Below are 61,460 nucleotides of genomic sequence, written 5' to 3'. Positions count from 1 at the left end.
AGACGCTTTCCTTCAAACGACGTCAGAGAAGTATTTAATTTTTAAGTGTTATGTAGTCAGTGACCTGTGCACTATTGGTGAGAAAGGGAGTGGATTGATGAATGTGGCATCTCGCTGTCGTCTGTTGGTGACAGTATATCGTGAAGGCATGTCACCTTGTTGTAATCACTTGTGGTGAATTAACGAATGAGCAGAAAGTTACTGCACTTCTTTCACAATTAAATGTGTTACTGATGGACTGCATACATATCTTTCATTCCGGATTTCCGGCATTTGTAGAGTGGATTGCACTTACTGAAGCCAGTTACCACATACCCACGCTATATCTTGCAGGCTGGGTGTGAATACCGCTGATGGAATTGTACTGATCATGATCAAGTATAGAAGAGCAAACTGCTGTAGTGCGTTTCCTGACTTATTAAAATATGTGAAGATCGATAACCATCCAGGCTTGTTTCTAACTCAGAGAGAGCTAACTGAAGCCTCTGGGCCTCTTCAGATGTTGGGAGAGCTGAGGCTGGGATGATAAATTTTATGCCTGTCATGCTGTGAAAAGTATCCCAACCACTGGTTGCGCATAAAATGAAATTATCATTGTCGATTACATACTGACAGCGTGTTACACTTGGGGCAGGCTCTTCAGTGTGGCAGACAGTTGAGAACTTCAGCTATTGAGCTGTTTTACATAACAGTGCACTTAGTAACTGCAAGTAAGTTCTAATTTAGGACACTGAAGTTACTTATCTACTCAGATAAGCGAACTGGACATGAAATGCTGGACCAGTATTGCTCGTATGTAGACCGAAAATGGAGCACCACAGTGGTGATGGGGCTTTTCCTCTCGTGGAACAATGCTACAGCTGCTGTAGTATTATTAGTCGCTCATATCTGAGTTCCACTTCATTTGTTACCATGTATTGCGGCAGAGGGACTGGTGACTCACCTGCATGGTCTTAGTTTTTAGGCCTCAGAGAGTGCCAGTAAGCGCAATCAGTTACTGATATGGTGGTTATTCTTAAAAATACTGGAGCAACGTTACTGTTACCACATATTATGAACAAAGCAAGGAATTTGAAATCTAACTTTAATTTTACGGACAGGGATGTTAGACTACAACCATGATATCAAGGATAGCAGTATCTCAAGAGAAGAGGAGCTCATAAGATATTAGTTCAGTGACAACAAACTTGGACTTAGTATGCAAGTCATTGATTTATGCTGCCCTAACCGAATATGTAATCTCAAGATCGTCATGCTGGGTGACATATTTCAATCGTTCAGACACTGCAATATATTTTATACAGCAAGTGTACAATGGTTTAATGTTATAGCAAACCAAATTCTAAATGCATGTACTTGATATGTTCCTTTTGTCCACTTTGAAGTTCTGATGAAATGTCGTCAATGGTTCTTTGATTTCGACAGTTGTATCATTACACTGAATATACATTCAGCCAGTTTGCATGGAAGAAACACACAGACATTGGTGCTGAAAGATAAAGGAACATCAGGCAACAACAGTTTCACTGTTCCTTCAGTTTGCTGGGTCGAGTGAGCCACGTGAACAGCCACCGACTCAGTTTGTAGAGGAGAAACGCCGCGACGGCCGCCACAGCCAGTATGAAGGCAATGACGTCGAGCAGCAGCAGCTGCCACCAGTGCAGGTCGAGGGCTGCGCTGCGCAGGTGAGGGACCCCTTGGTGGCGGATCACGTACTCCACCCACCACACCGCCCTCTCCAGGGACGTGCTCTGGTGCTCCCGGTAGATGGCGGAGAAGCGCTTCATGTTCTCCTGGTAGCTGCAACAGGGAAAGGGAACTGCATTTGGACAAATTATGATAGCAGTCGTACTGACAAGCAGATCATAGTAAGACTGAGCTGTATAAAACATTTAATCATATACAATCACCAAATGTTTATAAACATTGTTTGTGCTTTTTTCCAAATAATGTCGTCATATGTCAATAATAGAATGATAGGATCAACAAGAGCTTCGAATCAAATGATCACTGATATTTCAGGTATCTAATTGGAGCACAGAGAGTGGTAATGCAACACAACATAAAATTTTGTGTTTTTTAGAGATATCTCAATGGAGTCACAGTTAGGCGAGAAGTTTTTTGAATGTATGACTTTCAATATATTGTGAAGAAAGTAACTAGTGCTCCATTTACTTTAGAGGTAGTCAGCGGTACCTCTGACACTGAAACGTTTAAGCTTGTTCATTTGGCACACATATACCATTACATTTTTCAATAAATTGTGCAGTCGTAAAATATGTTCTTACACCAGAAAAAGATCAATCAGATTGATATGCAGAGGCACTTCGTGACGTTCATGCAGGCCATTGTTAATGAATCATAAAATTCAACTGTGCCCTTCATACACACACCCTTCGTGAAATTTATGGTAAATAATGATGGATCAATCAGAAAGAACTGCCACACGATCTTAGTCAACACAAGACAGCAATAATGATTTCCATTTGCATAGCACTTCTTTAACCATTGTACAGAACGATATGCAGTATTTTGCAGGATCCACATCGACGTATTTCCAGGAGAACTCAGGACATTCAATACGAAACCCATATTTTCAACAGTCCATTTACCCTGTAGAGGTTTTCGTTGTAGCTTTGTATTGTCGTCTGTTATTTATTGTGTATCCGATTGTGCATATTTATTGTTGGTCTCTTACATTCATTATTTCTGGTTTTTAAATTTTTGTATCAGCTCCATGTGTACTATGTAGTGTTTGGTTCCATGATGAAGTAGCTTTGACGCATTACCCTAAGGAACCTGACGAAGTACATTAACTTGAATGATATTAAAATATTAGTTACTCTAAACAGTCACATGTATCGATCTTCCCACCACGCATTTTGAGAATTGTACCTTCATTCATTAGGTGGAGATCATCGAATATACATTTGCTCATACGACTCTTGTGAATAATCTGTGGCACTGTCTGACAGCTGAAGACCAAACAGAATGTAGATTCTTGTACTGAATAGATATACAGTAATATAAATTGTTTCATTGGTTGTATGCTGGTTTTTGAGTCAGTCGTATTTGCATTAAAATTTTACATATACTTTCTACAGAATAAAGTAAGCAAATAATGTGTGTTGGGAATTTACAAGGACAAAGAAAAAAAATAGTAACACTGACTACGGTCGTGAATTTATATAAAACTTTAAACATTTTTGTATAATAGTTTATTTGTTGATTATTGTCATTTTTTAAGCGGTCAACCTCAACAAGACATGTGATCATTCACAAAGAGTACTTATTACAGTTTATACTTTTACTTGTCAATGGAAGTACTCCATGTTACACTTTCAAAGTTCCCACGTCATAATTCTCGACAAGACTGTAAAATTCTCTGCAGTAATTCTACCACTTTATCAGTGGGAATAGTATACACTTTTGAGACGAACTTGGCACGAGTAGTCTAAAGGACTGATGATCCTGGAGACAATGGTAGAGGGCTTGCTCGACTTGTGCATCTTGGACGGTATTTTCGCATTACATGTCCTCTTACACCAGCAGCAAGATGTGACAACCCCATCATGTGTGTAACATATTCCTTTGTCTATGGACGATCGGTAAAATTTCAACACAATTAGCTGGGGACTTAATGGAATAGTTGCCACTTCAAAAACAGTCCCGGCTAGGACAAAGCTTCATGCAAATGTCTTGGCAGCTGGGAGCCACTCACTTGCAGTTACCTCGCATATAACTCGTCTGCAGACTCATGTGTAGTAGAAAGTTTTCACTTCTATGACCATATCTTTCATTTCTTTCTGTTTTTGCTCTTAATCATCGTACACGCAGTAGCTATGTAGCTGATTTAGTTTTTCTGTGATTTCCTCTTCTGAAATGCACCCATATACTGGGATTGTTTCTGAAATCAACCAGAGCCCATTCCGTTCCTGCTTTCTTTTCGAATTAAACTAGTGTTCCAGCTCTACAAGGTATCCCGTAACATATGTAACTCTAATTTTCAAATCTTAATAGCAATAAGGGGCGATTTTTCCTCAAATAAACCTGTTGCTAATATGTATATTCTGACGGAGAAAATCGCAACACAAAAAATTTATGTTGGGTAATGAAATTTTGGGAATACATTAGTATATAAGTAATTAACATTGCAATATCGCAGGTTAAAGTGAGCACCAGTTACCCCATTTCAAATGCAAAATGCTGGTACATTAATAACTCCTGTAACTGCCATACGGTTGAATGCAAGCATGTAGATGAGCATGCACTGTGTTGTAAAGGTGCCGGTTGTCAGTTTGCGGCATTTAGTTTGATGCCTCTTGTACATAGTCGGTCAATACAGGGACCGTTAACGCTGTTTGTGATGACGCTAGAGCTGTCGTCCGATTAAGTTCCGTAAGTGCTGGACTGGATACAGATCTGGTGACTGAGCACGCCAAGGCAACATATCCACATGCTGCAGATCATGTTGGGTTGCAACAGCGGTATGTGGGCGTTGGGAACAACCCCTACAATGCTATTCATGAATGGCAGCACTTCAGGTGAAATCACCAGACTGACCTACGAACTTGCAATCCCGGCGTCTGGGGGGAGTTCGCCTTCTGTCATACGAAATTGCACCCTGGCCCTTAACTCCAAGTCCAGTATGTTTAGCACGCAGGCCCTCAACTCTGCTCCTCCTAACCTCCAAACGCCCATCATCGGCACCGAGACAGAAACAGCTTTCATCAGAAAACACGACAGACTTCCGCCCTGTCCTCCATTGATCTCTCGTTTGACACCACTGAAATCGCAATTGGCGGTTGTTTGGGATCCGTGAAATGCACTCTCAGGGTCTCTGGCTCGGAGCTGTGCTTGTAGTAACCGATTTGTAGCGGTTCGCTGTGTTATTGTGGTGCCAGACGCTGCTCAAATTGCTGCTGCAGATGCAGTACAATGCGCCACAGCCATGTGGCCAACACTATGGTCTTCCCTCTCAGTAGTTCCAAGTGGCTGTCCGTAGCCTGATCTTCTTGCGACCATGTATTCCCTTGACCATCGATGCCAGAAATCAGTCAGGAGGCTGCAGGTCTTTCTGTAGTATCGCAGAAGGAACATCCTACTTCTCGTAGTCTTGTTCCTGTTCAAACCCGCTGACGTGTTGATAAAGGCTTCTTTGTCGCTTTAAAGCCGTTCTTGACTAACATCAACTCACCACGTCCAATCAAAACTAGCTATATAGATATTCGCAGTGCAATCAGCATCAGTAAAACAGAAAGACGTTCTTGACAATCTTTGACAGTACTGATGCCCTCGGATATCTCAACCCATCTCTCAGGACATTTAGGGGCTTCTTTTCTATTGTACATGATCACACCCGTTTCGAGCGGAGCGCAACCGTAATTTTTGCTCTGGTAGACAGGTTCGAACCCCTAGGAATTATTCAAAATAATTCGACGAAATTTGAATGTGATCCAAAGTAACGTGAATAAAACGGCGAAGTGTGTAAGACCCTGCAGTTTAGCTACATCGTTGGTGCCACCCACGCAACTTTGTTGCGCACATTTCAGTTTTACTTCAAAAACTTCAAAGACTCTCGGCTTGTCTAGAGCAAAGCCACCCAAAGGGTGTCGAACGTGTTGCCTAACGCGGACGTCCTAGAAAGGGATGGTTAAATTCACGCCATTTATGCCACCCACTGAGGCCTTTTCGTGTTGATAGTGAGCGGCGGTGAGTCCGAAATACTTACCTCAGCCACCCATGAGATAACTGTGTGATTTCTACGTTGGCTGTCGCGGTTCTGGCCTCCATCGTAAAGGCATCGAAACATGGGGTGAAATGTGGGTAAGGCGGTTGTGACGAGCTCATCGTGGACACATCTACGGTGGGGTTTGGCAGAACTATCGTAAAATTTGGTGCCAAACTGACATTTCTAACCCATCTTGCATTTCATATGGACTTCTGAGCTGTGGTTTTGTTTCGTGTGTTTCGACACCTTTATGTTTAAAGCGTATCAGATCCCGAGGATGATGTTGGTGGGAACCACGCTTTTTCACGAATGTAGAAGATCGTTGCAGTCACCTTTGAGGCAAATTTCAAAGTTACGTGTCGCAATGGGAGGCAATTACGCGGTTTAGAAAAAGTTATCCTGTAACTCTGTTGCCAGTTGTAGTTGTATGAAATTTGTATGGAGATAAACGGCTAAGTAGGAATGTGTGCTCAGAAGAGAAATACACGGAAACAACACCAGTCCCATAACCAGAGATTACTCTTTTTATCCTTGAGTTCCCATTGTTTAATTTACACGTCAGAGGATGAGAAATAGCGGCTACTGATGCTATAGTGCTGGCTTACCAATGTGAGTTCACACTGGCTGATCACCACAATTCCAAAAGCTGAGGGAAGATCATAGATTAAGATTTAATAGTAACAGTTTACGAGAGTAACGACTGTAACCAGATTCGTAAAACTACTGTAAGCTACAATAGACTATCGCAATTGAACGTAGCCATCGTAGTTTCCCTGGTAGACTTGGGCAGTTAAGATTCTACCCACGTTAACTGTACGTTATGTTTGTTGCATACATATCGAACGTTACGTCGTTTCGATCACTTTTCTCACGTATGCGGTCTGTATCTTGCTAGATTCCCCGGAAGCTTTTAACCGTCTAGAAATTGAGTGAGGATATATAAAGGGCTGCATGACATATGGCACATTAGAATGCGGCCAGCGTTCTTCAGCATGCGTCATCATTCGGAAGGGTGGCCATTGTAAATACAAGGTCTATCGAAAGCCAAACAAAAGCCAAGAGTAAGTACGGCGAACCGTATATCATAATGCAGTGACTACTCGTGTACGAGATAACTTCCAGAAGCGTAGACTGTGTCTACAAGCTATCAAGTGTGTGAATCAGGAACCTTTACAAAAATGAGGAAAAATTTCGAGAACTACTACTGAAACGCCGGCCAGTGTGGCCGAGCAGTTCTAGGCGCTTCAGTCTGGAACCGTGCGACCGCTACGGTCGCAGGTTACAATCCTGCCTCGGGCACGGATGTGTGCGACGTCCTTAGGTTTAAGTAGTTCTAAGTTCTAGATCGATGTTTACCGTGTCTTTGACCTCACCTCATAACTAGGATCGTCTCTCGAACGCCACGTCAGTTTCGTCAAGCACTTCCAGAACAGTTTCTGGCACATACGTAAAAGCAGTCGTCTTTACTTCAGCAGCCTCGTTATCAGTGATAGAGACCCCAACACTGGATGATGGATGAAAGCTTTCCATTTAATTCGTCCTGGCTACGAGCCTCTTAACCACCATGTTATGAGTACAACTTCGCTCAAGCTGTTGTCACGGAGAACATTAAACGATCAAATGCTCTCGCTTTAATTTCTGATGTATGAATTGATGTGTCCGCACACCAAGGGGTTAATTTCGTTGTCACGACACCAGAATTAATTTTTTCCAACAGTATACGTCCTGGTGAGTGAAGAGAAACAGGAATTCAAGAGATAAGGACGAAAAGTTCATAGCAGTGATCAGCGGTATTCCAAGAAATACGCAGGGTGCCTGGAGAATAGTGGATGAAATTTGCAGGCATGTAATATGTATAGGATGATCCGCTCATAGCATCAGTCTCCTCATAAAAGACATCACAGCTTTAGTTGTACTCCAGATCAGTAAGAAAATAATCAAAGCATTCAAATTCAGCCACGTATCTCATGCTCTGCTGGAATCGAAGCAAAAAGGAAGTCTGCTGTATCTTTCAGACTTTCCTCACAAACTCGCTGGAGCTTTAAAAAGTCCTGAGAGGCTGCTAAAGAACAAAGATGCTTTTGTAGAATCCATTATTTCCACTTCACTTCGTTTCGATAATACAGTAAGAAGTGCTGCGTTAAAGGAGGACACATGAGGCTAACTTCAACAAGCAAGTAGCTTACTACGACCAGTGTCTACTGCCATCACCCACCTTGAGGCAGACAATGCCCTGTTGTCCGACGTGCATCATCATTTTATTAAAGTTGCTGTAGCGGTGTATCTTTTAAAAAAAATATCTCAATGTTGTCCCCAGAAGGCTATCTATGTATTGTATATGCAATTACAGACACAACAAAAGCAAGCTGCCAGCCTATCCAGGCGGCGGCAAATCTTTTAGTTCCACAGTAAAAAGGCACTAGCCTCATTGATGAATATGAAAGCCTTGCGAAACAGTTCATCAGCTTTATGCGTCCATTGTCAGCAGATGAAATGTCGCTAAATTTAGAGTTTGCGATGGTTTCTTCACCACTGATGGTGTGCGAGATCTTACTTAACATGTCTCGCCCTCACCTAGTGGAGAGGACTGGGTAGATGTCAGCCACTGATGTATCTCGGCGGCACCACCATCAACAGCTGGAAGCTAGCGCAATTAGTCGGCACATGGAACAATGTGCAGACAAATAAGAAACAATCTTTTTCCTACACCAACCGAAACAATAGATTCCGTCAGGTGGAACTTACGTTGCATGGACGACAATAATACTATGTCTCCAAAAAATTCAGGAGACTCCACTGAGTATACTACAGTTGAGATGGAAGATGCTGATAGTGATACGGAGCAGGGATATTCTAAACCACAGCGACCAAAGTCATTACCACAAGCAATATTGTTTGTTATCATTACTTTCGAATTTCTCATTAATTTTCCTATTTCGTTGTATTTTGTGTTGAAAAATATTCTATAAATTCGAATTACTTTCGCGATGATGTCGGAAAAATCTACTGTCATATGACTGGAAAGAAACAATGTTAATTATACTACATTTACAGGTAAAGAAAGTAACATTCAAGTGCCATTCTCACAGTATTATGTCACATTTCTTTTACCTCATATCATGAAATGTATTTCTACCTATTTTTAATTTCGTCCAACCGCAAGTATGCAAAACTGGAACATTTCTGTTCTGCACAGTTATCTTATTAGGTACTATGGTAGAGCGCAGCTCCAGCCATATCACTAACGTCAATTAGTAGTAGGATTTTGGAACATATACTGTGCTCTAACATGAATGACTTCGAAGAAAACGTTTTATTGACAAACAGCCAACACGGATTCAGAATATATAGTTCTGAAACACAACTAGCTCTTTATTCGCAAGAAGTTATGAGTGATATACACGGAGATCGTAAAAAATTTATATTGAATTTTTAGATTTCCAGAGGACTTTTGATACCGTTTTTCACAAGCTTGTTTGCAGGCGATGCTCTGATTTACCGTCTTTATCACACGAACAAAAAGAATTTCAAAATAATTTAGACATCTGTACGGTGCAAAAAGTGGCAGTTGACTCTAAATAATAAAAAGTGTGAAGTCATTCGCATGAGTACCAAGAGGAATCCGATAAACTTCGGGTTACGAGAAAACACACAAATCTAAAGCCAGTAAACTCAGCTCAGTTATTATGATTTATAATGGTTCAAATTGCTCTGAGCACTATGAGACTTAACATCTGTGGTCATCAGTCCCCTAGAACTTAGAACTACTTAAACCTAACTGACCTAACGACATCACACACATCCATGCCCGAGGCAGGATTCGAACCTGCAACCGTAGCAGTCGCGCAGTTCCGGACTGAGCGCCTAGAACCGCGAGACCACCGCGGCCGGCTATGGTTTATAATAACGAATAACTTTAATTCAGTGATAAAATAGATAAAGTCGTGGGGAAAGTAAACTAAAACTGCGCTTTTTGGCAGAACACTTATAATGTGCAACAAGTCTTCTAAAAAGACTGCTTACGCCACGATTGTCCGCCCTGTTCTACAGAAATGCTGGGCGGCGTGGGATCCGCATCAGACGGGGTTGACGGACGACATCTAAAGAGTTCTAAGAGCTACAGTTCGTTTTGTGTTGTCCCGAAATACGGCAGAGAGCGCCGCGGGATTGGGATAGCAGTCATTAAAATCAAATCTTGTGCTCCGCATGTAATGACATCGCTTTCAACGGGCTGTTAAACTCTAATCTTCCATTACTAATTTCTTAGTAACGTAGCAAAGACGTCCAGTAATTTTTGACAATAACTCAGCTCAAAAACATAATTATCACATATAAATGTGGATCTAAATAAGAAACCCTCTGAAACTTCCTTTGTGTAGACATTCCTAACAGAGTTACGAGAGGTACAGTGCATTTCAATGTATTAGAATCCAGTCACAAACGGTGAATGTTATTAATATTCATTTTAAAAAAATACAGCGACTTTGACTAATAAACAACCTTCCGATTTTGCCACTGGTAGTCATATGGATTATACAAAAATTAAAATCACCGTGTGCCTTGCAGTTGTAAACATATTGAATTTTTGAGACTAACAGATCTTGTATTTCGTTATAGTCTGAAGAATATTGCCATCACAATTATGAACGAGTACTCCATCGACTAGGGCACTGTACTGCTATTACCAACTCCGTGGACCTGCAAGAGTGAGCAGCATCTGTGTGCTACTAACTATTGGTGAACTAAAAAGCAAATTCCCTCACCTCTTGTCTTCCAGAACTGTCTGCACCGCTTCCAGAACACTGTCCTTGGTGACGTCTTTTAAATCCAGCCTTCGTCCAACGCCTAAGCCGACCATCTTTTCAACATTGTAAATCTGGTCTCCTAGGAAAGGAATCCCAATGACGGGCACAGAGAAATAAGCTGCCTCGTTCCAGCTCTGTAGTCCTCCCTGAGTGATGAAGAGGCGTACGTTCGGATGGGCTGTAACAGCACAATGACGTCACTTATCCGCAGTAGTCACTACGCTAGGCAGCCCTGCAGGCCGTTACAGTGGAGGGCGTCCGCACACTCACCCAGCACGTCCTGCTGCGGCAGCCACTTGGCGGTCATCACGTTGCTCGGTTGACCGGGCAGTCGATCAGCTTCCCATTTCCAGAGCACGCGTTGCGGGATTCCAGCGAATGCGTTCAGGAAGGCACGGACTGTCTCTGGAGGCATGGCGCTGCTCTGCACGTTGGAGCCCAGGCTGAAGTACACCACACCGTCCCTGGCACCGTCCAGGAATTCCCTCACATCCTGATATACAGATGCGCTTCACATCTGACACTAATATTTAACATGAAAGTCATAAAGCTACACTTTGTGCTACAAAAGTCTCCAGAAACACATAGCTCCACATTCCAACAACGGCAACCATTTAATTAATAATCGGTTTTCACTAACTATGGTACGTTGAAGGAGGAGTAACTTTCAATTCATCAGCGTCAATCCTAAGAATATTGCTGCTCCAGTAACAAAGTACAGCGTGGTTACAGGTGAAGTCCAGATACTGCTAGTGTGAGCTGTAATTATCGTATGGTAAAGAAACTTGATAGATAATCCAAAGTGTTCATGCGAGTGCGATACTCTGTGAAAAAAATTATTTACAATTTTGGCCATCTGGGGCAAATCTGGTAACCGTGAATGCAAGAAATAGGTATAGAAATGTCTGCATGTCTATTGGCTCGGAACAGAGCGTGAGCAGAAAGGCTAAACAAGTGAGAAAGGCATAATGGTGATTTAATTATTAACCGTACACTCACCCAGCAGGTCCTGCTGCGGCAGCCACTTGGAAACGTAACGAAAATCTGCATTCTGTAGAAGACGTGATCAACAGTTGCTCGCAGCAGGTCCGGTGGAATCTGAGCAACATTCTCCTGTATACTGGCATTCAGATCAAGTAGAGATTCCAGGTCTTGAATCTGGGAAATTTCTCGAGACACCTCATTCGTGGAAGGCTGCATTAAGCAGATGTTTCTCCGGGCGAGCGACATGAAGTGTTGCCCCATCTTGCGTGAAAACAGTAGTGTCCTCACAGTTGTGCTTTTTAAAAACAGGAACGACTTTCTGTTACGTATGTCTCGATAATGTGCAGACGTCACGGGACACCATACGGGCCATCTGGGTATATTCTTTTCAGTGAAGAACGGACCGATAATAAAGGCACTTCTGACTCCACACCACAAAGTCACATACGCCGAGTGCAAAGGCTTTTCGTGCTCAGCACGAGATTTAACAGTGCCCTAATTCTGCAGTTCTGTGTATTCACCGCACCCTGTAGAGTAAAATGTTCCTCGTCACTCCATAGAATATTGACAGAGTAAAAGTCATGAAATTCTACCTGTGACGGAAACTGAAGAACAAATTCTGAACGCTGCTGCTGATCATGAGGTTTCAGTTGCTTAGGGTGTGGATATTGCATAGCTATCAATGTCAAACTTTCCGTATTGTTGGTCATGGGATGGACAATTCACGTGACACTGCACAAGCACTACCACTGCCCAGGACACGTGCTGCATGGCCAGTTGCGGCGACAGCAACGTCGACAATAGTCTCCACCGGGATAGAACGGCTTCCTCTTCCAAGTAGCACACCAAGCTCACCGTGTTTTAGAATTTCATTATCATCTTCTTTAAATCACTTAATGACATCGGGCTTCTCCTCATGTCTTCCAGTCGGCGATACTCTCTCAGTGCAGCACTGCAATTGCTCTCTTTCACATAAAACAGTTTCACTAGCAGCGCATGGTCTCTCTTCCCAATAGCCATACATTCATTTACTTTATGGTTTGTCATATGACAGGATTGACGTCATACTGTCTTACAAAGAGAGTACAACGCCAGATTTAAATCTGATGGTCATAACTGGAACTAATTTGTTTTCCAGTGTGAATGGTTCCGCGTTAACACACTAATGTATCTACCAGTTTCCCTGCCATACGATAATTACGACCCGCACTGGACCTCAGCGCGTAGTTGATCATAGCCATCCACTTTGAACGATGATCTTCGTTGATAGGACGGGCACAAAATGTACTTCCTATTTTAACTACAACTATACATAAACGATCAAGCCCGCAGAATCAGGAAGATTATGAGATTTTCTTATTGACGGAACTGTTATGTACAGCATCATTTCGTCATTGGTTAATCGCAAGAAATATCAGAAGGAGATTGAAATTTCCACTTGATGGTACGCGTGGCAGCTATGTTGAAATGTAGATAAATGTAATACAACGGACATAAGAAAGAGAAAGAATTCACTAGTATCTGATGACAAGATTAGCGATCAACACCATGTAAAATAGCAACTTCGATAGATAGTAATGTCTGAATGTACCCTATTCTATGTTGTTTTACGTACATTTGACAATAGTAGTAATAAATAAAGGCATTGCTAAAATTTAAATAGAATAATTTCATGCCACCCATAAGGCGAGATGTAATAAACTATTCTCTTTGTATCCCAATTAAAGCAAGAGGTTGCACTTGAAATGACACTAGGTACATGGTTGGCTGAATTTTAATTACTAAAGGCGGTGAGTTGCTTAGAGTGGGAAGACGAGAGCTAAGTAACCGGAAGTTATGAAGGCGTCACGTTTGTATTGGAACGCAGAAAACCTCTTGTTTTTTCTAGAAGTATCTTCGTGTAGATAGATCTTTCCATCAGCATAAAAGCGCGTGAAATAGCTATTCAGATGGGAAATACCTGTGCTGGTCTGCTGTGCAATAGATCAGAATATCTCACAAAGACATAAAGTAGTCTCTGACGTTCTTAACCCTACACGTTAAGAACTTTTTATTTTAGTTGTTATCTAATGAAGGTTAGAGAGAACAGTAGCTAATGGGTCAGATTTCTCTGTTTAAATTCATGGATTTTGAGAAAAAAAACATACATAGTAATGAACCCAAGGCCACCTAAACTGCGTGGACAACCAAAGGTCCATAAAGCTCAAATCCCAATACGCCCAGTGGTTAACTGTATAGATAGGACAACCTACCTCTTTAGTAGGAAACTAAACACCATCCTTTCAAAAACGGTTCACAATAAAAAACTCAAGGATGTTAGTAAACAGCATAAAAGATGTAATAATTCCAGAGAGTGGAAAATTCGTATCCTTTGATATCACCAATCTATACATTAATGTCCCTATAAAGGAAACAATTGATATTATAGAACACAACTTGCTACAGTATAGAAAATTACCCATTACTGGTATACAAGAGATCATTGAACTGCTAAAATTAGTACTAAACCAAAACTAACTCGAATTTAACAAGGCAATATACATCCAAAACGATGGAGTAGCCATAGGATGTAGCATAGCTGGCACCATAGCTGATATATTTTTAAACACTTAAGAACAAAAATTCTTTAGCCCCACAAACACACTTCCAAAGAAAATTGTATATTGTTTCCATTATGTAAATGACACGCTGCTCCTAATAGACGGTTCTGACACAGACATTCAACAGATGCACAGACTACTACATGAACTTCACCCCAACATAAAATTCACAATGGAACTAGAGAACAATAAAACGATCAGCTTCCTGGACATTACAATAAAAAAACATTAATAATGCACATCAATTTGAAATCTACAGAAAACGTATAACATCAGATAACGTAATTAATGCAAATTCGTGTCATCCTCGAACACATAACGACGCGTACTTTCATGCAATGATAAACAGACTGATAAAGCTACCAATACAACAATCTGCAATACAAAAAGAGCTAGAAATCCTCAGATATACAGCACAACAAAACAACTTCCATCCAAACATAGTCAACAAAATCTACAACAAACAGTTTCACACTAAGATTCAAAGTGACATAAAATTAAGCAGAGAGATATCAACGAAACAAAAAATAACATACATGCCCCAAACATATGTAGGCAATATATCCAGCAAACTTAACTCTTTACTAAAGAAGACCACAGTTCGATTTGCATACCGCACTGCACACAACCTAAAGACACGAATTAACTCCGGAAATACGAAACTACGAGTGTATTCATACCCTGGCGTATACAAAATTAATTGTAAAGACTGTGCAAAATTCTATATAGGTCAGACACGAAGAAATTTCCAAATTAGATACCGAGAACATACCAGAGACAGTGACACAAACCCATCTACACTATTTAACCATGTAAAAACTGAAAATCACAACATAGACCAGATTGAAAATTCGATGTAAATTCTGCACATAACACCAAAAGGAGCAATATTGAACTTTCTGGAAGAGACAGAACTCTATATCCACACCCCCAAATATCCAGGAAAAATTTTAAACGAACAAACCTATTTAAAACATAAGAACTGTCTTGATAATTTTATTGAAATTATTGACCACGGATAATTTCATAAAACGAGCACCAGTATACAGCTGCAAAGATTTTAGTATCACACAACTCCATAGATTTATAAAAAAAAATGTAACCATGTAACATCGCTGACATAACTCGAAGCTGTCAAACTTACAAAATGTTAACAAGATCTTAACGATATTGGGCAACAAAGAAAAAATTCCACTGCCGAGACATTACTTAGCGATAAATTTATAATTTCGCCTGTGCTTTGCTTAAAAACGCACCAAGTAAGATATAAGATATCTGACAGCAAGGGCGCCAACGACGTAATATGGAAGTAAATCTTACGCCAAATGTACAAAATAATTATTTATTACGAAAACTCACAGATATATGATCTAAATACCGTACTATATGTTGCAGAGTGCTTGGAAATGGCCTTTGAGGCGGAATAGACCTACAGCCAATGAAAATAAAGTCACAATAGTAGCAACTGCTACATAAAGCAGCGTTTTGGCTTAATGTACACATAATTCATATTTTTCATTCATTTTCTAAATCTGATGCATCTATCACGACTCACGTGGACGGAAGCAAATGTTCAGTAGAGGGGGCACCAGCTAAAGTATTGTGCTACAAAGATTAAACGGGCTGCCTGAGAGGCAGATCACGTACATCAACGCTCGACAGAACTGTTCATTTCTGATGCAATATTGTACTTTCAGTGTACTGTCGCTTTTCGGATACTGCTCCGAGTACAGAATGTCAAATCAAACATCTTTCAACCGTTTAAATTTCCAGATTGTTATCGTATCTGGCCACTAGTTTCGGTGATATATTACGCCAACTTCAGGCCACTGACCGACGTGTAGGCAGGTCATGTCTGAAGTGATCGCTGACTCAAAAGTCTACGGATACCAGTCTTTGAATGCTGGCCCATATTTCGGCTGGACCAAATGTGAGAATCTTCTTATACGTCGGTCAGGGGGCCTGAAGATAGCTTAATATATCGTCGAAAATTGTGGCCCAATAAAATCATTTGGAAATTTAGACGGCTGAAAGATGTTTGATTTGACATTCTGTACGAAGCAATACACGTCCCGCAACCATCTGTGAAAAAATGAACATACAGAGACAGCTCAGAATGTCCGCAACAGAATCTGAGTAGCGACAGGTCATTCGATAAATATTACACGCAGTAGCGTGTACGAGTAGGGGCTGATCTTGAATGTGTGTACAAGTATGATTTCCAGCTGTGACATTTATTAGAACAACGGTAGGACCGCGTTCTCAAGTCATTATGCTGTCTCAAGACAATCGTTAAGTGGTTTCAACGCATGGCTTGGCGATAGCGAGAGTTCTGAGTGGTTTTGTCTTCAAGGTTTACCCACCCAAATTGCCGACTGGTAGTGGATGCAATATTGCATCCCGATCCTTTATTCCATTTACTATGCGCCGATAAGCAAGACTACTGAAAGACCAACGTGGCAGTACCAAATTAATCATTGCAATGTTGAACAACGTACTATTTTTCCGTGATGCAATTGCCTAAAATTACAAAATGCTTGAGATAAGTTTTTGGGGATCTAGTAATGGTTAACGTGAGTAAAAATTCTTCTCGCAGTGAGTTCTTGGTTTTTGAGGAGAATTATATTTAACAAGACATATGGAAGAAACATACACGGCACGTAAAGGAAGATGTTCGTCTGATATCGCAGTCTTTCGCTTGTTCTCATCTTAAACAATAGCTGAAACAAATGTAACTCTCAGTCCCTTGCTACTGTAACTGCTATTCATTACAAAACAAAAAGGTTCTCATTAACATTTGAAGGTTATTGCAGCTCTTTTTTCCGTGCATTACTAATCCTTCTTCCCTGGCCACCTCAATTTAATTATGATTTGGATAACTACAGTGTGTACCTACGATAGCGGATTCGGGTTAACAGGGCCATCCTTGACTCCCTTTTCAACGAGATGGTGAAATATCGGGGTTTTTATCGCTCGTGGCCATTGGTACGCTGCCCGCTCTGCTAAACGGAGAGAGTAGCTAGCACCTTCTCATTCAAGTAACTGGTCACTGGCATCCAACCAACAAGATTCAAACACATTTACGTTTGGGGTTTAAAATTCAAACTAGCATACCACCAGTCTACAGAGAAAGTCAGGTGGAGCTGATTAACAACTCTGATAATCTTCCACCGTGGCTAAGTTCCAGTCTGGAGCACATGACATAGTATCAGTCTGTAGAGGCAGTATTAAAAAGCGATGTGAATTGGGATGATCAAGTAATATCAGCATTAAGTAAGGTGAACGGAAGATCTAGCTTTGTTTGAAGGGTTCTGAGAAAATGCAATTCGTTTACCGAGTAAATCACGTAGAATCGCTAGTACGACCTATTCTATAATGTTGTTCCAGTGCGTAGATTCCTTATCAGGTAGCCATGACAACAGAAATTGAACGAATTCGGTGACATGTTGACAGAGTGGGATTAGGTCGGTAAATATGATATGAAAGTGAAACAGAAATTCTAAGGGAACTTAAATGGCAAACATTGGGTAAAAAGGCTACATAGTTGTCATGTTAGCTAAGATTCCAGAACCTGTAGTCAAATAAAACTGAGAAACAAGTATTCTGCTACCATCACCTCTTTTACGTAGGGACCACGAGAATAAGATAAAAGAGATTAAGCAGGGAAAGAAACATACTGTCAATCATTTTACTCTCGCTCTATACACAAATGGAATAGGAGAGAAAATCCGTACTGTTGGTATGGCATACCCTGTGTCGTGAATTTTACAATGTCTCATGGAATATATATGCAGGTGTAAAAACCGTCACCAGTGCTCAGAGCTCATCTTATCTCACTGAAACCAAATCAGGGAACATTCCTTGTTCTTCGCACATCCCTCGATGGCAAGTAGAATTGGCACAGCAGTGAGAAAGCATCCAAACTGAAGGGACAAAATACCAATACAGGCATGAAATCTGTCTTGCCTACACACACACCAATAAGATTGAGAGGCATCGCCACGACACACGAAGTGGAACTCCGGAAAACGCGAGCTAGCCATTAATGATTGGTAATATATCAGTGTAACAGTGGGTGACGTCAGTCCATCACATACTCGATAAGGATGGATGCGACTTCGGATAGGTGACGTGATTGCCTCAGAATGTGTCGCATTCATAGGTTTTATAGTAACTGGTGTCCTAAATACTTCTTCTCGCAAATTTTTCCATAACTGTCATAAGGAACATCATACGTACAATATCTTCCAATATCTTGGCTCTATATGACTCAGCCAGTAAGCTGTGCCGCTCGAAACTACTCAACATTTCAGACGACTGAAGATATTTATAACATCTGACATCATCTTTGCACTCATGGTGGAAAAACGGATGTACCTTGGAGCTGGTAAGCTAGAACACAGGGTCCTGGACTGAGAGCCATTGGGAAAGAATTACTAACAAACGAAGATACAAACAAATTTTCACTGAACAATAGTTATTTTAAAATCCGTCCCCATAATGAAACTTAGGGAAATTACTCGCTTCAGCATACTACTTTGTTAAAATTAACATATATTTTTTTTACACCAGCTAAGAATACGAGAACTATTCCTCAACAACAATCGCTCTTTGTCAAATGACATATGCTGAATATTAAACACTTTAAAACATTCCTTAAGTTACAATTTACGGGCACTAACACACAGCTGCAATTGCTCTTTCGTCAAAAGAATGTACTGAAATTCCAAGTATCTTAAAGGCAGTAGATCAGGCCTCCTGCAAACTATCCGACCATGAACGCTGTATGACAAAATTTGTCAAGAAGCAAAAGTAAACCCGGTTTCCAAAGGCAGTTACTACCAAAGCAGTAACAGTTTTATACAGTGCTTATCAAATGAATTAACCACTGCTAACAGATAGCATCACGTTTTCTCTCGCTTGAGACATACACAAATGCATTTACGTGAGCTAACACCCGGTAACAACTACTGCCAAACGGAAACGGTTTTTCCTAGCCCTTCCAATGAACTTATACTTTAACTTGAGACATACGTTCAAAAGTATTGACGCGGGCTAACACATTATGGCAGTTACTCTTAAAACAGCTGCAGCCTTATGCTGGCTACTCAAACGAGATTTTCAGCGACTAACTCAGTGTGACATCCATGCCTTATCTTGCAGGAAACGTTCAAGAGCGTTTACGTGCGCTAACACACTGTGGCAGTTATTCTCAAAACGATACAGTTTTGTACCGGCTCTACAAATAAAATCTTTTGTCACTAAACAACGTGATAGTTACTAAACAAAAATAAGGAGACAGACCAACGAAGACTCCAAGGACGCTTCCAAACCTTGTAAGAAGCTTTAAACTGGACAGTGAAAGATATGTAACTCGGCATATCACCCGCTGTCCTCGGGCTGGTAGCAGGTCCAGGGTCCTGCCGCGACAGCCACCGCCGCTTCCTCTCTGTCGCTTCTCACACCAGAGCCCAGCCAACAACACGATGTGCCTCACGTCGATGGATCCGCCAACACGTCGCTCGCACACGCGACTGCTTCCACTGCCCGTTGCCGAACCAACTACTGCTTGCACCACTCACGGACGTTATCACCACGGCCCGTTTTCTAGCCGGCGCGGTCAAAACTCTTTGATGCGCGTCGACACTATCGACGTGTCAACAGACAAGCATCAATGTCAGGGATTACCGGAGAACCAAAAACACACCTTTCATCGACTCCTTGACCGGCTTCAGCCAGCTAACCCTTTACGATTCTGAGAATGGACATACTCCACGAAAAATCTTACAAGTGTCATGATTTGGATAACTTCATAAGGACCCACATATCCTGGTAGCATTTCATTGGTAATCCCATGCACTCCCTTACTCTGTTCCCAGACACGCCTCACGAACAATGGGTCTCCTTTTTTCATTGTTGTGTCGTGTCGTCCTTGATTATAGACTTGAGCCTGCTGCTTATGAGCACGCATGATGGTATACTGTGTAGCTTCTTACCTGATTGTCAAGTTATCAGGAGTCACCTGCTTCTGGTGACCACAAAGTGCTTAAAAGCGAATTTACTTCGTAGGTCAACGTCAGTCGGACGGGGGTGCTGTTGTGATATTCATGGCAAGCTGTATTAAAGGTCAGACTCAACCATTCTAAGAAAGCATCCTATTTTCTCTGCGAGTTAGCTTGGTAAATTATGAGCCCCACCTTCAAATTACGGTTGATATGCTCGGGGAAGGGTGATTACAGGCAATAAGGTGTCGCTGTCACATATCAAATTCCTCAGCTAAAGCAGAACCCCTTGGACTTACCTGAAGGCTGTCACATTATCACAGATTATGTTCCGAGGTTGACCAAACTCGCAAATATGGTACCCAAATGATTACTCGTGATTCCTGCTGTGGGCCCCTACTCCGAACTAGCCATATAAAACGAGTGAAGCCGGCGGGGGTGGCCGAGCGGTTCTAAGCGCTACAGTCTGGAACCGCACGACCGCTACGGTCGCAGGTTCGAATTCTGCCTCGGGCATGGATGTGTGTGATGTCCTTAGGTTAGTTATGTTCAAGTAGTTTTAAGTTCTTGGGGACTGATGACCTCAGCAGTTAAGTCCCATAGTGCCCAGAGCCATTTGAACCATTTGAAAACAAGTAAAGTCATCGACTGCCACAAACACAAACGGTTTCCATTTTTAGTGTGTGTGGCATGCTACCTAAATGAAAAGCTTATTGACTGGGGAGAATTCCTGCGTCGACTGTAAAATCCCTTTCTTCCTGTTATCTTGCTTCCCTTTTTACAATCGCCACATTCTCCTACCCATTTGCGAATGTCATGCTTCATTCCTCTCCAAGTGACATATTCGCTCAACTTAGTTAAGGTTTTGGTTAACTCCTAAATGACCCCCACAGTGATTCGTGAAAGTAGGCCAACACGGCTGGAGCTACACTACTGGTTAAACGGACTTTTCACCGTTATGCTTTGTTCTATAAGAACGAATCCCCCTCTTCATGGAGTACCATTTGTCCCTGCTACCTCCTTTAAGCTCTGAGCGAAGCCTGCGCAACTCAGTCTCTCTCTTGCTCAGACACTAGGTTACAAAAAAGCTTAGGAATTTCTGTTAACTTGTTGGGATCCAGATACATCCTCCTGATCGTCACCTGCCGTAGACACACTCTATGCTCCGTTATTATCATTGTTTTCCTCATTAATTTCAAACATCCTGATGGTATGCCTGATTATGATCTAATACAGTAAAGGCCTGAGTCCCAGAAAACTGGGTGAAACAACTGTGTAAATCTGGTACGGATACTGACTCTAAAGTGACATTTTGGACGGCACCCACTCCCACTAGACGTGGGTAATATAAACATGGAGTACGCATAAGGAGACACAGAGGGGCGAATCATGCTATCCTTTAATAGTTTATTTATGAATTTGCACATTGCTGCATCTTGGTCGGTGACGGTCTGTACAGGGCCTGCCTTACTGGCACCTGGTTAGTTAATTTAATCTTATATTTTATCTTGCTGGTAACTCCCAACCTCGCTTTTAGGACTTCCAGAAGCCAGGTCAAGATTTCTGATAGCTGATGCGTTTCATTTTCTTCTAGATGACCAACGTCGAAACCCACGACCTGTTGCTACAGATGCTGACAAAACTTAACACCCTTGCCAAATTTAAAGTACAAACACCAACTAGCATAATCCAACATGCGCAAGGACCGTTCAATGAAATCACATCCTAAAAAACCCTTACTATTAACTTCTTTACAACCTAGAACCTCACCAGCCAGGTGAATCCACCAGTGCCAAACTTGCATTGTACCTGACCAACCACTTGCAATGTGTATACTTCCTGGTTGTACCTTCCTTATCCCAGCCAAACTTCCATTACCTACCAGCCACTCATAATCAGTAATGATCAAAATGTTCAAATGTGTGTGAAATCTTATGGGACTTAACTGCTAAGGTCATCAGTCCCTAAGCTTACACACTACTTTACCTAAATTATCCTGAGGACAAATACACACACCCATGCCCGAGGGAGGACTCGAACCTCCGCCGGGACTAGCCGAACCAGTAATGGAGATACTACTCCCAGAGTGAATCAGCGCACACACAGGTTCCCTTCCCAAATGGCAACCTGCCAGTGTTTACAACACACATCTGTTTGCAACCACATAGCGGCTTCCTATTTCCAGAAGATCCTGCAGGTTCCCAGCGTAAACTATTTGCGCTGCCCGCCTCCGCGGGAAATTTTACAACCCTTACCATGTGTTCTGTACTATCAGACCTAAAGCAACTGCATTTCGACTCATATCCCTTTTTGAACTGGAGCGAATCTGCCCTTTGCCTTCCTGCATCTCCTGCGAACCCCTTAGCTTCTTCCCGTTTAGCATCGGCGTACCTAATGTTCTCTGTAGTAATTACTAAACGATCTAAGCCCCCAAGTGATCTTGGCTTATCAGCAAATATGACACGTGACCTATCCCCGCATTTCATACCTTCCAACATGCTCATTACCACTTGTCTCTGTGACACAACCAGGCACAGAGCTACCCTAGTCACCGGAATCCTTTCCATATACCCGGCCAAGCTTCCACAACGCCCAGAACCTTTCATCCAGCCCCGTGGACCCAAACAACCTAAATTTTCTTATGAGGAAGGGTAAAGGTTCCTCCTTCCCTAACTACTGCAGCTATTATCTGGCTTAAGCGCCCCTCAGCCAGTGGGTGCACAGCCTGTTATATTGACACTTTTTGTGCTTGAAAAACATCGGCTTGCTCTTCCAACCCCAAGAGCAGCCACAAAACCTCTTTTACTGACAGCCTATAAATGCTCTCGACAATAGACAAGATGTGATCTAGCAGCTTTGTAAATTCATTCCCGGCCTCCAGCAGGGAACAACACACGACCCCTGCGGCACTCACCTCACCCACGGACTACGCAGTCATGCTGTCCGGTACCGTACTCTGGCTTACCCCTTATACACCGTTTATATTGCTGGTTTTCCTTCCGCAAATGATTTAGTCCAATCACACCATGGGCTCCCATGGCAACTTGTGAAATTATTATAGAATCAAGCAAAAGACTGTTTACAAAGAGCACTATACAAATTAAATGTTATTAACCTACTTGCTCAGTAACAAGATATCGTAACCACGCTCTGTTTAACCATCGGTTACCACCTTTGCATGGTGAAGAGACAGAAGTGCCTTAGAGCTGATAATTTGGAATACAAGGTCACAAGGCCCTGGAGTGAAGGCCACTGGATTTTTAGAACAACAATTTACTAACAAAGGAGGTTAGAAACAGTTTGTCACTGACGAACAGTTATACTAAAACCTTTCTCCAAAGTGAAATTTATGGGGGCTACCCCAAGCAGTAATTACTCAGTTAAAATTAACATGCATTAAATAATGAATAATCCTACAGAAACTAGTCCACAACAATTATTATTTTCTTTATTTATTTACTCTTTAAACACCGGTTAAGAACTACTGGGACTACCCCACAGGAGCAATTAATCTTTGTTAAACATATCCTAACTATTAAACACCTTAAAATATTAAGACTTTTCTCAACATGCAATTTATGGGCGCTAGCCGACAGCAGTAATTACTGTTTCTTGTAAAATGGGTATTGAACTCCTACGATCTTAAAGGCAGTAGTTCATTTGAACAGTTGGCTTCAAAGAATGAACCAGTGTATACATCCCCCAGCTGTCCGATCATTAACGGCGTATGAGATACTTTGACAAGACGCAAAATTCAACTTCATTTATGAACGCTGCAGCCTTGGGCAGTTACTACCAAAGCAGTAACAGTTTTATGCAGTGCTTATCAAATGAGTTAAGCACTGCTAACAGATAGCAGCATTTCTTCTCTAACTAGAGACAGACATTCAAATGCATTTACGACCGCTAACACCCGATGACACCTACTGCCAAACAGAAACTGTTTTTGCTAACTGTTCCAATGAATTCTTCCGCCATTAAAATTTCTATAATTTGAAACATATATTCAAATGTACTGACGTGCGCTAACACACTGTGGCAGTTACTCTCAAACCGATACAGTTTTGTGCCAACTCTTCAAATAAAATTTTTTGTCACTAAACACTGTGACAGTTGTGTCTTAAATCGAGGACCTATAAACGATGGAGAGGCTTCGTCCCACCGTAGTCCGCAGTGGTTGACAACCCCACAACACGCCACAGCACTCCACCCGCCCCACCACCGCCCCACTCCGAGCCGGCAGCTGTGGTCAAGCGGTTCTAGGCGCTTCAGTCAAAAACTATGCTGCTGCTAAGGTCGCAGGTTCGAATCCTGCCTGGGGCATGGATGTGTGTGATGTCCTTAGGTTGGTTAGGCTTAAGTAGTTCTAAGTGTAGGGGACTGATGACCTCAGATGTTAAGTCCCATAGTGCTTAGAGCCCACACCCAACTCAGGGTTATTGTGCGATTCGGCTCCCAGTGGACCCCCGGGAATGTCTCATACCAGACAGAGTTTAACCCCAGATGTTTGCATTTTAGCGTAATTATGGTGTACGTGTACGTGGAGGCAGTGTTTGCGCAGCAATCGCCGACATAGTGTAACTGAGGCGGAATAAGGGGAAAAAGCCGGCATTCGCCGAGGCAGATGAAAAACCGCCTTAAAAGCCATCCACAGACTGGCCGGCACACCGGAGCTCGACACTAATCCGCCCGGCGGATTAGTACCGCGAACTGGCACGCCTTCCCGCTAGGGAAGCTGCTTGTCAGGCCGCGCGGCTTGCCGAGCGGGCTACTGTGACATTTACTAAACCGAAAACGGGGAGACAAACCAACGAAGAACCATGGGACGCCTCCGAACCTTGTAACCAGCTTTCAACTGGACAGTGAAAGAAACCGAACTCAGTGTATCACCTGCTGTTCTCGGCTCGCATCAGGTTTTGCCAGGGTTCTGCCGCATCAACCCAGTTGCACCTCCCAGCTTCACACAGCGGACCACAGTGGACAGCGTGATGCAGCTCACACCGGCTTGTCCATCACCCAGTCGCTCTCGGACGCGACTGTATGCACTGCCCGTTGCCAACCAATTGACGATCGCGCCGCTCACGGATGTTATCAGCACGGCCCGTTTCCTAGCAGGCGCGGCAAACCTCTCTCATGTGCATGGATACTAGCGACGTCTCGACAGACATGCATCATCATCCCTATAGCGTCGTTCTTGGGATATTCAGTTGTCTTCCTTCTCTCTGACATCTACTGAGAATTTCTGCTACGTTGTTAGCACTATCTATCCTTTCTTCAACACTACGTTTCTGTTCCTTTCTTCCATTCTTTCAGTCTGCTAGCTCTACCCAAGTATTTCATCCCATTGCCCAGGCCACTCAGCTTTTTCTTCAGGGCCGGCCGCGGTGGTCTCGCGGTTAAGGCGCTCAGTCCGGAACCGCGCGACTGCTACGGTCGCAGGTTCGAGTCCTGTCTCAGGCATGGATGTGTGTGATGTCCTTAGGTTAGTTAGGTTTAAGTAGTTCTAAGTTCTAGGGGACTGATGACCTCAGAAGTTAAGTCCCATAGCGCTCAGAGCCATTTGAACCATTTTTTTTTCTTCAGGTTTCATTTTTTCTGTATTTGCCGCTGTGCTCTTCTGTTGGTATTTCATTACTCCTACTCGACAGGATCATTATGTCATGAGCAAGTAACGCAATAAAATGTTACTAAGATTGATGTTACTGTAATAGCAATATTAATTACCACACGCAGGTAAAGGCTATGAACAACAATCCCCACTAAATGGACAAGAGTTTCTTAACTAAAGTTACGTTGGTTCTTGCGTTGCGAGCAGGACTCTTCTCATGCTGATAAACTAAACATAGAACTTGAACATTTATTATAGAATTGGAAGCATTTCGTTGCTGAAATCTTCTTTAAAGGTGTCTGCTCTCATGTTTCCGTATGCCAAAACAATTCAGCTAGTGGAAACAAGGTGAAAATATCCAGATGGTACAACAGCAGCTCCATTCAATTTCACTGTCAGGACAATATATTTCCATATATAAAACTCAGTCTGACAACAGTGCTATTTTATGTACCCTGATTCATCACCTGATATTACGTTTCCTCTCCTTTCCACAAACCATTGAGTGTGAAGCCTGCACCTAGCTAAGCGAAGTAGTGCACACGTTTTTGTCATTAAATGATTCTGCAACAGATTGCGTGAGTTTCAATGTCAGGTCTGCAACTCTTCACATTTTACTGGCGGTTCATCAAGTCAGAGTTCGGTAGTCCATATCGATTTAGTTCCTAGAACTCCCAGAGCAGTCATTGGGTTTAGTCCATCTTCGATGTTCCCACCTCAAAATAACATAGTTAACATTGAACTAGTCGTCATGAAAAAACTCTTTGCCGCAGTGCTCAGAATTGTATATTGCTTGAACGCTATCAGTTCATACATTGAGCACTCCTATGTAATATTGGCACTGGTGACGCGTTATGAAGCCTAACGTTACCTTCTTAAGAAGTAGTTAACGGCTGAGTAGTAGTAAGAGACATGTCCTGGAACAAAGATCTGTGTGAACATATTTTGCACCCGTCGGCCGAAATAGGGAGCTGTGCTCCTGCCCAGGGATGTGTCTGTCGCAGCTGCTATCTGTTTTCAATAACGGAAACATCTTTCAGTTTAAGAAAAATGACAGAGGAAACTGCACTGCATGTTGATACTACACGATAGTACACTCTGCTGATTTCAAAAATGAAACTATCCAGGTGTTTTTTTGGGAAATCATCCTTCATGCATTTGTTAATCTGATCTTATGCTCTGAAATGTTTAACTTTTCTGCTCCTTATCGACAAACCATCAGTAACACCCGTTTCCAGACTAAAATGCACTTCACATCTAGTTTCATGACGTCTTCAACTTAGAACCAGTAGGCTCCTACAGGCCTGGAATCGGCAAACTCCCTTAGCATTGTCAGATTGTTTTAGATAATGTAAGAGAATATATTTTTGGTGATTGATAAATCAGCCTTGTGTTCAATGAATTAATGGAAAACGCTCTTAATATATACACTGTAGTAATAAAAGTGAAACGCAGCTTACCACAATAAACTTGTGACGAAAATCTATTTTAATAAAACTCGTAACAAAAGTGTGTCTATATCAGCATAAATTAGTAGTAAATTTTTCACTTTTGGCTTCAAAATGGTCTGTGCTTACTTCCTATTTTGTATCAATTCAAATAGTACGGAAATGTGGAATTTCATCTACAGCTACATCTACATGGATACCCTGCAAAGCACATTTAAGTGCTTGGAAGAGGGTTCATCGAACCACCTTCACTATTCTCTATTATTCCAATCTCCTATAGGGCGCGGAAAAAAACGAACACCTACATATTTCCGTACGAGCTCTGCTTTCCCTTATTTTATGATGGTGATCGTTTCTTCCTATGTAGGTCAGCGCCAAAACAATATTTTCTCATTCGGAGGAGAAAGTTGGTGATTGAAAGTTCGTGAGAAGATACCGCCGAAACGAAAAGCGCCTTTGTTTTAATCACGTCCACTCCAAATCCTGTGTGATTTCTGTGACACTCTCTCCCCATTGCGCGATAATACAAAACGTGCTACCCGTCTTTGAACTTTTTCGATTTACTCTGTCAGCCCTATCTGGTAAGGATCCCACTCCGCGCAGCAGTATTCTAAAATAGGACGGACAAGTGTAATGTAGGCAGCGTCTTTAGTAGATCTGTTACATTTTCTAAGCGTCCTGCCGGTAAAACGCAGTGTTTGGTTAGCTTTCCCCACAACATTTTTATGTGTTCCTTCCAATTTAAAGTATTCGTAATTAAAATTCCCAGGTATTTAGTTGAATTTACAGCCTTTACATTTGACTGATTTATCGTGTAACCGAAGTATAACGGATTCCTTTCAGCACTCATGTGTATGACCTCACACTTTCCGACATTTAGGATCAACTGCCAATTTTCGCAACATTCTGATAGATTTTCTAACTCGTTTTGTAATTTGTTTTTATCTTCTGATGACCTTAATAGTCGATAAACGATAGCGTCATTTGCAAACAACCTAAGACGGTTGCTCAGATTGTCTCCAAAATACTTTATATAGATAAGCAACAGCAAAAGGCCTGTAGCAGTACCTTGGGGAACGCCAGATATCACTTCTCTTTTACTCGATGACTTTCCGTCAATTACTACGAGCTATGGGCTTCCTGACAGAAAATAACGAATCCAGTTATATAACTGAAACGGTATTCCGTAAGCACGCCATTTCACTACAAGCCGTTTGTGTGGTACAGTGTCAAATTCTTCTGGGAATTTGAAATCCCTTGTCAATAGCACTCAACACTTCGTGCGAGTAAAGAGCTAATTGCGTTTCACAGTAACGATGTTTCCTAAATCCGTGTTGACTGTGTGTCAATAGACCGTTTTCTTCAAGGTAATTCATAATGTTCGAACACAATATGTGTTAAAAATTGTGCTGCATATCGACGTTAATGATATGAGCCTGTAGTTTAGTGGATTAGTGCTACTAACTTCCGTGAATATTGATGTGGCCTGTGCAACTTTCCAGTCTTTGGGTACCGATCTTTGTATAGTCATAAAACCCAAAAGTTATGTCTGCAGAAGCGGAAAGAAGCATTATCAGTTTTATGCTACGACCATACACTATGAGGTTCTGGAAGTTTTGAGAAGGTATTTGATGGAGAAATTTTCTTCAAATTTCCTTATTGATTTTCGATTTGGCTGCTTGTAGCTCTACAACAGAACGGCTAAAAACCTGACTTGGGGTGAGACTGCACCCACAAGCCAACACAACCTTCGTCTGACAGGCAATCATACCTCTGAGCTACTGAAGAGTTGCAGTATTAGTTGGTCTCTCACTTATTGCCTCAGTGATGGCTAATACAGATAAATCGCAACGTGAACGACTAGATTATTTGCAATTTCCATGACTTTCCTGGTCTTGAAACCATAAATTGATAACCTTATATCTCACCTTCAGTGAAAATCACAAAGATTATTTAACGGCAATGACATATAAAATAAACTAAATTTTGCAGGATAATTCTGTGCTATTCAATAACTCGTCAGTCGTAGGGTTGCCAACCGTATTCTGCGCTGTTTTCAAGATTTAATTATGCTACCAGCAGGAAGAATACCAGCCGGTATGTGTCTTGAGCGAGCTCGAAAGTTGTTATAGCTTGCATCTCAAAGATGTGGCTGCTGGCAGTCGGAATTAAAATGTTAATGTGTCCTTCAGTGTCACTGCCATTACTGTAACTAGCTTTTAGGATCAGAGCATACTTACGTATAATACTTAGGTGCACTGACTGCAAATTGAACACAAATAATCAATAACTGCAATTTTTGTTTCTATGTATTAAGCGCACTGAATTCTGGAAAGCTCATTCACCAGACAAGATTTACATCTTTGGAGCGTTCCAGTGGTCATACTGCAGACATTATGAGTAGACAGCACAACATTTGGTCATTATACACTTTGAAAGTATTTTTCTTAAGAATGCTGTCATTGCCACTATCCACAAAAGAGGAACACAAATGAAAAGATAACAACACACCACTGACTGCAGAACGAGAACATCTACAGAGAGATTTCCTAAGCTATGAATAACATACAGTTCCGAATCAATTAGTCTCTTGTCCATGGAAACCATACGCTATGTCAGAAAAAACGATCTAAAAAACCAGTCGAGAAAATTAAACGAGCTAACATGAAAGGAGAAGCAATTTTCTTCAGAACTTGGAACAAGGAACACAGAATATCGACAGTAATATCTATAAAAAGTCATCCATCAGCAAAACTGTCATTCAGTCTGCAAATATTGAATGAACAACAAAAATCATCCACCTGCAGTGATTACAGTATTACTACTGACGATGCTGTTTCAGTAAAAGTGAAATCACCTGTGCTGAGGAGCTGCTCAGTTTGCAGTACTTTTTGCATAAAGTAACAACTGGTACCGCAAGCTAAGCATAGTCCAGAAATTCTATGCAGCGTCTGTGCAGTCTTATTAATTTAGCCCTTGACGTTTTAATATGAACGATGTGTCTAGGCTACCATAATATACACATGAGAATTACAGAGTCGCAATGGGACAGCATAGATGAGCAGGCGTTTGTAGAATTTGAAGAGACTGTCCATTCGGGTGGCCCAAAAATCGAAGTTTTCTTTTATTTTTACGCATTCCCTTTCCTTTTCTTTGTACGATGTTAAAGGAACTGTTAATAAAATTTTAGAAACATGTCAGGTTGGCAGTACTTGCTAAGTAAGGCGAACAGACGCAGCCGCGTCGATGTAAACGTACTGTTGTTAGTAAACCTACTGTTGTCAGTCAGTGAACATGTCAGCTGAATTATATAGTAGTTCTAAAAGCCTATATTTTTATTAGTGCCATAGTGCACCAAATGAAAGGTTCAGAAATGCCATCTGATGAAAAAGTTCTCGCAGTTTTATTCTACAATATCAGTGGAGCTAATTTAGCTGTCAGTGGAAGTGCAAATCTCACTATTCGCGAATGTATTATCTTTTCGGAAAACATGTATACCTACCGAATCTTTGCCTAATTGTGTAAAGATGTTAGTAAGCCCTATCAAGGTTGGAGGGAGCTACAGTAAAATTCACGAAAAAACCTAAAATATATTTCAGAAGCGGCGACAAGGGTTTGTCAACAAATTAGGTGATTTGTTTTACATTACATGTGCCAGTTCACTTCAGTTAAGGAAAATAAATGGATATGGAAACTTCTTACACCAATAGAGAGCGGGCCAGATCGGCCTGATCATGTAGCTGGACTGGCCAAAAAAACGGATAATAAAGAACTATTGCGGAAGAGAAGAGACGTGCTAAATATTTCTCCGTGGGAACTCCTTCAGAATCGTAACATGAACCATTAAAAAGCAACTCCCCTTCAGGTTATAGTTAAAATGACATTCATTTACAAGATTTTCCGACTGAGATCGAGAACATACGATATGACACCAGAAAACACCTATGCGGAAAAATTTCATAACTCCAAAATTAGTAGCAGCGCTAGACACGTGTCTTTTACATATGAGCGATTCAGTGTTTCTTCTTGAAGCTAGCTTGAGGCACTGGCATATATTGCTGATGAAAATTCGCGATTCAAAGAATTTATATGGAGAAACTGAAAGAGCGGACGGAAGCTATAAAAGCTAATTTACAAAATTAGGTACCAGATCTTGTGACCGTTCACTGGTATAGCAAAATGTTGCCTGCTTTACATGATTGTAAATCAAAAGAAGGATGCCTTCTGATACTTATTTCATGTGTAAATACTGCTGTGTCAGTGCCAAATACGAAAAGTTCTGCCCTGTGCACTGTATACCGTGCACAGTCTAGCTGGTACCGTGTAGGAACGTAGGCGTGTGTGTGTGTGCGTATGTCTGTATGTGCGTGAGTGTGCGCGCGTGTTTGTGTGTGTATTTTATGTTACTCTTACTCGTCAAAGGGTAAAATCCGAAAGTTAGAAAGTTTTACTCCTTTTGTGTATCCCAATTGACAACTCAAGGCCTCTACTTCTGGGTAAGCGGTCGCCTTCAGTCCTGAAGTATACTCCAGTACGTGGCTACAAGATGAACACTACGACTTTATAAGAAATTGACGGTTGATAGACTCACAGCGGCGCGCCACGGTCGCCTGGTCTTAAGGCACCTGATGTCCGGCGGCGAGTTCGAATAAACTCTCGACCGTAAACTGATCTTGACGCTGGCACGAACTGTTTTGTGGAATTGTTTCTGGATGTTTTTGCCATTACAGGTGAGTTAGAAAGTGAAGCGACTTATCTTTGGGGTCCCTCTAATCCGATAACTTCAGCAGGCGATCGAAATGTGAGTTAAAAATGTAATGGAGTGGACTAGAATTCGCGACTTTATTTCTGCATTTGACGTCTCTTACCACTTCTTTTTCTTGGATGGTTCTTCATAAATTCAAAGAAATCTAACATTCTACCTGAGTCCAATTGCTTGTCATCTATATAAAATGAGATTCTTGTTCCTTCAACAGCAAAATTAGACAAATAAATAAAATAAATTAGTTCTCTTCCGTTGCAGCATATATTCGTTGGACTACCTGTATCCTTAGTTGAGATGGTAACGTGCATTTGGAATACAAGTAGCATAATGAGGAAAAGGATAGTATTCAGCAATCTATACAATGGTCTTAATGTCACAGGGACACCATGGTCTTTCACAGTTCACAAAATTTTTTTGTTAATTTCCTTTCTTCTGCAGTTCATGGTGTAGTGTTGCCAGTTTAAACTTAAATTCCCTTAAAATCGGTGTTTCCGATATTATCACGTTGTGTTTGAAATGACATTGTAGCCAGATTACCACACTGTTTTTCTGGTCGGGGTATCTCTTGTCAGGTTGGCAGCACTGGTTTTTGGTTCTTGAGGACATTATGTACGAGTAATGCTTTGCATTTTGCTTCAGTATCTATTAATCCGATCCCATCTTCTTTAAATGATAATGTTAGTGTGCTGTATTTTACCCTGAAAATATTTCCACAGCATGCAAAAGGTCGAATCGCTGATAGTAGACCATTTTGGCTATTGGCTGTGGTACTGCCAACATGGAAGCTATGTAATACACTTTCAATGAGATGAACTCGTTCATAAGTTTTACTTTCTGGGTCATATCGAGATTTCGATGTGAATATAGCTATGTGCTGGTGCTATCTTTGTTCAATATCGATCGCCAGTTGGTAGTCTTCATCCTTTGAACTATAGACACCAGATCTACTCACAGACGTATATTTGTTGCTGTGGGTAACCATTGTTGTTCTTCCAGCAGTAAACGTTTCCCTAAGTTTATTTTCTTGGATTTCTTATAGTTGATCATGGCTCCCTCTGCTGCACAGTAAATGTTCGGTTAATGTTTTTAGGGCGATATTTGATCTACTGCTCTACTGCCGACACAGATATGGCCACATCAGATGCAAATGCTTGACATACGATTTTCTTTTTTAGTGAGATCAATATTGAGATTAAGCCGTTAAATTTCCTTAGGAGAGGTTCGACTGCAATTGAGAAGATGGCCATCGATAGGGGACGATCCTGACGGATTGACCGCTTTATACTGAATGGTGCAGTAAGGCGTCAATTGATCATGATTTTGGAATAAGCTTCTTGCAAAATGACTGACATGTTGGGAGAATTTGTTGCAGATACCAGATTTCTGCCTTGTCTTTAGTAGAACACTGCGAGATATCTGGTCGATTTTACAGATAACCTGGATGGCTATTATACCACGGTAGTGGTAGGTCTCAGGGTATCAGTTATACTGCGCTCTGGGACGGCGCACGTTTGATAACCACCTATACCACGTATTTCATTACGTCCCGTAATCTTGAGTTTACTGCTCGAGCTAGTATTTTGTAGTCGGCATCCATCAAGGTTACTGGCTTAAGGGGCTCGATGTTTGTTGTTGGATATTTCTTGAGAACACTCGTGCAAGCTTGTAGGGAGCTGTTGGACGTTCCATGCATCACTCTTCTTTCAATATCACCCATTGACTGAGATAAAAGTCAACTGGTATGCTGCCCATACCTGACGATTTTCCTTTCATGTCTCTCACTGCACTTCACATATTTCCTCTTCCGTAAATTCTCCGTCGAGAGAAATGTTGTCTGCGCCTGTCAGCACGTTGCCAATATCATCCAGGAAAACTGATTCGCCTGCGTCTAGTGCAGCATACAACTCACTGAAATGTTGCAACGCTCCGTTTATGTATGAGTCTGCTGCTGTATTGTCTCATTTCCTATCTTAAATTACTCGATTATTACTTTTGTCCTTTTCGATATTCATATTAAGAGGTAAACTAACGCATCTCCTCTTGGGTAATATTGTCAGCTCTGGAACTGAATTTCTGCTCGCTAGTTTTTGTCTCTGCATTGACGTTATCTGCGTATGAATCTGTTTTATCCAAGAACTGTTAGTGGTCACGTCTCGTTCATTTTGGTACAATGCTCGAAGGCATATGAAATAAAATTGCTTTCTATTTTTCTCCCACTTTTTTTTGTAATCATATTAACCAAGCAATCTCCGCATCTCGGGTTTTGCGTGCTCCACCCAGCAATGTATTCTGCAAAAATAATGCCTTCTGTTAGTGACGCTGGCTTTCCATATTTCTAGTACCAGACTTCTAATTCCTCGTTTCTACGTAAGGCAGTATTTAATTTCCAGCACTCTTTGCTACGGAAAGTTGTTTTCTTCTGTAAATTCGTTGCGGTGATATAAGTACAATGATCGGAAAAATTTACAGACCAGTTTTCTGACGTGGGGACGTTACGTACTAAGTCTTGTGAGATGTAAATACGGTCAATCCTTCTCTCTGGGTGACTAGTGATGTGGGCGCACATTAATGACTCTGCATTTGCTGCATCCCACGTGTCGAGCGTACTTAAGTTTCTAACCATGTATTCAACTTCCATATATCTGTTTAAATTTTGCTTTTGGTCTATTTTTTTTCTAATAACAGAGTTTCAATCACCACCAAATACGACTCTGCTCAATGTCGTTGATAAAGGACACATCAATTTCTGTTTGAAAAACTCGGTCCTCGCCTCTTTACGATTGCTTCCTTGCGGGGCACACACATTTACAGAGACTGTATCTATTTGTGCTGATATTGTCCTGCCGCTTAATAGCCTCACAGATTCACCCACTTGACTGCCGTCTGTTGGTAACATAGCCATACTCGCACCATCAGATCTGTTGAGAATTACGTTGTATCCTGTAATTTCATGTAGATTGTTGGTTTCGCTTCTTCCAGTATCGTTATATCAATTTCAGCAGCGTGTAAGAACCATTGGAAACAAATCAGTTTGAACAAATTTTATAATGAAGGTAGGCCATAAATGCCTTTTTGGTTGTGAATTAACGTTTCTTAGTTCCTGAGCCTGTACTTGTTGTTTCTGATCTTTTAATGGGTTTAGATTTTGGATTGAGGGTCAGATTAGGCTTCGCGTCTTTTTATGTATATTTTGCTTGGTGAACCATGGACCTTGCCGTTGGTGGGGAGGCTTGCGTGCCTCAGCGATACAGATAGCCGTACCGTAGGAGCAACCACAACGGAGGGGTATCTGTTGAGAGGCCAGACAAACGTGTGGTTCCTGAAGAGGGGCAGCAGCCTTTTCAGTAGTTGCAGGGGCAACAGTCTGGATGATTGACTGATCTGGACTTGTAACAATAACCAAACGGCATTGCTGTGCTGGTACTGCGAACGGCTGAAAGCAAGGGGAAACTACAGCCGTAATTTTTGCCGAGGGCATGCAGCTTTACTGTATGATTAAATGATGATGGCGTCCTCTTGGGTAAAATATTCCGGAGGTATAATAGTCCCCCATTCGGATCTCCGGGCGGGGACTACTCAAGAGGATGTCGTTATCAGGAGAAAGACAACTGGCGTTCTAGGGATCGGAGCGTGGAATATCAGATCCCTTAATCGGGCAGGTAGGTTAGAAAATTAAAAAAGGGAAATGGATAGGTTAAAGTTAGATATAGTGGGAATTAGTGAAGTTCGGTGGCAGGAGGAACAAGACTTCTGGTCAGGTGACTACAGGGTTATAAACACAAAATCAAATAGGCGTAAAGCAGGAGTAGGTTTAATAATGAATAGGAAAATAGGAATGCGGGTAAGCTACTACAAACAGCATAGTGAACGCATTATTGTGGCCAAGATGGATACGAAGCCCACACCTACTACAGTAGTACAAGTTTATATGCCAACTAGCTCTGCAGATGACGAAGAAATTGAAGAAATGTATGATGAAATAAAAGAAATTATTCAGATAGTGAAGGGAGACGAAGATTTAATAGTCATGGATGACTGGAATTCAAGTGTAGGAAAAGGGAGGGAAGGAAACGTAGTAGGTGAATATGGATTGGGGCTAAGAAATCAAAGAGGAAGCCGCCTGGTAGAATTTTGCACAGATCACAACATAATCATAACTAACACTTGGTTTAAGAATCATGAAAGAAGGTTGTATACATGGAAGAACCCTGGAGATACTAAAAGGTATCAGATAGATTATATAATGGTAAGGCAGAGATTTAGGAACCAGGTTTTAAATTGTAAGACATTTCCAGGGACAGATGTGGACTCTGACCACAATCTATTGGTTATCACCTGTAGATTAAAACGGAAGAAACTGCAAAAAGGTGGGAATTTAAGGAGATGGGACCTGGATAAACTGAAAGAACCAGAGGTTGTACAGAGTTTCAGGGAGAGCATAAGGGAACAATTGACAGTAATTGGGGAAAGAAATACAGTAGAAGAAGAATGGGTAGCTTTGAGGGATGAAATAGTGAAGGCAGCAGAGGATCAAGTAGGTAAAAAGACGAGGGCTAGTAGAAATCCTTGGGTAACAGAAGAAATATTGAATTTAATTGATGAAAGGAGAAAATATAAAAATGCAGTGAAATGAAATGTCGTGTGGCTAGGGCCTCCCGTCGGGTAGGCCGTTCGCCTGGTGCAGGTCTTTCGATTTGACGCCACTTCGGCAACCTGCGCTTCGATGGGGATGAAATGATGATGATTAGGACAACACAACACCCAGTCCCTGAGCGGAGAAAATCTCCGACCCAGCCGGGAATCGACCCCGAGCCCTTTGGATTGACAGTCTGTTACGCTGACCACTCAGCTACCGGGGGCGGACTAAAAATACAGTAAATGAAGCAGGCAAAAAGGAATACAAACGTCTCAAAAATGAGATCGACAGGAATTGCAAAATGGCTAATCAGGGATGGCTAGCGGACAAATGTAAGGTTGTAGAGGCTTATCTCACTAGGAGTAAGATAGATACTGCCTACAGGAAAATTAAAGAGACCTTTGGAGATAAGAGAACGACTTTTATGAATATCAAGAGCTCAAATGGAAACCCAGTTCTAAGCAAAGAAGGGAAAGCAGAAAGGTGGAAGGAATATATAGAGGGTCTATACAAGGGCGATGTACTTGAGGACAATATTATGGAACTGGAAGAGGATGTAGATGAAGATGAAATGGGAGATACGATACTGCGTGAAAAGTTTGACAGAGCACTGAAAGACCTGAGTCGAAACAAGGCCCCCGGAGTAGACAACATTCCATTGGAACTACTGACGGCCCTGGGAGAGCCAGTCCTGACAAAACTCTATCATCTGGTGAGCAAGATGTATGAAACAGGCGAAATACCCTCAGACTTCAAGAAGAATATAATAATTCCAATCCCAAAGAAAGCAGGTGTTGACAGATGTGAAAATTACCGAACTATCAGTTTAATAAGTCACAGCTGCAAAATACTAACGCGAATTCTTTACAGACGAATGGAAAAACTAGTAGAAGCCAACCCCGGGGAAGATCAGTTTGGATTCCGTAGAAACACTGGAACAAGTGAGGCAATACTGACCTTACGACTTATCTTAGAAGAAAGATTAAGGAAAGGCAAACCCACGTTTCTAGCATTTGTAGACTTAGAGAAAGCTTTTGACAATGTTGACTGGAATACTCTCTTTCAAATTCTAAAGGTGGCAGGGGTAAAATACAGGGAGCGAAAGGCTATTTACAATTTGTACAGAAACAAGATGGCAGTTATAAGAGTCGAGGGACATGAAAGGGAAGCAGTGGTTGGAAAGGGAGTAAGACAGGGTTGTAGCCTCTCCCCGATGTTGTTCAATCTGTATATTGAGCAACAGTAAAGGAAACAAAAGAAAAATTCGGAGTAGGTATTAAAATCCATGGAGAAGAAATAAAAACTTTGAGGTTCGCCGATGACATTGTAATTCTGTCAGAGACAGCAAAGGACTTTGAAGAGCAGTTGAATGGAATGGACAGTGTCTTGAAAGGAGGATATAAGATGTACATCAACAAAAGCAAAGCGAGGATAATGGAATGTAGTCGAATTAAGTTGGGTGATGCTGAGGGAATTAGATTAGGAAATGAGACACTTAAAGTAGTAAAGGAGATTTGCTATTTGTGGAGCAAAATAACTAATGATGGTCGAAGTAGAGAGGATATAAAATGTAGACTGGCAGTGGCAAGGAAAGCGTTTCTGAAGAAGAGAAATTTGTTAACATCGAGTATAGATTTAAGTGTCAGGAAGTCGTTTCTGAAAGTATTTGTATGGAGTATAGCCATGTATGGAAGTGAAACATGGATGATAAATAGTTTGGACAAGAAGAGAATAGAAGCTTTCGAAATGTGGTGCTACAGAAGAATGCTGAAGATTAGATGGGTAGATCACATAACTAATGAGGAAGTATTGAATAGGATTGGGGAGAAGAGAAGTTTGTGGCACAACTTGACCAGAAGAAGGGATCGGTTGGTAGGATATGTTCTGAGGCATCAAGAAATCACCAATTTAGTATTGGAGGGCAGCGTGGAGGGTAAAAATCGTAGAGGGAGACCAAGAGATGAATACACTAAGCTGATTTAGAAGGATGTAGGTTGCAGTAGGTACTGGGAGATGAAGAAGCTTACTCAGGATAGAGTAGCATGGAGAGCTGCATCAAACCAGTCTCAGGACTGAAGACCACAACAACAACAACTTGACCCCCATAATCTCCACCCTCTGTACTTTCTTTCCTCCGATTATCTTCAGACAGTTGATATTTGGCGTGGGCCATTACTTCTGAGATTGTTACATCTTCATTGTCTCTGCCGCCTTGGTCACTAATGGAGGTTGTCGGGGGCTCTTTCTTTACGCTGTGTCCCCTGTCACTTGACCACGAGCAGAAGCAGCTCTCTAACAGCTCGTGAAGGGGACAGCACTTCCTCCATACACTTTTTCATCCTGCAGTGTTGCCACTCGTGCATATGGACAGACTTAGTGTTCTGAGGGGCGACTGGAGACATTAATGACTCTGACTGACCCTCTGTGGCGTCCGGCCATGGCCGGATTTTATTTATAAGACTGTACAAGTGGATGTAGGCTGCAGTAGTTATGCGAAGGTGAAGACAGACTAGCTTGAAAGGCGCATCTATGAAGTCTTTGCACTAATGACTACAACAACAGAACAAATTAATATAGATTTAGACTACTTACCAGACGATTTGTCAGTAACAAATACTCAAAATACGTCTATGAAGACTACAAACTTGAAGTTTGATTGGTTCTGAGTGACAAGTAACTAAGGAAATATGATTATTTTTCTCAAGTAGCCAAACAACGAACAAAATTAAAAATATTATTTGAATCGTTTAAAAAAAATGAGGTTCTTCCTATCACTGTAAACAACATTGAATGAAAATGATTTAAATATATCAGTGATTCACAACTATCTTTTCTTCCTATATAGATCTTGTTACCCTCAATTTATCATCAATTAATCCACCTGTCTTATAAGTATATCGATTTTCTAGGACATTCCGTGTGAAAAGTGTGTAAAAATGAAGAGTTTGAAAGGTTATAAGAAATGCAGGACATTGTTAAATCATTTACTTATCCATCACTGGATATTTGCTGTTCGGAATGTGTTTATAGATGATATATTTGAAGTAACCCTGCCTCCAAACCCCCCTCCCCTTCCTAGCGCACAAAATGAATGAAAGTATTAGGTATTTTACAGTGCCACATTCATTGTCTTCTTTTTGAGGCCTAAGCAAAGACATTAAAAGATACGGGGCTGACTGTACCATTGTTATATGATCGTTGTTGCGATAACATACAGAAAATGCTTATAATACTAAAGTAAGTAGCGAAAAGTAAATGAATAAATAATATTGTTTCAGTAAACCGTTAACGTTTCCTTAGCACATTATGTTACAGCTCTCAACCATTTCCAACGTTAACTTCTGCTCCGAAGAGGAATAGCTCACATTTTCTGCTTCACCATTGTAAATACCTTTGGCAGCGGCTTCCTCTCCTTCTGTATGTGGATTCCAGTTAATTCGATGATATTTGGCGTATTTGGCACAGGGTAGCTCATGCTGAAGTGATTGTTGGCCAACATGAGGCTGAAATTGTGATCCATCGCGCTCAAGGTAGGTGGGTTCTGGCCGGAATATTTCCAGAGTTCCTCTTCCTCTCTCCCATACAAAACTCTCTGTAAAATATCCAACGAAAGCAGTAAGCTGTAAGCGTTGTGCAGTCTCTGCCAGAAGGTCATGTGGTCCGTGTATCCGAGATTGTAGTCAGGGATGTAGGAAGGATTAATTGGGCTGCCGAAAGTCTTCCGAATAAGTGACGTAGCTCCAAGAGAAGCGTATCCAATTAATGGTGGAGATCCCACTTTGTGCGCTAAGCCGTAATAACAGGGGGAGCCGAATTTCTCCATAATGAATGCATCATACTTCTGCTCCGCTCTGTAAGGCAAAACATAGTTAACATGAGTTCCCAAGAGGACATATTCAGCAAAGAACTCATTGTACACAAGAAGATAAAAAGAAGACGTGCATGAGACACAAATATTCGAAAGGAACAACATCGACCCTAGGCATGATTAAAACTAAGGGAAGTAAAACTTAAATGTTCCATTAAAATAATTAATTAATTAAAGAAACAACCATGTTGTTACTAACGTTACTATACACATGAAGAACATATATGTGTAAGATTCGATGTGTGCTGCACTCAGATGCCGATATTTATCTCACTGCATGCTCCACATAATGAGCTGTTACAGACTGTTCCATGTTACGTCAAAGAACGTAAGTGAAACAAGAATACGTTACTATTTGACAGTATTGTGTGTATGTGTGCATATGGGAATAACACTTTGATACTGGACATAAACATAACATTTTGTTGTTACTGACGTGTTTTTGTAGACATTTTAGACTTCAAAAGAACAACGTGACACTTGACGAGCGTTATAGAATAGCTTCGATATGGGAAATATTTAATCTGACGGTCCAGTGTTCTTTGCACCATGTACTACACTGAGACTGAAACTTTGGTTGTTTACAAGTGTTGCTTAGCCTGTAAGTTCATGACATAAACCCTGTTTGTATGCATGAGTGCATGTGTGTGTGTGTGTGTGTGTGTGTGTGTGTGTGTGTGTTTTGAGGACATACTTTTGATGTGCAAATTGCACCTTCAATGTAATTCCTTGGATAATTACTTTTGAACATGATTTAAAGAACTATATCGTCCTGATGCCTTTGAGCATGGCCAGTATGTTTGCTGTGGGTTACATTATGCTTGTTTCTTTTTATGACTTGTACGTTACAGATATAATTGGCTCTTCCATTGTGAAGGGTCTCTACATGAGCCTCTTCATCACTTTGTTTAACATTTGACTTAATCTGGCATCTCAATTCTGGGCATGAACCGTAAACTAAAAAAAAAAAAAAAAAAAAAAAAAAAAAAAAAAAAAAAAAAAAAAAAAAAAAAAAAAAAAAAGAAAGAAAGAAAGACAGAGCAGCTGAGTGTGTCTATAGTGGCCACAAGGTATATTGCCTTGATTTTCACCTCACATTTTTACTAAGATTTTTGGTAATTATCGGAGCCCCACATGCATGTTCAACACATCATGTGCAGTATGTCAGTATACAGGGTGAGTCACCTAACGTTACCGCTGGATATATTTCGTACACCACATCAAATACTGACGAACCGATTCCACAGACCGAACGTGAGGAGAGGGGCTAGTGTAATTGTTTAATACAAACCATACAAAAATGGACGGAAGTATGTTTTTTAACACAAACCTATGTTTTTTTAAATGGAACCACGTTAGTTTTCTTAGCACATCTGAACATATAAACAAATACGTAATCAGTGCCGTTTGTTGCATTGTAAAATGTTAATTACATCCGGAGATATTGTAACCTAAAGTTGACGCTTGAAACCTCCGACGTTCAGTTGCGTGTTGTAACAAACACGGGCCATGGTCGGCGAGCAGCATCTGCAGGGAGATGTTTACGATGACGACCGTATTTATGAGTGTGGCTGTAGTGCACTGTAGTGGTTTAGTCTAGCTGTCGCAGTGTCCGCATGTAGCGCTTGCTGCTATTGTTATTCTGCATTCGTCTCCGCACGCAGACCAACTGTAGTACACCGTGTTACCAGACGTCCGTGATGGTGTAGTGTTGTAGGAACTGTGACCATAGTGTATTCGAACTCTGAAAAGGCAGAGATGATACTCATCTATGGCGAGTGTCGACGAAATGCAGCTGAAGCCTGCAGGGTGTATGCAGAACGGTACCCGGACAGAGAGCATCCAACGTGCCGCACATTGCAAAACATCTACCGCCAACTGTATGCAACAGGTATGGTCGTAGCACGCAAACGGGTCCGCAACAGGCCCGTCACAGGAGAAGCGGGTGCAGTTGGTGTGTTAGCTGCTGTTGCCATGAACCCACACATGAGCACACGGGACATTGCGAGAGCCGGTGGACTGAGTCAAATTAGTGTCATGCGCATACTGCATCTTCACCGCTTTCACCCATTTCATGTGTCGCTACATCAACAATTACATGGTGATGACTTTAATCATCGAGTGAAATTCTGTCAATGGGCATTAACAGAGAATGCGTTGCAGTTCTACCTGTTTACCGATGAAGCGGGTTTCACAAACCACGGGGCAGTGAATCTACGGAACATGCATTACTGGTCCGTGGACAATCCTCGCTGGCTCAGACAGGTAGAGCGATAGCGACCGTGGACTGTAAATGTATGGTGAGGAATCATTGGCGACCTCCTCATTGGTCCTCACTTCATTGTAGGGGCCCAAACAGCTGCAACATACATCGCGTTTCTACAGAATGATCTGCCAACGTTGCTCGAAAATGTCCCACTGGAAACGCGTCGACGTATGTGGTATCAGCATGATGGTGCACCTGCACACTCCGCAATTAACACTAGGCTGACCCTTAACAGGATGTTCGACGGGCGTTTCATAGGACGTGGAGGACGCATAAATTGGCCAGCCCGTTCTCCTGATCTTACACCTCTGGACTTCTTTCCGTGGGGTACATTAAAGGAGAATGTGTACCGTGATGTGCCTACAACCCCATAGGATATGGAACAACGTATTGTGGCAGCCTGCGGCGACATTACACCAGATGTACTGCGGCGTGTACGACATTCATTACGCCAGAGATTGCAATTGTGTGCAGCAAATGATGGCCACCATATTGAACATCTATTGGCCTGACATGTCGGGACACACTCTATTCCACTCCGTAATTGAAAACGGAAACCACGTGTGTATGTGTACCTCACTCCTCATGGTAATGTACATGTGCGTCAGTGAAAAAGACCAATAAAAAGGTGTTAGCATGTGGACGTAATGTGCTGTTCCAGTCTCTTCTGTACCTAAGGTCCATCACCGTTCCCTTTGGATCCCTACGTAATTCGGTGCTCTCCGATACACACGATCGAACAGCGGAGGAGTGGTACTCAAGCGTCAACTTTAGGTTACAATATCTCCGGATGTAATTAGCATTTTACATTGCAACAAAAGGCACTGATTACGTATTTGTTTATATGTTCAAATGTGCTAACAAAACTAACGGGGTTCCATTTAAAAAACGTAGGTTTGTGTTAAAAAAAAGATACTTCCGTGCATTTTTTTTATGGTTTGTATTAACCAATTACACTAGCCCCTCTCCTCACGTTCGGTCTGTGGAATCGATTCGTCAGCATTTGATGTGGTTTACGAAATATATCCAGCGGTAATGTTAGGTGACTCACCCTGTATACATCCTTTCCTTCTCGCACCTGATGCATGAAAAGCGTGACTGAGAGTGTACAAGGTAAATTTCAGTATCTAGATACGTGGCAGAATAGAAAACCCTATAAAGGACGTACCAGGTAGCAGAGAGGTTTCTGTTCTCCTTGGACGAAGCTCTTGTACAGGTTGGCGCCACACAACATGGAGCTCTTTGGGCACTTCCGAAAGAACGAAACGCATGGGTTCCAAAAGGGTTCGCTCGGCAGTGTTCCAGGAGACACGAGACGGGCGACACCGGCTAAGTGTGTGTGTGTGTGTGTGTGTGTGTGTGTGTGTGTGTCCCTGTTCATAGTTGATTCATTACCTTAATTTTGTAGGTTTCAGCTCCAGTGAAAGTTAACGTCTTGCTCTCATCGCTCACTGCTTGTTGAGCGGTATACAGAATTTTTCTGGTTACTTTCGGAACGTTATAACCAGTTGCCCTTAGACTAGTAGCACTTATCCAAGAATGCAATCCATCAATCTGCTGTACCTCTGTACAAACATGTCGACTCGTAATGCATCTTCTCAGTTCAGCCAGAGTAATTTCATTGTTGATCGCACCAGTATAGTATAATTGAAGTGATTACTGAAACTTCGCTGAGAGGCTTACTTTCGCAGGTCGTGTCTCACAGTAACATATCCTGATCAATGTGGTTAACTATTCTAAATTTTAGCACTCATTTTATCCATAATTTTTGTTTGTGACGACTACGTGTTCGTGGTAGTCGTTAGCTGTCACAGTTACTGACTCTCGAAGTAAAACTTCCAAATTAGTTTCAGAACCTCTTCTATTGTGCAACTATTAACAGTTAATTCTTATCGGTGAATTCTTGTTAACTTTCTTCGTGCACTCAAGCTAAGGGAACGACCCTTTGTCTTGAATTTCTGTTGTATGTGTATATGTGTGTGAACGTCGCCATTGAAAGATTCCTCTGAGGCTTCCACAATTAATAATTAATGACAAATCGTGGTGGGGTCTCCAAGACGCAGTTGTAAATCTAATTTTGTAACTCAGCTGAGAGTGTTATGAAGAACAGCAACCATAATCAATTTATTACATGTTTATGTTATTAGTATGTTCAGCCGTTCTTGAATGAATGTGATATTTTTACCAGAGCACATGCTTACGTATTCCCTCGCAAACTTCCACTTTACGTCCTACTGCTGTCTGTTGTGCAACAGATAAACATTGTCAAGTTATTTATTTAATACTCATTCAACTATCTTAAATGTGCAGATCTTTCAACGACAGATACCCTGCAATTTTCATGCCTTTTAAAAAAAACTTCACTGTGATTGGCTGGAGACAGGACAGGACACGAGCACAGAGTCACAAATCTGAACTAGGATAATTTCACCATATTGAGTTTTTGAATTTTTCGGATCATTCAAAATTCATTTTTATTTTCGCACCATACTGCATTTTTTTGAATTACGATCAGCATTATTCCCATCTTGCACTATTATATTTTTTTACTCCAGGACCATCTTCAGTTTCATAATTGCAGTGCAGCCAGACGGAGACTTCTTGAAGTTGGCGTAGCTGTGATCTACTGCGGTCCCGCCGGGTGGAGTCTGCCTGAACTCAGTGCTTCCTTCGGAGTCGCTATGGAATTCCTAATCAGGTACTGGTTTTTCTATTACTTTTGGACCAGTAATGACAATTTCCATTTGTGAAGCCTGATGCAAGTAACGACTGGTGTTGCTTTACATTGACATAAGTAGTCAACCACTGAAAGGGTATGCAACTGAATAACTTCAGCTGCACATCCACAAACAGAGAAGAACTTCACAGATATTTTAACACTTAAAATACTTCATTTATTAATACCTGTAACATGTTTTATTTTTTGTAGCGCAGTAAACAAACCTAGGTTCAACTTACTTTGTGAACTCTATCATTGGCTCCAAACCAAACTGAAATTCGCACCAGTATTTCACCATACCAAGAATGAATCTTAGAAGCGTCACAGAAGAAGACGCATCATGGAATTCATTGAAATTAACGATTTCTGTGAAGGCTTTTCTACTCGCTGAAATGTCTATTTCAGAGTAGTTTGCAGTGGGAACCTGAAACAAGTCAGAAAATGTAGTATTTTAGTAGGCAAAATAAAAGTCCGCAATAGCCTGAGAGTAAGTCTTACTAAAAATATTGTGTACAGTATGATCCAATAGGATATATAAACATAATTTAATCGCTGTATTTGCTTCCTAATTTAATCCCTTAATACGCTACATTAATATTTCTTTGCACTATGGCAGCATTACGTCGTTTATTAATATGTGTAGATATTTTCTCCTTTAGTGGCATTCACAAAAGTCTAATGTGTGCATTCAAATAGGTGCCTCAGCTGTCTGAAGATATCAGCGACCTGGAGCAGTAACGTCGTTTGAAGGTATTCAAAAGATTTTATCTTTTATAAATACAGAAGAAAGTCCAGGCTAAGCCTTGCGAGATGCCATGGCAATAAAGTACAGCTCAAGAGACGCCCTTGCCCTCTCTCCTACTAATTTCTTCACTCGGGAAGATTGAAAACAATCTCGTGCCGGATCCGGCCCGTGGGCCGCTGGCTACCCATCCGTGGGTTACAGCATGTACCAAATTAGTACCCCGCTGATGGTGGAACGTCGTGTTTCAGAACTGTATGCTAGCACTAACGCAGCACAAAGCCGCAGAATTATACGGGTAGTTGGCCTGAATACCCCGTCACTGGTTACCTGAGGCCGATCTCACAACATTCCCCCTCATTTGGAAAATTCGGTCCTCCCAATTCTAGGTTAGTGTTGAACCTATGAACTACTAAAACCACATGGAAACACTAAGTCCAAAATTTTTCACTCTCTTACACACCATTTTTTTCCCCTACACTGGAGCACTGAAGCTGCGTGGCGCAATCGTATGAGAAGCGCTCCTCGCCAGTCACTCAATTCCCCTGCGAGTGGGGGAAGTACGCAGCCGGCTGTTTCCACTCTCCCTGTCACGCGGCTTCACTCGATACCACACGGCGCTCACTCACCGAGTGCTGGGCAACAGCTGCGTGGCCCAGCCACAACGTAGAGCCACTAAAGGGCCCAGCAAACGTTGGTATAAGTTTAGGATTAGAATTACGTTTTAGTTATTTATTTTCTATGTTTCCTGAGGAGGAACTGAATGCAGTAGAACTGAGAGTCACTAAGTGTTATCACAGCGGCTGAATAAGATTATGTATAGCGAAGCATAAAGTGATAATCAAATTTTGCATGCTACTTGTTGTGTACATAGTTCCGCGTAGTCAGCGCGTACACAACTTTCCCACTAGACCGCGCCCCGCTAAGCACAACAGAGCAGGCGCAGCGCTCGTCCGTCTCCCCACTACGAGATGGCTCTGCCATAAAGACGGACCAAATTCTGCTTCCGCCGATCCGCGTATTAATATGTAACGCAGCCAATGAGATTGCTGCTAACGTAGAACCTTCTCTCCTCGCGGATCACACTCGCGCAGTGATACCTGAACGCGCGAGGTATTATAACGAGTGTACAGACCTCCGATTAGTCAGTCTGCATCAGTCTGCATTAGTCTGTAAACAAGTTTCAGTCTGCGCCTAATAAGATTATCATATTCCTGTACATAGCCATGAAGAGAAATGTATAGACACTTCGTCAAGTATCAGAGATATGTGAGAATAAGATTAACGTACCAAGACCAAAGGAACTTCAGATTGTCAGTTGTAAACAGCATCCAGAATCAAGTTACGTAAAATCTATGATTTTTATTATTTTAATAAATGTGTGTGAAAATTAATCAAGTTCTGTTTAAAATTGGTCACCGTCAATCTGCTACTCGAAGCGTGCAAGTGGCATTTCTATCATCTGACCTAACGGCAGAAGATAAACACGCCACGATAAGACCACGAGACATATTGCTGACACTCGCCTACTTCGGTAGAGTGACAAGTCAAATAATCTGATGGTGTGTGTACCGAAGGTCTTACAGTACGCACACCACACTACTGATGGTCATTTATTTAGCTAAGGAAGTCTAAATTTGCATGAATTAAAGCAGATGAAATGAAGCTCATATTCAGTCTCTGGCTAAAGTCACGCTAACATAGACAAAAATTTTTGACAGTACAAATGAAACAGATGTAGGTATGTTGACTGTCATTTCAAGTGATTAGTATTGTGTACTTTGTTTATAATAACAAAAAAATTTCAGTCAAACTGCGCTGTAGGCTCTCGTGAGTATATTGAGCAAATGAACTAATCGGACTCATTACAGTTGACATGACCTCAGAGAGGAAGAAAGTGCAGGGTATAGTGGTAAGCAGAGATGGACATTATTCGAATAAATTTCTCTCTGTGTAGTTTTTCGATTAAGTATATAATTCAAACAAATTTATGTTCCAATAAATTATTTCCATGTTATACATCGAATAAAGCCACCGTATTTTCTTTGTTTACTTCTTGTACACTTGTACTTCTTGTGCACTTGACTGAGTGTGGTTACTATTTTACAAATAACACATTCATGACTGGAACAGAAACGTGTTTTGGTGCCTCAGTGCTTTCTGTCCTACACTACAAAACTAAAGGTTTTGGGTTGGATCCTCGGTGGGCCATACGATTTCTGTTACTTATCGCTTCTTTCATCTATAACAAAGACAAAAATGCCAAGTCAATTTCTACTGTGTTTGGTGTAGATGTTTAAAAGTATGTCCCCCATACCTGGCAGCATAAAGTCGATTCGGGGGAAATCAAGGGCACACCACCATGCACAGTAAAGCACTGGTGTGTTCAAACCTACCCTCTCGTTGAGCACAGCTTACTTGGTTTTTCAGTGTAACAAATGAAACACAAAAATGGTTATAGGCGGATGGCAGTACCAATTACACTACCGATTTGGCCCCATTCAGTTGTTTCTGGTCCAGTCAATACCTCTCCCCCTACATCCCCTAAAATATGCAAATCTTCAATACCTTCTTCAGATTGATAGCACTCTCTGATACGGATGTCTCCTTGATTCAGTTACGCAGATTGTTCCGGTCTGCTGTGCTACAGAATAAGTGAACCAAACAAGAACTCAGTGATTGCTAACAAATAACATCAACAGACTTTCAATCTATAATCTCTCAGAACGTTTATGGAAGGTTCCTGCACCTTCAAAGTCATTACAACATGTTTGAGGATTGACTCTGAGTAAGCTTTCCCTTAGAACATGGAATTGTTCTTCGATGCGATATGTGTGTATGCAGTTACACAGACCTTTGAGATTGAAAAACTCCAGAAGACACACTGCTTTTGATATCCAAAGAGTTCGTAATATTGCAGAGCACTGCCAACTTCTTTATCGAGAAAGTGTCAAGAGACTATTGGAAGACTTGTTCACCTTTTTACACCAACTGACTCCATTGCTGCAGAACCGAATCATGATTCAGAAACAAATACTTGCTGTCCTTAACCAAGGGAGGGTAACAGCAGACTGTAGTGTAATATAATACCAAAACGAATGTTGAAGAAATGAAGTGATAAGTTTCAAATCACGTAAAGTCGTAAAAGATAAATTTTACTTGGAACATAATTTGGGAGGTAGGAGGCAATCACCAGAAAATATTTGAAAAAAACTACCGATTTCTCGTTTACTGCTGAAGACGATAGTGATTTGAAGTCTTGTATCGTTGTAATGGAATAAAGATTTCAGAAGATAAAACACATTTCTATGTTCTTTGGGTGTGTAGAAAGTATATTATTTAGTGTGTCAAGATGGCAAATCTTCACAGATGAAATAAGCATTTTGATCAAATGTTTGAGAGAAACAGCTGTTTTGAAAACTTATTTAAAAGCAGCAAAAAGTACATTTGCTTCATAAATAACGAATATTTGTGGCAATAAATGTCACTGGATTTAATGTTTATCAGTTATTCGTAATGTTTTTATTCATAGCTCAGGAATAAATGTTTTCATTCGTGTAAATGAATATAATTTACAGTAAATATTTTTGTTATTCATGAATAACGAATAATAATTTTTAATCTGTGTCCGTAATTCCTCATTAGAATAAATGTTCCCCAAATCATGTGGCAAGCAAAACCCATTGCGCATGCGCACACTGCACATTCGTAGCCTAAGTGCAAATGAGTGACAGCACATAATATCGGCGTAGCTGTGGTCAAACGCATGACAGCGCTCGCTCGTTTGTGTTATTAAGCTACACTAATAATAATAATGTCGTGTGACGAGGGCCTCCCTTCGTGTAGACCGTTAGACATTTATTATTATTATTAAGCTAGAAAGAATCTGTAATATTCGCCAATATCCGTCAATGGTCGCAAAATATATTCGTGCTCTCTGCCGCAAATAGCAAGCGCGTGTAGATCGCACTCATAGGTAATGTGCTTGAAGAGCTGTGCTCTACACCTTTCAGTATAAGGTGTGTGGCGACTGGTACACCCGCAGTATTAGGACACCTTGTAGCTGAGCCACTGGCTTGACAACAACTGGACTTCGCATAAGTGGACGGCTGTCTGCCGATCATGGATATAGGTCACACAAGCGGTGCTAGTATATGATGCATTATTGTTGAATATGCTGGAAAAATTGTGCCGTAGTAATGTGCCCAGTCTGCATGGCTAACAGGTTGTTGAGGAAGCTAAGTACGGTACAATCGTGGATTCCATTCAGGCAGGTTATATTCCTTACTTGTAGTACTTGTAGTATTGAAAGCTGAAAAACCAGACCCAACTCCCTTGCTCATAGCAGGTGGTGATAGGTATAACTGATTAATGCACTGTGTACACCCGAGGAGGCCCTCCCCTCTGAAAATATGGATGGGTTGTAAGGATGTCCGGTAGGCATGCTCCCAAGTCTATTCTCCTGCACTATTTTGGTTCACCGTGGAGATTCATATCGTAACCTGCTTCCTATGCCATCGACCTAGCCGTTCAGCTGCCACATACAAGTGAATAATCCTATCCATTACTAACAGAGTTCCCTTAGATCCGATATGTTCAAATTTCCCTTAACTCACCCATTTTACTGAATACGAGTGCATCGCATAGGATTCATATCTGCCGTTAGTGGTTCCTACTAATTTCAACCTTCTCTGTTTCACGCTAACTCTGGAACATAAAGTATATGGCGAGGTACGCGCAGGTTGTGCAGAAGTGGCTTCCTTCCATTGTCGAGTCACTTAGCCTTTGTCTGCTTTCCTCCTTTTTAGGACCAACGTCGGTATCGGTAGTAAACCCTCTGGTGGACCCTGAAAAGATCGAATACGTTCTATGTAGATGGCTGATTTTCGGGGTGTAAGTGCTCGTCCCCATCACCCATTCTCTAACACGACATTTAAGCAACTTGGAATTTTGCTGTCGCGTCCGCGACTGTCGTCCAGAGACTGCCCATGGGGTTATAATGTCCACGAAATCTTTGCAAAAATTCTGCACTGATGCATCGTTTCCCCCACTCTCAGTTTCACTATGGCAAATGGCAGTGACGTTTTCCATCCACAGACTGCCTTGTAAAGTTATATATACGTACTCACTGTGGATGAAACGAACTTGTTGTTAATTTATGAATTATTAACAGAAGACAAAATCGCCGTATTAGTTTTGACATTAAGTTAGTACCTTGGTCCATTTCGACACCTCTAGAGTAACCACTAAACAAATTATGAACCACAGCTGTTCCGGTTTGTTGATTCGGAACGGCTGTCATTTCTACATAGAGCGAAAAGCGATCCGTTATGGTAAACACAAATTAATTCCCCACCTGTGTCTGCCGAAATGGGTTCAAGATGCCCATAGTAATCACCTAAAATAATTTGCTGCCCTGCGGTAGTCCCTGCAGGTGAATTCACTGACGGCCTAACTCGTCTCTTCACAAGTAGTGGACACATTTCTGTACATACTGTTCTATGTGCTACCTATGTGTTCCGTACCAATATTTGTCAGCTACATGTTCTGTTCAAGGATAACAATGACCTGCTAATACATTTTCATGCACTTGCTCTAACACCTCATTTTTCAGTGTAGCTGCTACCATAATACAATATCTGTGCATTGTTTGTTTGCTTATCACTCTGCCATTCACAATAAACTGTGGTTGCTTTAACTGCAAATAGTTGCAATCTTCGTCAGCTGCTTGTACCTTGTTCCATTCTGTAGCAGTGGAATCAACTAGTTGTAGAATATTAACTTTCAGTCTCAGCTCATCTGCATTTCGGTGTGTCTTGCCTGAACAATGAGGTATGCTTCGACTGAGATGTACCCATGATGTACAACATTTGTCATGTAAACATACACATGTGTAAAAATGGACATTTTTACTATATATTATGTGTTGTAAGAATTACCGCCTCACTGAGGTTCTACCTGTGGGAACAAGCCCTTTTGCACAAAGGTGTAATTTTTTTTTATCTCTATACAGTTTTACTTTCTCCGTCATAACGAAGATAATCTCATAATGTAACACGATTTGTAATCACAAATATTTTTTGGGAAACAGAAGATGACAGTTTTAGCTATCGAAACCGGTCATCACTAATGAACATTAATTAAGTTTTCTTTTTTTTGCAATTTAAATATGCATGGTTCCTCACATTTTCTCAATACGAGGAACTTCAACCTCTGCCAGGCGCATAAGCCTCCACCACAGACCCTTAGAAATTTTCGTGTACGTGGTCCCAAACGTATCTATCACAAACGATATCAATTTGTGTAACTGTTGGTTGCATATAATATCTCTATGTGCTTTACCTAATTCGTCATTTCCCTGTAGCGCATCTACTAAACACAATATATTTACTGTAAAATTAGTTTCTACTGTCACCCACAGCAGTTTTCTCGCACCTTGTTGTACAATAACGCGGAAATATTTCTTTAGTTGCTGTTCGTGCGGTATAAGCGATTTAAGGATGAATCTTGAGGCAACCAGAGTCTGTCAGAAATTTCCCCGAGATGGAACCACGTCCCACCAAGTTCTACAAATGCGCCAATCAAGTCAATTTTTCTTGAAGTTCAAGCACGATATCTAACCCTAATATTGGTTATAGCAGACAAAAGTTCCTTACAACCCCGGAAATATTATGCTCTATCCTGAGAACTCAACCTCGTGAACGTACATCTTTTCTAGCCAGTGCTCCTAACCTACCTCATTGTGGGCCAGACTTCCACTTCCTCATTACACTGAAACTTGTCACAGACACCTGAGAACCAGTGTTCAATGAACACTTACGCTTTCTTCCGTCTGTAAGCTATCTGATGGAAATTCCGCTACTGCAAGAGTTTTAGATGGACGTATATTCATCTACATCTACATCTGTACTCCGCGAGCCACCTTACGGTGTGTGGCGGAGGGTACTTATTGTACCACTATCTGATCCCCCCTTCCCTGTTCCATTCACGAATTGTGCGTGGGAAGAACGACTGCTTGTAAGTCTCCGTATTTGCTCTAATTTCTCGGATCTTTTCGTTGTGATCATTACGCGAGATATACGTGGGCGGTAGTAATATGTTGCCCATCTCTTCCCGGAATGTGCTCTCTCGTAATTTCGATAATAAACCTCTCCGTATTGCGTAACGCCTTTCTTGAAGTGTCCGCCACTGGAGCTTGTACAGCATCTCCGTAACGCTCTCGCGCTGACTAAATGTCCCCATGACGAATCGCGCTGCTTTTCGCTGGATCATGTCTATCTCTTCTATTAATCCAACCTGGTAAGGGTCCCATACTGATGAGCAATACTCAAGAATCGGACGAACAAGCGTTTTGTAAGCTACTTCTTTCGTCGATGAGTCACATTTTCTTAGAATTCTTCCTATGAATCTCAACCTGGCGCCTGCTTTTCCCACTATTTGTTTTATGTGATCATTCCACTTCAGATCGCTCCGGATAGTAACTCCTAAGTATTTTACGGTCGTTACCGCTTCCAATGATTTACCACCTATGGCATAATCGTACTGGAATGGATTTCTGCCCCTATGTATGCGCATTATATTACATTTATCTACGTTTAGGGAAAGCTGCCAGCTGTCGCACCATGCATTAATCCTCTGCAGGTCTTCCTGGAGTACGTACGAGTCTTCTGATGTTGCTACTTTCTTGTAGACAACCGTGTCATCTGCAAATAGCCTCACGGAGCTACCGATGTTGTCAACTAAGTCATTTATGTATATTGTAAACAATAAAGGTCCTATCACGCTTCCTTGCGGTACTCCCGAAATTACCTCTACATCTGCAGATTTTGAACCGTTAAGAATGACATGTTGTGTTCTTTCTTCTAGGAAATCCCGAATCCAATCACAAACCTGGTCCGATATTCCGTAAGCTCGTATTTTTTTCACTAAACGTAAGTGCGGAACCGTATCAAATGCCTTCCTGAAGTCCAGGAATACGGCATCAATCTGCTCGCCAGTGTCTACGGCACTGTGAATTTCTTGGGCAAATAGGGCGAGCTGAGTTTCACATGATCTCTGTTTGCGGAATCCGTGTTGGTTATGATGAAGGAGATTTGTATTATCTAAGAACGTCATAATACGAGAACACAAAACATGTTCCATTATTCTACAACAGATTGACGTAAGCGAAATAGGCCTATAATTATTCGCATCTGATTTATGACCCTTCTTGAAAATGGGAACGACCTGCGCTTTCTTCCAGTCGCTAGGTACTTTACGTTCTTCTAGCGATCTACGATAAATTGCTGATAGAAAGGGGGCAAGTTCTTTAGCATAATCACTGTAGAATCTTAAGGGTATCTCGTCTGGTCCGGATGTTTTTCCGCTACTAAGTGATAGCAGTTGTTTTTCAATTCCGATATCGTTTATTTCAATATTTTCCATTTTGGCGTCCGTGCGACGGCTGAAGTCAGGGACCGTGTTACGATTTTCCGCAGTGAAACAGTTTCGGAACACTGAATTCAGTATTTCTGCCTTTCTTCGGTCGTCCTCTGTTTCGGTGCCATCGTGGTCAACGAGTGACTGAATAGGGGATTTAGATCCGCTTACCGATTTTACATATGACCAAAACTTTTTAGGGTTCTTGTTTAGATTGTTTGCCAATGTTTTATGTTCGAATTCGTTGAATGCTTCTCTCATTGCTCTCTTTACGCTCTTTTTCGCTTCGTTCAGCTTTTCCTTATCAGCTATGATTCGACTACTCTTAAACCTATGATGAAGCTTTCTTTGTTTCCGTAGTACCTTTCGTACATGATTGTTATACCACGGTGGATCTTTCCCCTCGCTTTGGACCTTAGTCGGTACGAACTTATCTAAGGCGTACTGGACGATGTTTCTGAATTTTTTCCATTTTTGTTCCACATCCTCTTCCTCAGAAATGAACGTTTGATGGTGGTCACTCAGATATTCTGCGATTTGTGCCCTATCACTCTTGTTAAGCAAATATACGGTGGCTCCAGAGCCCCCACTGGAGTTTGATGGCGAGTTGTTACTGCAACCCAGTCTCCATCCACCACCCTCTCGTAGGATTTTACCTGCAATATTTTCCAGGTGGACTACACACCTACTCTCCTTAGAATAAAGTTCGCGGCATTTCTGCTGTATGTAACCCTCGAATTGACCACAGAACTCTCGGACACTGGCTGGACCATCATGCGATGGCACCCAATGTGCGTCCCTGTCTTGGTGGATCCAGTCTGAAGTCTGGAGCCATCAGGGTTAGCTGATAACTCGCCTGGCTGAGGACGCTACTTTGTGAGGCTGTGGCTACATGGTCACGCAATCGACCAATAACTGGTGAGGAGACTGCTAAACAGTTTGAAAGTATGTTACAGCAGTACTTCACAGCGGGAGCCTCGATGAAAGTTTAGAAAAGTTCTAAGGCCAGCAAGGACAGACGCACAGTGTAGTCTTGGCCCTGTCTTGACAGTGAAGAAAACGAACGATAGAAGTAATATCAAATTCGAGCTAGCACGTCATCGATCGCACTTAAGAGTTCAGAAGGAGCTGTCCTGGAAGATGGTGTCCAGGGTGGCTGTTAGTCATACTGCACTGGAACTGCTCTGCCAAGCTTGCGTGCAGGCCTAAACAGCTACCTCGGTGAAGGATCCATGCAGACAAATGACCCTGCGGATGCAGGTGAAGGTGCGGCCAATCAACGAACTCTACCGTCGCCGTGGACACCGTCTGGTTGCCTGGCCGGCACGCAGTTGTCGCCACCTGCTGGACTGACCGAGGAGTCCGGAGTTCAAAGCTCCCCCGACGCCTGTTCGCGCTTAAAGCCTAGGTGCCGTGGTATAGTGTTACAGCTGCATGTCCTGGTTCGGCTGTGTGTTCTCGTTAGTTTAAAGACTCTCAGTCTTATTACATTTTTTGCAACAAACATGTTGGACAAGCAGCGTCTATCGCCTTTCGATACGTAGTATCTCTCCTGTTGCTAATTTGGGCATTGTTTCAGTGAATTATGACAGAATAGCTCGTTTTTCGTAATAAACGAGTTGCTATACCTAGATCTTTTGTTAACAAGTTCGCTTAAAACTTGTTATGGGGATATATAGTGGCAGGCATGCTCCACTTAAATTGTTCCTGTGGTCGAGAAATACTTTAGAAGTTGAACAAACTTATGACATCATTACAATAGTGCTTACCAAGCGAAACTTCATCTCCAGTCGCTAGTGTATGTGGAGATTAAAATGGCTCTGAGCGCTATGGGACTCAACATCTGAGGTCATCTGTACCGAACTAACCTGAGGACATCACTCACATCCATGCCCGAAGCAGGATTCGAACCTGCGACCGTAGCAGTCGCACGGTTCCGAACTGAAGCGCCGAGAACCTCTCGGCCACCGCGGCCACCATCTGGAAATTACACGCTCCTCTTTTTCACTACGGAAAATGGCCCAGATACGTCTGAAATGAGACGGTAGCAGTTAGTCGTTCGGCACTTGATTGTAAATCCATAAAGCGTCGTTTCTCCTATGTTTTCACTGGGCGTATAGCCTGGCTAGTAAAACGTATCTGATAGGAAAGGATACCATACACTATGATAAACACTGCTAATGATGGGCATTTCAGCAACAAAGACAACAAGACAAATTTACCTTTTAGATTGAGAGATCTTAGCATCCTTTTCCCGTACCTCCCTCCTGAATTAACCGTTGTTTCGGAATTGTTATCTTGCCATCAATAAGCAAATTATGTAAGATTTTTTTTTAAGACAAAGTTTGTAGAAACTAAATTCAGTTATTCTGAAATATTTTAATGAGGAAGTGTTTTAACTCTTTTTGCAGTTCTATCCGTGAATTCTATGATGCTACATTGGTGGCAAATTTATTTTCATCTGCTAAACACGTTATTGACTTCATATAGAAAGACCTGGTCAGAATCAGGTACCAGTGAGGAGTACAGGCACGAATAAAATAATGGTATGTCACTTTATCAGAAGTCGGCCGGATGTGGCCAAGCGGTTCTAGGCGCTTCAGTCTGGAACCGCGCGACCGTTACGGTCGCTGGTTCGAATCCTGCCTCGGGAATGGATGTGTGTGATGTCCTTAGGTTAGTTAGGTTTCAGTGGTTCTAAGTTCTAGGGGACTGATGACCTCCGATGTTAAGTCCCTTAATGCTCAGAGCCATTTGAACCATCACTTTATCAGGCATTGCAGTTAGGTGTGGGGTATAACAGAGAAATATTGACTACCGTTTGGTGATGTGCTGAGCGCCTCCGCCATTGAATGTTTTCGGACAAAGAATCACGCCGTCCATTTATGCAAGAAGGTGAAGACATATGAATGTCGATACTGTAATTGCCAGTATCTGCAAAATCATTCAGGCTGCTTACCACATTATTAAGGTGTTTACAGCCCTACCATCAACAGACCTGAATGTGTACATTGTTTGTGGCACAATACTACAAAACAACTACATTAAGTGATCAGAAGATATTTATTACCAAATGAAACTGGTCATCATGATTAATAATATTTTTCCCTATACCACTACCGTTTGCAGAAAGTGAAACACAAACACCGAGAAACATGTTCACAATAAAATTTATTAAACCAATTAGGCACATGACACTACACAAATGACTAAATTTACACACCTGTACATGCATGTGACTGTGGAAATTCAATATGGAGTAGCACCACCACATGCTGGCATCAGAGCTGCTAGACATTGTGCCATCAAATCTGTTCTATATGGCTGTGTGTGCCGCCATATTGGCGGGTGACCTTGAACGAGTTTCGCTCGGCCGCCGCTAGAGCTCGGAGGATCGCGCTATAGTTTTAACTAAGCGCGATCCGCTGGAAAAGATCTGCTTCTGGCCGCCATATTGGATTTTTAGCACGCGACTTCCTGCCGCGCCCAGTCAGGCAGAGCTTATCAGTGGGAATTTCCGCAGTACAGGCAGCTGCACGCTCATTCGACTCGAGGCAGCCGCACTGAGCACACAACCATGCCATACAGGAGGAGAAGATATACAAGAAGATCAAGAATGCCTGTGTACAAGACTGTGGATACATTTAGTCTTACTCCTAATAATGTAGCTCAAGAGGAGCTACTAAATGGACCTATTACGTTTGTAGGAGCTAAGATTAATTTTTCTTGTACAGCTACAGAGGTTGTAACTGGTAATAGTTGGTTAACTATTGCTATTGTAAGGGGCAGTGATAAGCCTCTATTAGGTTTGGAGTCTTATTATGATAGAGACATTATTTGTTATCGTACCTGTTCAATTGGAGTTAAAGGTGCATGGCTGTGTAAAACATGCAGTTGCCTTGTGTTAAATTAAATGCAGTAGCCTCGTAATATAAAGCAACTGTAAACCATGGAGGTGTCAAACGCATATGCGGCCATCACTGTAGGAAACGTTGAAGCAGGACTCTTCTGAAAACACTACATTTTGCCACTCAGCACGCCTGAGCCAGCGTTCAAATGCCCATTGCTGTCTGCAGCGTTGATGGCTCTTGTCAATGGAAGTCGATGAAATTACATGCATGCCACCAGTACAGCCTGCAGAAGACAGAAGACATGTCTAGACCCACTGCAATGCTCCAACGTCACACCAACTCTGCGTTCTGTTCTGTGCATTATGGTCAAGCGGACAAGGTGGAGGTCATCTCGCTCTGTGGTTACACTTTGTCGACCAGTATCTCGTCGGTGCTGCTTGTGGACTGCTTCTCTCCACTGGTTCCATATACGCCTCACTGTTGAAGAACCGTGCCTTGTACGAGACTAAGTGTCACGGAACGACCGGCCCACCTCTCAGAGATGAACCATTCTGCCATGATCGATGGCACTCTCGAATTGATAGTCCTCCTTGTGATATCGATGAGGCATAGTGGCAATTGGTTACACGTTTCTACTTTGTAAGAAGGCTCAACACCGACTGAGCGTAGGGTAACAATGATCTGTCCAGTCACGTAAAAGAGAGGCTGTTGAGCCTACGTGCACTGTTATAAACGTGCTCATATCGTGAAGTGTTCCACACCATTGGTTCTGTGTGTTTCACGTTTTACTAACGGTAGTGTATAATTGAAATTATGACATTCTTTGGTCAAGTTTCGTAACGTTTCAAATTGTCCAGAGTAGATCATTTGGTAATTTTCGGTTAAGGTAAACATTTTTAACAACAACTGCATGACTAATATAATACAATACAAATGGACAGCCAGCATTCCTTTATCAGTTGAATTTCGTTCATCACAGAGTCAGGCACGCTGAATATCTCTTGATCTGTTCCAGGGCGCCTCAAATTAATCAAATTCGAGTTGTTACCATCCTGTGACAGCATATTTGACGTTTTCCCATCCACCGATTGAGAATGTCTTGAATGTTAATAAGAATTAAAGTGGAGCGTGCTGGCTGGCGTACCTGAAGGGGATGGGTGGTGATGAAGGTGACCTGGTGGCCCCGGCTGGCCAATTCCAGCAGCACCGTCCTCAGTGGCAGCTGGTGGCTGATGGAGGGGGTCGGCACCGCTGCCAGGATCCTGGCCCCCAGACACCTGTCACCCAGCGCCAGCAGGCAGACGGCTGTCAGCAGTAACGTTGTCCTCATAATCGCCAGCTGCCGGTGGTGGCGGAGAAGAAAGCACTACGTACATCAACAACGACAAAAAAGTAATAAGTTCACGTAACAAAATATAAGAAATTCGCTAAAAATCCGTACAGGTCGACTGGGAGCGGTATAGACGGTATGTGTCGTGATGTGTAATCTTCCTAATGGAATCCAGTCTCAAGTAATAAGGTTTGTCGTTGTTTTTAGGGATTTCCCCGGAGAGATAACCATTCGCTCACAGAGGTCACAAGGAGGCATAGAATCGACTGTCGAGTGCTGAGAGTGCAAGGCCAATGAGACTGTGGTCACTAAATGAGGAGCAAGTTGTTGTTGTGATACCAGGCAGGTGGTCGTAGATTGGAATTAATATCGGCTAGTTTGTCCCTGTCATCATCGGTTCGCCATTATTAAATTGTTAATTGTACCAATTTGTATTTGTTTTTACCAAAAACTGAATGAAATGGAGTGCCATTTATATATGTTCACGCAAACTGTGCTAACCACTGTGTGGGTTACATGTGCACCTTAGTACAACAATGTTTGACAATATTTTGATCTGTTCCACCTGTGTTGAGCTCAGATGTGAGTAAACGTGTTAGACGAATGTGATATGTGATGTGTGTTCAGTGAGAACATATTCGTTTACATAGTCCAAAATTACCATGATCTTGCTTACTGTCAAACTTATATTTTCTTGAGTATAATATTGTAAAGCAACCAAAACTCGCAGCAAGTCCCACGCCAAAACTAATTCTCCTTAACTACAAGGTCACAGTCGAAAAGATCAAGGGTTAGGCTCCTAGGATATTCCACATTTTAACTATCAAAATTTAAAAGTTCTAGGGGACTGATGACCATAGATGTTAAGTCCCATAGTGCTCAGAGCCATTTGAACCATTTGAGACAAAATTTAAAAGCAGGTGCTATATCTTGGCTGTCAAGACTACGACTTCCCCTTCAGATTCAACAGTAATGAGTAGTAAATCTTAGTTAGTGTAATGCGATGTAATCTTGAAAACCAAAAACTATAGGCAGGAACGATATTATTCGAGGTAGACAGTGGAATAATAAACGGGTCTTGTGTTTCGCACGTCGCGAATGACCATTTTATGATTTATGAAGATGAATTGTAGCTTTTTGTACAAAAATTCTGTAGAGACAATTCACTAAAGGAGTCAGAGGAAACTTATCAAACGTATTCTATATTTCTTATTGCTTGTTCCTAAACTAAGTACTTTGTCTAATCTTTTGTAATTCTCCACTACATTTTCTTGAGTTGTTAATTATATCAATTACTGACAAAAAGTATTTGTATTTACCAATAATGAATACAAAATATGGAAAGCTAGTTACACATGTTCATGTCATCTGCACTGACCAATGGATTGAGGTGTGACCACATGTGCACGTTGTTGTAACAACGTGAAGGGTTGGACCTGTGCTGGGATTAGACGTGAGTAAATGTATAAGATGATGGTGGTGACTTTCTGCCATTACCGTGAATGTCTTAATTTACTTGGTGCAAACCTACACTGACCTTGATTATCAAGCACACGTTTCCTTGAGTGTAATATTGTTATTCAAAACGCACTGTAACATCTTCCATGCCAAAACCAACCTGCATTAAACATTAGGTCATGGCCAGGAAAGCGGAAGTTTAGGCTGCTAGAATGTTTATGATTTTTAC

General features: G+C 41.7%; 1 protein-coding gene across 1 annotated transcript; it reads right to left on the bottom strand.

Annotated features, from left to right (window-relative positions):
- Positions 1-1,523: 1,523 nt before the first annotated feature.
- LOC124789015 (UDP-glucosyltransferase 2-like) lies at positions 1,524-59,773 on the bottom strand. The gene is made up of 6 exons (XM_047256301.1): positions 59,588-59,773; positions 45,672-45,856; positions 39,971-40,430; positions 10,807-11,029; positions 10,495-10,714; positions 1,524-1,800 (listed from the first exon to the last, which is right to left on the bottom strand). The coding sequence occupies exons 1-6, from the start codon at positions 59,771-59,773 to the stop codon at positions 1,524-1,526; spliced, it is 1,551 nt and encodes a 516-aa protein (XP_047112257.1).
- Between the last annotated feature and the right edge of the window lie 1,687 nt (positions 59,774-61,460).

This window comes from Schistocerca piceifrons, chromosome 3, assembly GCF_021461385.2.
Source record: "Schistocerca piceifrons isolate TAMUIC-IGC-003096 chromosome 3, iqSchPice1.1, whole genome shotgun sequence".
NCBI classification, from domain to species: domain Eukaryota; kingdom Metazoa; phylum Arthropoda; class Insecta; order Orthoptera; family Acrididae; genus Schistocerca; species Schistocerca piceifrons.
The sequence above is the reverse complement of the archived record's forward strand: the minus strand, read 5'-3'. Positions and strand labels throughout refer to the sequence as shown.

Coding starts and splice junctions, on each gene's coding strand:
- LOC124789015 (XM_047256301.1), bottom strand. CDS start 59,773: ATGAGGACAACGTTACTGCTGACAGCCGTCTGCCTGCTGGCGCTGGGT. Junction 40,431..45,671: donor CCAATGATAGAGTTCACAAA/GTAAGTTGAACC, acceptor TTTGCCTTACAG/AGCGGAGCAGAAGTATGATG. Junction 1,801..10,494: donor ACAGTTCTGGAAGACAAGAG/GTGAGGGAATTT, acceptor TCCCTGTTGCAG/CTACCAGGAGAACATGAAGC.